Source organism: Bombus flavifrons, chromosome 2, assembly GCF_040668555.2.
Source record: "Bombus flavifrons isolate JBK064 chromosome 2, iyBomFlav1_principal, whole genome shotgun sequence".
In the NCBI taxonomy this organism is placed as follows: domain Eukaryota; kingdom Metazoa; phylum Arthropoda; class Insecta; order Hymenoptera; family Apidae; genus Bombus; species Bombus flavifrons.
The window spans coordinates 2,792,645-2,862,997 of record NC_138443.1 but is presented as its reverse complement, the minus strand read 5'-3'; the positions used below and the strand labels follow the sequence as shown (position 1 = coordinate 2,862,997).

Genomic DNA, 70,353 nt, shown 5'->3' with positions numbered 1-70,353 from the left:
ACACCGGACCCATTTTTCTCCTGGACGGCTAAGTATCCGCCGCTCGAAGCGCATCGACGTACTTTAAACGTCCGTGTTGGAATGTCAAGGGAGGTCGTAGACGCGTGGTTGAACGATAATAAAGCACCGTGGTTGAAAAAGGACGGACAGACAGTTTTTGCATAAAAGTACGCCGACTCTCCGCTCCCAAGTCTGTTCACACCACATACACTACCCCTCAAAAGTATGTAGATACTTGTTCATTTTTGATACATTGTAATTTAATAGCAAAATTACAAACAGAAAGAGCTTTTTTCTAACACTTTATCAGGGTTATCGTGGAATACTATGATAAATTTACTATGCAGTAAAAAATTTTGCAATACCGATCAATTTGATTAGTTTAAAATCGTGCCATTTAGGCTAAATCATATTTGTAATAATAATGATTTATATGTACCTATTTAATATTTAATATTTTCATATTTGCAAGGATTTCTGACATTACAATCTTAATTTTATCCAAAAGTAATTAATTTATATTGTAACTCTTCCTAACAAGTAGTAAAACCTAGCAAGTAGTAAAACCCTATAATAAAGTTTCCTTTTTAGAACTATACGAATCATCCACCAAAATATTTCATCAAACCTAACTCTACCTAAAATATACATTTAATAGTAAATAAATAAAGAAAGGGAAACAATAAAATCCACATGTTACCCATAGTTGTATTGCTCATTGTCAAATCAGTGGATCTTTCCGCATTTAAAAATCTGTATACAAAAATACACAGAATACATGTACGCGATTATTGTGATTATTTTAGTAAAATTTAAAACCAATCTGGAAGTAATAAAACTTACAAAACATTTCATACCAACATATATTTAGTAAAAAATTAGTATACAGCATGAATAGCCATCTTTAACATATAATAAGTTTAAAAAATGATCCCACTGATTATGGAGATTTATCGATACATAGATAATTAAAATACATACTTGCATTAAATATTTCGTAGCTCCTGCATACATTTTCAAATTTGTTTTAAATACCGATATGATCATGATAATTGATTCTCACTAAAATCCTAATGGTATTTAAAAATATTTCGTATAAAACACATGATGTATTCCCAAAAAAGTTTCTACAACTATTCGAATACTTTCATGAGTAACTGCATACAAATCAAAGTAAACACTTAACAAAATTCCAATCCTCGTAAAGCATGAAGATTGGTTTTAGTAAAACAATGCTCGTGCAATGTTTAATCGCTACCTTGCACTTTAAGAAGCCCTTCGATTTGTCCCAGCGAAACTATCGATCATTCAACGGTAACTCGTTGTTTCGCAATCGATGCAGATAATCGTGGGTGTAATTACGCCGATCGAACAGCGTTTCTCGAGTTACTTTCACACCGAGAGGGTATTCTATCGGCGACCCATCGCCGGGATATCACGCATCGAGCGACGTCGGCTATTCCGCTCACGTCTCTCATTGCACCACGTATGAATGATAAATTCTTTGATCCTATAAACTATTAATTACAACGACTTCAGGCCGCCTCGATAGTCGGAAGCTGTGATACGCGTTCCCTGTTTAGCCTGCGGATTGCGTAGCCGTTTCTCATTGAAGACGAAGAAAACACGTAGATTGCGTTTAAAATTGTCTTGCTTCGAACAACAGAGCCGTCGTTTATGCAACGTATTTTGAGCAATGATTGCTAATTATTAATATGTTAATTTAATCTGAATTAATGTATAGCACGTGTTAAATACCAGGTAAATGTACATCGATAATTATGAGAAGTACATCAACATGTTTGATGTAGGTTTTCTACGATTCCTGCCTTCCATGATGGATAAAACCGAAAAACATTTTGTTTACTTGATTTCCCTTAAAAAAATGGCTAGAATGCACGTTAGATTGTTAGAAATACTAAAGAAGAAATATAATTTAGATAATATATCGACATCGTCACTAAGAACCTCTCCTCTTCGATACATGCATCGGCTTCGCATTGAATGTATTAAAATACAAACGAAAATAGTTTTGATATAAAATCAGTTAACAACATATTAAATTTTCAAATTGCTCTTCTATTATATAAAATACATATAGAAATATAACTTATCGTGTTTTTAACCTTTGATATTCAGGTACAAACATTTTTGCGAATCTCATACGAAACAGAAGAAGCAACTAATTTCTCGTTCAACGAATTCAACGAGCCTCCATGACTCAACCGCAACTTTCCCTTGATTATCAAAAAGCAACTCCACCGTCAATCTCCGCTCATCTCGCGGAACGCAACGCGTCAGGGGTCATCGTTGATTGATCTCACAGCCGGTCAAGGAAGAAACTCTATCCTCCCGTGCAAAATAATGGAATCCGACTTTTCCAGCTAACAGGAGTGCCACGATCTTGGCTAAGGAATCACGTGGATTCTAACGAAAGAACCGTGCGCGAATTCCTCGGGCAGATTGGCATCGAGCAGGAATCGAGCAGGGCTGGCTCACTCGGTGAATGAGTTCACCTCGACTTCCTCGGTGTTTAGGCTGCAGGCGCTATAGGTGGTCCACGACCGACACGTAGTGCGCTATCTCGGCTGAACTGGTGCAAGTTCATTCACCCACGGTTCACACCTCACTGGACACAATACCGAGGATACCAACTGGCTTCCGAGTACGCTACGCTTCTGTTCTATCTAGATTATCTTTTTCGTCGCAGTTAATTCGATGATCGGAGAAAAGATGTAATGGTCATGGCATTGTCGTGGTGTAATATCACCGCCTGGTGACATGGCGATGTATCGCATATTTCGATTATTTTATGTATAAACAGTATAATGTTTAGTATAACTCGGTATAATATTATTTGTTTAAATTTAATTTTAACATAATATAAGTATTTAGTGTAATGTTAAATATGTCTTCTTATATTCAGTTACAGTGACTGTATCTAACAATAACCACAGAATAACTAGAAATTGTACTTTATTCTTGAATATAATTAAGAGGCATACGCAGATGTGATTGTTTCATGAAACTTACATGAAATTTACAATCATACGTGCTTCTTAGACTGGAATTTATTAACCACAACATTATTACTGACAAGTAGACAAAAATTATTTCGTTCTAGTAACATTTATTTTGAGGGAGATTATCTTTGAATTCTATAAATGTTTTACGATAAAAGTTTCTTTTATACATTTACATTTTCCCTTCTTTTTCAACAAAGTATCATGCCAACTAATGATCTTATTACTGCTAAATTATCAGTTGTTCTTCAAAAAATTTTAATTGAAAAGCTAAATTGGCTGTAGTTTGCGCTGTTTAAGATTTCTCTGGCTGTACACTTAACATACGAAGACGCAATTCTTAATTACCGGTTGACTCGATGAGAACATTCTGTCAAACACTTGCGTTAATTATGAGTTTTAAAAAAACTTTTCGTTAGTTTAATGTTTCGTTAATTCGTGTTATTTGGTACGTGCATGAATTAAATAAACTGACTAGGGCCTCCATGTCGGTAGCAATTTAAGATTGATGACGTTTTATTGAAATCATCAGAAAAGAAAAATTTTCTGTTATTAATAATTGATAAAAAGAAAATCTACTCACAGACTAAAAAAAGATTCTAGAAGATTAAATAATTTACGAACAAAAGAGTTAAAAGGACTAAAGTCGCTCTCAGATACGAAACCTAAAATCTGAAAATCATCAAACCTATTCAAGAAACATCATCGTCAACATTCTCAAGTTAAACTTAACGCTTCTTCGCAATGCTCCTCACCTGGCTCACCTGGTTAAACTTGGCTCCTATACAAAATTGCGAAAATCAAGTATTTCAAAGGCTCGTCTTAGCTCGTCACGCCGAGACATTTCTAGAGCTACTGCAGCCCCACTCCGGAAATTTCCAGGCCAGTCGATTGCACTCCGGCTTACATAATCGTAAATTGGCTCCGCGAAACAACGAGGCAACCGGGTCGTTCGCTCGATTCCAGATTTACCCCGGTACAGATAAACAGGTGTAAAATTTTATCGCGTCCGTATATATACAAGCCAGGTTCCGAGGCTGGGTCCGTATTAAATTCAACGCGAGAACTTGTTACGGTGCAGTCGACTCGAAGGTGGGCATTATTAACGACACGCTTCGTAACTCTGTTTAAAGCGGCAATAGCCTTCGCGTTTCGCGTTTCGCGTCTCCCTGGCCATTCCGAGCGGATCCACCATCGTGGCTGTACGCACTACGTAGCGCAAGGTGCGAAAGGTTTCAACATTTTCTAATGAATGATTATCGCGAATCGGTTCGAGACTAGCCGTCCGTAATCCCTGGTTATCGGACCGAAGTTATCGACTAACAAGTTGTACCCCATAGGAACATAGTAATCCCCATTCCGGTAGAGATAAGAGCACCTAGCCACGGCACGAGTAACGCTATACTCATAGCAAACGTTGCCCTATCTCACCCCTGCATAGCGTTGTACTCGAGTTGATCGCGGATCCGAACTAATTTCTTTTAGCGCTCGTTATACTCGCCCTTGTTGCTTGTTTCACGTCTCGAAAGAACGACTGTATCGAGATTGGATGTCTCGGCGTTTCAAACAGGCTCATTTAGTTGCAAGCTCTTATGGGGATCGATTGGTAGTGATGAAAATTATGGAACGCCGGTGGATGATATGTGCGTTAATAAACATTTTCTTTTTCTTATTCCTTTAGTTGCTACGATCGAGGCGCTATTGATCGCAACTAACCGTGCTCGTTGTATTTCCATGTGGCACTAATCGTAGTAAAGCGTTATAATTTTCTTTATATTCTTCGTGTTATATTTTTTTTAGAAAAGAGAGTTTATTAATGGCGATAATGAGATATTTCGACGATTGCCAATATCAATGGTAACATATACATTGAGAAGAATATTAATTAAGTGTTCTCTATTAAAACATTATAATCATAATGTTTAATAAATTATTAACATTTAAATTTGTTTCCGAAAAAGAAGTTTGAATTGTTATCTTTTCCAAGAAGAAATGTAAAGAACTTGCGATTAATTTGTAAAATTTCTCTAATAATATCAGTTAAATTATGCGAGAGGGAAATGGAGATAAATATAAGAAATATACCTAAATTATACGAAGAAAAATTATTCAAATTACGCTATTCCTTGTCTAGCTTTACTCGCAACTTTCACTGTTGCTCGCTTCAGGTAGGCAGACGTTCGTTCCCGTTTACGATGATACTACGTTGCAGGAAGGAAGTAAGAGAGGCGTACAAAACCGTGCCAAAGCAGAGAAACGTCTAGTACCGAACATTTTGCTAAATTGCGACCGGTGTTCGCCTTCACAATTATTTTCTGCTCACGTTTGGAATTATTTAAACGTACACCGAACTACCCTAACATACCACGCCAAACAACTGATAATAACAGTAAAGATAACGATAACTATCATTTTCCTTTTTAGCATGCAAAATTAAAGAGTTAACTAACGTATAATTTCTGCTGAATTGTTATGACTACCATACTGCTGTCTTTATAACTCAATTCTCATACAATTGTCTTCTTCATAACATTGGTTGTCGTCGTCTCTACGATATTTATCTCAGTTGTTGTAACTTGTAAGTTGTAACTTTGATCTCTTTCCGAGTTCAATCAAAGATAGATATAAAATTATAGAAAAATATACATTGAATGTCATTCATACAGTTTTGTCGCCTGACACGTTCGGATAAATAAAGTTCTAATAAAATCTCCCTATCGAACATTACCTTAAATTAACAAATTTAGGTTTTAAGGAAAGCAACCTCTTCCATAATTGTTATTTTTTCATACATTATTTTACATCATGATACATTTAACAATATTATATCGCATTTATGACGCTATATTAAAGGCAAGTATCACACGAGATTGTTTATTACACGAAGAAGTCTTGCCGGTTGCTCTTCCCGTGCTCTTTACATCAAAACTTCCATCACCACTTTCCAATCCTGCATACCAGCTATATTACTTTTAAACACACACAAGCACACACATAATTTGACTCTTCTGTACTAGAAAAACGTCCTTAATCCAGACACACGTAATGAAGCAAAATTACAACGTGCCATCGAACGCAATCAACCCAGTACTACCAATTTTTCCAACGCTCTTCGCACGCTATAACTTTGGCCAAACTAAAACATGAAAAAAGATCTTCTTGATAAAGAATTCTCCTAATAAGAAGCTAACAAACACACTTTACATTCTCCGCCACAACCACGAATTACGTTAACAGAATTTTTCCCGAGCAAAGTAGCTAACATTGAAACGTCTCTCGCAAACGAGGCTCGATAAAAGGCCCTCGTTCCAGAGAATGCGTCTTTGATCGACTACTGGTATACACGTAGTTGTCCAATGGTCACAAAGGCGAGCAAACGTGCTGACCACCAGGAATGCAACGAAAGAAACGCTTTTCACAGTTGCATTACATACTACCGGAGGGTTTTATCAGCTTAGCTGCCGCGATGGTCCACCAACGGTGGCAACGATCGAGGTTTTAACCTGTCTCCCTAATGAGCGAACAGCCATTATGCACGGTCGCGAAAAACGTCACAGAGGTGTCAAACCAAATGTTTGAGAGTGGTTTCCCGGTAAAGGCTCAATGGGACCCGTCCATCTTTCTGTCATCGCTGGCCTCGTGAATGGCGGGCAGCCGAGCAACGCTCGTCTTCTCGCTTGCGTCAGTGTTTGCGCTCGCGTTAATTTGTTTGAGGGACCACGAGCGATTCTCCCGCGTTCAGCGTCGGTCGCTTTACGCACCCTGCCTTCGAATATTACGAGTTGTCCACGACTGACCTGTTGTTTGCGAGATTTCTTCGTCGTCTCAGATCCTACAACTCGGACAACCACCTTCACTTAAATGACAGATCGATTGAATTTTTTCCAACGAGACACATGAGTCGTGAAATTTGATCTGTATAGATAACTAGTATGCTGATCGTTACGTAGGTAGGTGTAGGTAGCATAATGGAATCATAGAAATACTCAGGAATTTAGAAATAACCAAAAAGTAGGAAGAGTTAAATTGTGAGTTAATACGTATTATTTTATCTAAAGATGGTTACCAGATATTGAAAAAAGTTAACGAGATATTGAAAAAATTGCTGAAGACTGATAAACTTTAGATTACTACTCAATTGGAAATTAAGTTGTGTTTAAAAGTCATAAACTACACTTACACGCAAAACACGTATTTTCGTTTCATTTATATTTCGAAGGCAAATATAAGAATTTCATTATCTTTGATGTGTTCTCGTGAAGTCGTTATTACAGGCTGTATGAAAAAATGTCTAACAAAGAGAATGTTCAACAGATCTCTTATCTTCTTTGTACTCCTATGCAAATAAAGAAATATAGAACACTGTCGGGTAAATGTAATTTTAACCTCCTTTAACCGAATATTATTCGCAGATGTACAAAAGTGTTCCCACCATTTTTCATTTCGTTCCACCCAAATATGTCCATCAATATTTGATTTCCTTACGATACAATGCACATTGTTCTGCGTACTTAGCGAATAACCTTCCTTTCAGAAGTGGTTTTATATTCTTTATGCGCTTCGTGGCCTCGTTAGCGGAATAGTACGAAAGAATATAGTCGTAAAACGAAATGTAAAGGTAGATAAGGCAAGTGCTAGATCAACGTCTAACACTTACGTCACTGGCGTTTCAGGAAGAATGAAAAGAGCGTAAAAATAAAGTAACATTCCATGCTAGAAATAATATTTATTCATATCTTGTGTTAAATATTCTTATATCGAATAAACTATCGAAGCAACTATTTACATATAACTGACAACAAATAAATTTATGGAAGTAACGTACACCGTATAACTTTACACTTTACAGTTATAAATCGTGCATGATTATCGTGCATTTCAGCATTAAAGGAGTCGTTAGCATCAAAATATTACATATTTCAAAAGATAATTGCAAAAACATTCGATTTTTTCACTATTTACAAATTATTTCATTACCGTAATCACATGCCACGGTTGTAAAAAATCCTACAACGCTTTATTCAAATTTTATTCAAATTGATTAACTACTATCTCGTCTTTTCATGATCGCTATAATATATCGTTCATGGATGTTTCATTACACGTTTCGGAAGCTCTCAATTTCAAAATTACATATTAACGTTTACATATCACTAGGATACGAGACATGAATCGAGAGAAACTTCTTATTAAGGATGCTTTACAAGATCGCTGATGATACATACTAGTCGACGAGAACGACAACGATCGACTTAATTAAACAAATTCATCAAACTGCAAGATAGACGCGAACATGCGGTTAAGCTCATAAGTGCACGGACACATTGATAAATTTGTAATAACGTACACGATTTTTATCAGGGTATACACGTCAATAGCAAATTAATAACTACAAACAATACTTACCGTCTTCGTATAAAGTCAGCACAAACTATAAATTTAAGTTACTTATTTTAAAAATTAGCAATAGTGTGTACTTTTTACGATTAAATATGCAATTCGTTAATGTACCTACTGATTTTGTAATATGAAAGAATATTTATATAAGCTATAGTATACAGTAAGCGCTGTACAATCTTAAACTACATAACAAATGGAGATGTTTCTGAAATTTCTTGTAATCTTCGTATACGTGTTCAGATTCGTTTCAAATTTTACTATTATAATCACGATAGTCGGGTCCAGTTGCGATGCTAACGAAATTTCAAAAAAGTTTCGTATGATGCACATAATATATTCATAAAAGTATCTTGTACTGAACGTGCAAAACAGAGCCACGCTTACCACGACAGACTTTATGCGAGCATCTTCGAATCACGCTCACGGTCGACACCTTTCTCCACCTTTCCACATCCTTAACGATATTACCAGTGGATTACCTGCGAGAATCGATGTGTGATTAATTATCACGGAGCCATTGATATTTAATGAACCAAACGTGCACGATATATCGAAACGCAACACGTAAATACTTCTCGATACAGGCAAACCGATGCATCTCTAATTGTTCCCATGTAATGAATTTCACCCTTTGTAATTTGTTTAAATGTATCAGATATAGGCGCTCGATGGTGTTAAATTTATCTGTGCTTTATGAATTTTGTGCTTTATTTATTTCATTGCGGTCAAACGAACGCAATCAGCAAAAGTTAAAACCATCATTGAATCGTGTTTGACTGAGTTTATACTACTTCGAAATACGATTATTCCAAGTAAGAACAAAATTTTTGCACGATATCTTTGGCTCGGTTGGTTCACTTTCTGATGCGGTTTAATCGTTTCCTATCCTATTATCGTTATTGAGTTAGAAAGTAGAGAAAGCTTGTGATCTATTCTAAACGCCAGCAACTTTAATAAACATCGAATACAGGGTACTATTGAGGAAATAGTTGCATAAATCATTTATGATGTTCCTACATTCGTGATTTTACCTGTTGAATCTATGAAAGGCCAACGTTGTGTTAATACAACATATCCATTTCGAATGTTCAATCTTTCATATTTTCAAAGTTGTCAATGTGCAGTAATATATATTTTTTAAATATTTATATATTTTTTATGCATTATTTCATTGCTTTGTCGTTAACAAACTAACGATAATACCTTGGAGCCAGTCGTTTTGAAAGTTTCCTCTGTTTTTGTTCTTATTACTTTGCTATCCTTAACATTTAACACATTGATGCTGAATAAAATTTTTTAAACAAATGATTCTGATATTGAATACACATTTTTGTTGAATTATTGCGTATACAAAATTTCGTAATTCGTATGTATATTTTTAAAAGATTATCATATAATCTATATGAATTCTAAATTACGTGAAGTGTATTTGTATAATATAAATTGTATAAAAGAAACACTTCATTTATGTATTTTACTAAGATAAATTCTCTTTGCGATCATCTAAAATTATGATTTCTTTGTAATTTGTTATCAATTCACTTGACGTAGGATTTTAAGCGATACTCCTTAATTACTCATTATTTATACATATGCTACGTTATATTACTCATTCTTTACATTTATATATGATAAATATCTATATGATAAAAGCTAACAATTGATAATGGGATTAATGAAAAAGATTATTGATAAGATTAAAATTTTATGCAGTGGTTCATTAAACTCTATCTATCTGCGTATTTCTTTTCTCAAATTAAAGAAATAAGAATATCAGATAAGATTTCGATAAAATTTTATATCCAATCTACACCTTTCTTAATGAAATGAAATATTTCGATATTTTTCTTTGCAATATCTTAGCGTATCAATGAACCATAAAATCAACATTTTCCTTGAGTAATACACACTTTGTACGATTATTTTACGCGGATATCGCTTTATCATATACGTTAACACGCATTCATCAGAATGTTTTACAGTCAAACGCGGTTCTTTCGCAATTGACATGTAAATTAACAGCGTTCTACGAATGCCTTTCGCTCGTTTTCCCACGTACGATCATATCGCGAGTTAATCCTTAACGCGTCTGCCAACAATGCCAGGCCAATGGATCGTTAATTTAACAACTTGTCACGGAACGATTGACACGAAAAATTCGAAATAAACATGCCTAAACCATTCCCACGATCGAACAAGCATATCCAACATTAGTTTATTAATCACTGATTTCACGTGTCCCGCGGTTTCTGCATGTTTATCATCGAAATCAATTTATATTTAGTAACAAATGTACTATTTCCTATTGTACACTAAACTACTATATATGCTAAATATACTACTTTTATATCTTTCGTCATAAATTTTACGTAGTATACAGTAATTGTTCTCTTCGTATTCGTTTGTTCGTATCACACTTGAATGTAAGTAGATGCAAACGCGTAAAATATGTTATCCAAATAAGTTTTTTAAATACTTTATATGCTGATGAACAGTTACAATAATTTAGATATTACATACCTGACAGATATTCTCGATAATCTCGTATATTTATTCTACAACGATTTCTATAGTGATTTTCGTAGTATACGAACATCTTTCTCTTTTTCTCAATTCTACTCGTCAAATATATCGATTCTCGAATACCTGAGTTCCAGGTATTTGCTTCTTTACATAAGTGACCGACCGGCAATGTGCAAATTAAATGCACGTATACAAGTTGCATTACATTGATTGTGCAACTAGTTACTTTCGAATTCTAGTTCGACAGATCCTGGAATTTGTTGGCTTCGTTTTCTCCTTAATTTTAGCGATTTAACATGGCGCGTTTCCCGGTGAATCTTCGATTCTGAAATATCTCACGTAGATCGAATAACTCGCCAAGAATCCACTTTCATTCGACTGCCGTGTTCGAGAAATTGGGAGTGAAGCCTGATGAGGTACACGACTGTACGCGTGGTGTAAGAAAGTTACTTTACGTTTCTGGTATTTAGGTGGATCAGAATATTTTTAGAAATAGATCACATGGATCGTATACATTTGTCGTAATGCCAACGTCTTAACAATTTGGCACGAAAATCTCGTAGATCATACGATATTATTTTTCGTGAAATAACCTTGTAGTTTTATATCTTGAAGAATAAGAAGGTTACAAAAATTATCAAAATATGTTCTACTATGCTTATACTACCGTGTATAAGTATTTGGACTTCTAAATTATTGCAACTATGTAAAATACACTTCAAATAAAAGTCTTGAACCTAACGTTTGCCTCTGATCTTATTGCAGGCAATCATATGCATAGTTAGTAGATATTCGTGAAAACAATAGTTAATATTAATGAATATAAATTAAAAAACAATAATTAAGAGTGCATGAAAATTATTTGTATGGAAACTAATTTTGCCAGAATTAATTCTCAGAAAGATTATCTCAGAATGATCCAACCACACTCTAAAAGTTTATATAGCTTTTTTCTATTGTCAGCTATTTTTTAAAGATAGATATGAGTAACTTGATCGATATAGGTGTATTCCTTGTTTCGATTTCAACTTAGCAGAAGATTTGATCCCAATTATGCCGAGAAATAAAGAATTAACGTAACTTTTATGATAATATTAAAAATATAATAAAAATATGAATATTTTGAATGAATTGAGTTTCCAAATTTTTATGCACAGTAGTGTATGTGCCATTAATATTCGAAGCTTCGAGGTTCCAAGTTTCCGTTTGAATTCCAACGTTGTTCGCAAAATTTCATTGTCTCTGCTGTTCCCACAGAATCGGCAGCCTCTATAATTCTGCATTAACGGTGTTATAAAGCACACCGGTCCGTGGCATTGCAACAGAGAACGTATACTCGGCTGTAGGTGAACATTAAATATCGCCAGCGAAGAAACTTCACCTATATCGGAGAACTCTGCGAAAGCAGACTGAAAACAATACGATACAAAGATTTCACGTGTCTGTGAACAGCATAGCGTGCGCGCACAGAACACAGATCAATGCTCAGGACGCAATCGTAACGAGAGTGGCAAGTTCTACCTTCACACATCACCGGATGGTATCAGATAGAACCTGTAGATCGTACGTCGACCTCAGCGGGGCGCCTTCGAATCCTAAAGTTCTGCGAATCTGATGAATGATACGACTGGAAATCGAGCGAATAAACAAGCACCGAATCATGTACACCGACGAAGCTCGGCTGAATCGTATTGCAAACCAGGATCGATTTATTCGCGTTCTGTTCCATTCATTGATGCTGCTGTAATGCTCGCTAGTCGAGAAACGGATAACAATGACATCGTATGAAATAATAGTAATATGGGGTGACTAAATTGTGGGCAACCTACAGAGGATTGCTTGTAGAAGTCAATATAAGACAAAAATAAAGCATAAAACTAGTTTGAGGCTTCGTTTATTAATTCTTGACATTTAAAAACCAGTGTGCCTTCTTTCGCTTAAACTTAGTTCAGATTAATCAAGTTATTCGAATTTAAGTCGTTTGTGCACAACCTAATTGGAGTGTAATGGATATTTAACAGTGGTTATGTATGTATGTAAAATGTTAATTACGATATTAATTACTATTGTGAATATAATAAAAACATTATGTACGTGGAACATGTTTGTATCGAAAGTTAAAAAATGCTCGACTTGCTTTAGGCAACTAATATCAATGACAAATACGAAACTGGAAAACATTACGTTATTTAGCAACGTAGTCGAAAATAGAGAGTAATTAAAAGCACTTCAACTTTACTTGCGACTGGAAAGCATATTCCAAGTCAATTAAAACAATAAACTCACTTTAATAAAATGTTCCATATTATTTGAAAGCAAATGATTTGATTAAACAAGAATGAGAGTAGAAATTTGAAAAAATATTTCAAACCAAATAAATAACAACTTCTTAGGGTAAAGGGATTTTATGTAATTTGAATTAATGTGGATGATGCTTTAGGGTGTTGTACGTCAGGGATATTTTACGTTAGGGTTTATTATATAATAAACAAAACCTGAAAAGTAATTCCTTTACTCTTCATTTTATTTTGTGTTATAGAAATAAGTCATTACATTTTTTACCATTTGTTACCGAACATCTTAAAGTGCGGAAAATTTTAATTGTAGGAGAAATTTGACTTGTAGAAAGCTGAGGAAATATTTCTAAATTGATAATATTCTTCTTATGCATACAAATTTTATTGATAGAAATCGGTATATATCCTTCTGTATAATATCCTTACATATTGACATAGTAACGCTACCGGTTCGCAATTTGAATATTATTATGTTATAGCCTGATTATATTATCATAAGAAATTAGGAATTACAAATATACATATGTTTTAAGAAATCTAATTTATCAAAGTAATCGGCAAGGTATGGAAATATTTGTTTACCGCAAGTGTAAATGACACTTGTGAGTATGCTTTACCAATGACATTCTCAAATTTTAATTATTACCCATCGATTAAACTTTGTTATAATACTACCTTACGTTTATGAGTCAATATTATAGTTACAGGTTTTCAAACTTGTATTTTCGTATTTATAAATATTTTAGCAAGTCAGGCAGCCAATTGACATATATTCTTTATTTTACAATCTCAGCTTCTTATCAGTTTCTAAATTAATTTGATAAATTAATTTTTAATTTGCTCTTTATTATTATCTATCGAGCATTATTCAAGTACTTAATATGATTTATCTTATCGATTGCTATATCTTCGTTATTTCTAGCACATTTAATTTTATCATTCTTTCAACGTAAAAACATATGAACGTATGAATGAGACACATCGCTCCATTCTGTTCCTACATTTGTTTCCTATTATTATATATATATTATATATTATATATTATATAATATATATTATATTTTTGACCCAACTTTTTTTTTGATACCCTGATAATTTTATATACACTGAATTATCACTGAAAAATTATACTTTGTCTAAATCCTACAACATTCTTTAAGACGAAAATTTATAAATACAAATTCGCACATGTCAAAAATGTGTGTCACATATGGTTTCAAAATTTTTATACGAACAACATTAACTATCTTCAAGATTGATCAAATCTACAAGATGTTGTGTATACATACAAATAACATATTCATATTTTATGAGCTGTCACACAGAAATCGATAGAATACATTTATTAATTATGAATCAGCATAGAAAATAAAGAAACAGAACTGTTTACTTCAAATGTAATCTATTGAAAACATCTCTGTAAATAATCAATGTTGTTTATAACATGCATATGTATACATACTGCGTATTTAACTGGAGTTTAGATGCATAATTTCTATGAATATGTTATCTGTTTTCAAGGCTAATCATATTTATTGAAAATCCTATATAGGAAAATCACAGAACTTCATCATATCGATTTCATTGTTACAATGACTCGTCTCGCATTAGTTGTCATTTTCATCACTGGTATTGTCCTTGACAGTAAATGAAAAATACACGAAACAAATTACTACGAAACGTAATACAAATCATTAAATTAATTAAAACTTCATTTGTTTCAACGATTACGTTTTCTCCATATATGTACTTATAGATTTCATAACTTGTTTCGTACTTGCAATATGATAGCACTACATACTTAAGATTTATAACAACTTATTTTGTAGTAATTATTATTATGCAAAAATATACTTTTATAAATATAACTAAAAGAATGAAACCTACGCGGAGATTTGTTTCGCTATCTGAATATTAGAATCAGGTGTTTATTTAAAAAATTTTGTATATTTTTGCGTATTCTGTGCACTTCACTATATACACATACTTTTTTTACACATTTAAATTTCCCATAAATGCATAAAAATCCGCAGTCTATTCATAAATTATCTTCACTTATCCGGTGCGTGGATTGTAACGAACACCAAGGAATAGAATGATATTTATATGTCAACAAAAAAGTAGATATTCCTTGTAAACATTTTTCCTAAACTTCTGCCGATGATTCCAAGAAATTGATTGGGGCTAATGACGCGAGCACTGGTCAATTTCCCTGTACTGTATCCCAAGGGTGGACAATCATCGCGTCTATGGTGATGCTACTATTAGTCAGCTTCACATCTTAACAGCATTCTTTGTCAAGATTCATACTCTGCTCTAGTTGTGCTACGTGTTTTTTTTTGTCCATACAAATATTGTACTTTCTTGTAGCTACATGCTCTTCGTTTAAATATCGTCACAAATATCATACATATGTACCTCTCGTGGGATTTGAAATGCTTGATAAAAAGAAACAATGCTTTAGAATTATTTGTTATTATTTTATATTGCTTATTGTTTTTTCAGCTTGTCAAACCCATCGAATTTAACAAATTTCAAAAGGCTGTTCCATCTCGAATTGCCAGACCAAAGGCAAATCCTAAAAATGGAAAGGTTTCCAACGTTTTACCATATTTGGTGGTTGGAATTGTCGATCCGAAGAAATGTCAAAAATTCTGTGATGGAGAAGACGTTATTTGCACCTTCCATAGCGTTGGGCATGGTACATGTAACATAAACATCGACAAGTTTGTATGGATATTACGAAACGTCTCACGAAGGTTAAGCCCCTTATCAATTGATAAACGTCCTAAATGAAAATTCAGAGAGAAGTGAAAAAATTGAATAATTTACAAAGAATAAAGTCGATCAGTCTGGTTTTTGAGAAACTTAAATAACATTAATTGCGATTAATAAATAATCAAAATATTGCATTATTAGATCTCAGTGTCAGTGAGCGTGGATTGCAAAATATAAAAGCTCTTTTTCTATTTCCTTTCAGAAGATAATTATTAACGATTATCTACGAAGATAATTAAAATCCTTTTCTTACAGGGTGACAGCAGTAGTCCATTGGTTTATAGGACTCACGTGGTTACTGTTGTATCTCGTACTATTCCTTACATAACTGATAAACCTGATATTTCCAAACAGTGTCCATGACACTTTTTCACTTATCCAACAAGCCTTGAAATGATAATTTTAAGAAAATTCATCTTATGTACCGTATAAAATCTTAAGATAAATAAGCAGTGATTTAAATAACTAAACTGTCAAGTTTATTGGTAATAAACTCATAATATAACATAAATATCATTTTATAAATAGTTTCTATATTGTATTCAAACATAATTATACACATTCTATTTATTAATAAACTTTTCTTAAAAGTGTTGTATCCGTACAAAACATAAAGTTGATAAAAACATATCAAGGTAAATATATGACTTTTTCTAAGATATAGAAACCATGAAAAACGTGAAAATATAAACATGACAGCCAGTAACAATAAAAACAGTGGACGATAATCTTTACAAGAGATATCGAGCCGAAATAGAATAACGTTATTTTAAAAGCGATAATTGTATTATTATAATACTTCGAATCGCATTAAATCATTTTATCACGCATCGGTCAAAAGGTATGTGTTTGCTTCTAAGTAATCATTAAAATTGATAATTCAAGTATGATGTTCTTCTAACTTTTCTGTGTTTATGTGATTAACTTTCAAGCTTATCATGATATGTATCGATAACGATATGTATCCAAGTACCTATTTCAAACATCGATATTCATATAAAAGGAAATCGTTCACTCGTATCATTACACTGCAGTTTCAAAATTCTACGAGTTACAATGGCACGTCTCGCGTTAGTCGTCTTCATAATCGGTGTCGTTTTCGGCGGTAAGTAAATAATAGAAATTCAAACAAATTAAATTCTAATAAAATAAATTAAAAAATTAAATTCTATTAATAAACTCCATTAAATTCAACTCTTCTTCAATAGTAACAAACGTTGAAATAATCCAATTATAATTCTCTTATCTGTTCTGAATTCGCTAAAGTTGAATTTCATACTCTGCATATTACCTGAATAGGAACGAAATGAAAAAATAACAAGTTCATTACTGTGCATAATATTGTAATAAGAAAAATTAATTCGAAATTTTATTTATATAGACGTCTTTGCCAACAACCAAACGAACGAGATTGGCGAACAAATCGTCGGTGGCACCAATGCTCGCCTTGGTCAGTATCCTTATCAAGTATCACTTAGACAAAATGGAAGACACTTTTGCGGCGGCACTCTGGTTACCAATAGACACGTAGTCACTGCTGCTCACTGCATCCACGGTATTGTGTCTCCTCCATTCAAGGATTTCACTGTCGTAACTGGTACAGTTACCCTCTCAAGTGGTGGTCAAACTCACGCTGTTAAGTCGGCCGTCTACAACCCCGATTTCAAGCCTAGCCCTGCCGATTCTTACAGAAATGACGTTGCTGTAGTCACTGTAAGTAAGAAATCAATATCGTAGAACGGAATAATATTTTACAACGTACAAAGTTCTTCAGTTTTATCGAAATGCAGCATTAACATTAATAACGATAAAATATTTATTTCTAACTGTGAAAATGAACCCACGCCAACGATACAACGGTACATCGTCTACATCGGCGATATTACAATTTCACCTTCACAGTTACCTTCCTGTATAGTCACTCAGATCAGTAGTCATTATTACGTTTCAGACACACGTACTCCTTGTTACTTTCTCTCTCTCTCTCTCTCTCTCTCTCTCTCTCTCTCTCTCTCACTTACTCTTTTTCTTTTATACTATATAAATAGTTGTATATAATACACATTAAAATACTTTATTCCGATTGCTTGTAATAACGAACGTATCTGAAAAGAAAAAAAAAGATGTCACTCGAGTCTTTCACAGTGAGAAAAATTGGGGCAGACAGTCAAATATGTAACATAATTATCGATATTTATTCCCTATGTATATAAAGTTGAAAATGTATATATTTTTTTGGATCTAAAATCTTATAGATAAAGAGACATGTAATTAGTTTCTAAATCATTAATTCTGAATTCTACGTCATTTTGTTATACCGTCAAAGGGTTAGAACGCATGAAAACTCAAATAAAGCTATTTCCTTTAACCAGATTTCACTTGCAAATATATCAATATTTGTAATAATTTCAGCTCGCTAGCCCGGTTAGCATAAACGCTAACCAGAAGCCAATTCCTCTCGTTTCTTCTGATCCACCAGTTGGTGCAACGTTGAGAATGACCGGTTGGGGAAAAACCAGTGCTAACGCAGGCAACGTGCCTAATACCCTACAAACGACAACCGTAAATCTTCTAAACAATGCAGATTGTCAGAATCGTTTGGGAATCCATATCTACCCTGGACAGTTGTGTACCTATAACAAAAAGGGTGTTGGTATCTGTATGGTACGTACTAAATTTCAATTTTATGTTCTTCAAATTAATATAATCACATATCACAGATAATATACACATTCATCGATGTGACACTCTAATATTCCACTTCAAGTACAAATTTCTAAAACTAAAAAATTGAATATATATACAACATTTCTTTCATATATATAATTTTACAAATACTTACACTCAATTCATATAATTCGCCATATAATTGTATGGTTATTCAAGGTATGAATTTAGAATCTGCTTATAATTTTCCAAAATTAGTTTCACAAAAAATATTTGTTCTCCCTACAGGGTGATAGTGGCGGTCCCCTTGTCTACAATGGCCAACTTGTAGGTATCGCTTCCTTTGTCATTCCATGTGCTGAAGGCTACCCCGATGCTTACACTCGTGTCTCTCAATACAAAAGCTTCATCAACAGAAATTTATTTTAATTTAGAATCCGAAACTTAAATAATAATTATTGTACAATTCATATCTTCTCTTCGTAAATAAACAGAATTATATTCACTATAGTGTCAATAATTACTGAAAATTCTCAATGCGAGAATCGATTGTAAATTTTAATAAATAAAAAAAAAAGAAAAAACTATAGTGTCAATAGATTAATTTGATATCTTGTAAATTTTAATCTTTAAATTTATATACAATGAGATCAATTACTATCGTCAGTGAACGATGACGTCATCGACGCTGTTCCACTGTCCTCGCCGTCTTTGGTATCGCGGAACGTGTGGGTCAGTCAAAAGGCCCACTCGATTGCGAGGTTCCTTATAGAACTTTTACTGTATATCATTAACTCGCGCAATGCTTTATGTTAGGTATTATCGCCAAAAATCAAAATTTGATGGAACGACATTACAATTCTCAGAAATTATATATAAATTCATCGGTTAATTTGCTTTATGCATTTCTTTATTTTACCTCCATATTTGCTTTTACATATTATTCTTGTCTTGTACTAAAAATTAATTTACCTATTAGTTTCTAGTTTTAGTTTCTAGTTCTACAATCTACATACAAATACATCGAGCTATTACTGCTATTCTAAGAATATCAGTGTAAGGTCTAACAAACTCAAGATACAATTTGTAAACTAATTTCGAAAAACGATGTTTTATCTCTAAAAAAAAAAAATACTCTGTTTACAACTTAGATTGTAAATAGCATTAATTACGTATATCCTCCCGCTCAAAAATTTGCAGTATATTTCGGTCTCAACAGATCTTAAAAGACATCATATTGCCTTAAAAGATAATGACTACCTTGAGTAAATAACTGTTTTATTCGTAATGTTATTCTTTGATAGTGTTGGAATTATAATTGGAAGACTGCGAATGTTTATGCAAATTCATATTGTAGAGAATACAATTGGAAACGTAGAACACGAATAGAAAATTGTTTCATCTGTCAAGTATTATAGGAATTTCGTTCTTTCAAATTTGTTATAAATTCATAAAAATTCACAATCGTTTTAACGTAAAACAAATTCGTAATGATATTTAAAGATAAAATCTATAATTGTAATATATACGATACCCTCCTCTTGTTTCTCGGACAGATATACGAAAACGTTTGTCGAAAAAGCAAAAGATGTTTCAAACACTCGGGCCGGATTGTATACACAGAGTTTCTAAGAGAGTTCGCATACTTTCGTGAGCCGCTGTATTTGGTCAGCCGTGACAATATTCCACCCTCTTTCGGCATTGATTTACATGGACCGCGACCCTGACGAGGATAAGCTTTATTAGCAGAGACGCCACGGGGTTGTTCTCCTCCCGCACCCTGTTCCACGTCGACAACCCTCTTGCACAGGCGCGTGTACATCGCATGACGTAGTCAGGAAAAGTATTGCCAAGGGTAGCATCGTGCACGAAATGCGGGTTAGTAGGGCACGAACGTCGCGACGCCGAGCGTCGACGTCGTGTCAGTACCACCCGTTTGGTTTCTCGCATTCCTCTTCATTCGTCGGTCTTTTATACAAGAAGTTACGTTGGCTGCAACGAATTAAATCTACAAAACGATTGAAAACAGTGGAATCTTAATATTTTGGTGCAAATACTCATGGGATGCGAAGTTGGTGGAGGAGATGGCTATGATCAAATGCTGCCTCGAGACAGAGGTGCCTGACGTTTTCGAGATTCTCGCACGAAAGTGCACTGACCCAGGCTGTAAGTACAAATCAGTTGTTTTACGATAAGATGATAAACATTTTAGTTAAAAGTAAAAATTTTAAAAATGATATATGCACTGCAGTATGTACAGTAACTAGAAACAAAACTTCTATGCAACTGTATTTATCATAGCCGGTTACATATTAATTAATTAGGTTCAGGTATATTAAATTTCATATCGTTTCGTGGCATCTGCGTGTGACTACAAAAATTTGCACTAAGAAAATGAAATGTAAAATGTAATAAAAAAAACATTTTATTGGAAAATAACTGTATGTGCAAATACCTCTTGCAGGCACTTTAAGTACGTATGTATTAGGACACTTCCATACATTTGTTGGAAAGTTAAATAAATTGTTAAAAAGCTTCCTCGATAAAAATAAAGTGGAAATTATCTACAAAATCGAGCAAAATCTGATTAATTCATTATCTATAAAATACTTACACTTTGAACTTATTCAGTTGAAAGTTGTTAAAGGAATTACGATTGATGCAGTTTAATTTACTCTATATTTTCGCATAACATTCTTCGTAATTCCATAAAATTAACTTTTAGACTTTTATCTAGAGAGTTCACGAGTCAATAGGAGATTGACTGAAGCTGTGGAACACGTGCTTTCGCACGGTTGTTATCGCAACTCGCAACAGTTTCCATGTAGTTTGACAAACCTACATCTGCGTGTATCGCTCTTTTGATATGACATTCGCAACCATAAAATTGTGCATCAAAAGCATACAAGAATTATTATATAAGTAGTTTGACAAAAGAGTTATGAGAGCAATGAAAAATAATCAGTTGTAAAGCTTTTCATTTCTTCGAACTTCTGCAGCTTTGTAGCGAAAATTGTGTATTTATGACGGCATTAATATAAGTCTATCGATTTATCGATGGTGTATATAAGTAATATTCATTACTTCGCATAAACTTTGAGGATATCCTGCACACTATATTATCTTGCAAGTGTTTCATGTTTCAATCGAATACCTTCGTACGACCTAGTTTAAGTTTCCTAAAAAGCAAACTGTATGTTGTAATATTTGCAAAGAATATAATATTTGAAATAAAATTTATTCGTATTATTTATATTTACTTGTCTCGTATTATTTTTACTATCGTAATTCGAAGGATAAAGTATAGCGTGGATGTTCCCGTGGCTCAGAATAAAACGAAAACCAAGAATGACAAAATTACATTGTAAGTTGCGTTTCCTGAAAAAATCAAATTTTAAAACTTGTTAAACATGCGTGAATTTAATTCATTTCCGACTGAACAAGATTAGGCGATCAACTGAAAATTGTTCTAAAAATTGTGTAAAAATAAGTTAAGAATTTCTAATCAAGTAATTCTATAATTCTGTAACAAAATATTCGCTAAAAAACACACACACACACACACATTTGAAAATAATACAAAATTGTACGCAATTACAAAACAGCGTATAATAACCTCAAAATTCTAAGTTGATGTTCGACCAAATTAAACGATGACCGTGTCTTTATTGCATTTTCGTAATCAATTTCCTAATTTTCTAATACGTAACATTAATTTTACGACATAGATAAATGGTATAAATTGATTTTGGTATACTAAGTACGATAGAACAATTTTCATATAACCGTTATTTGCAAACATGCAAACAGATAAACGCGCGATATTGTATTGATTTTCGAAGCGCGCTGTCAACATTCGGAACATCTTGTCTTCCTGAATCGGTTTAGCTGACAGGCGTTCGCGCTTTTACCTTAAAATAGTTTTCCCCAGATAATGCACGTATATGTGTCTCATAAAGGTGAAGAATGCAGTTCGTTTGTGTTTGTGCACAGTACACTGATTACGTTAAAGTGGAAAATCCATATTCGTGGGTAACTAACGTTGATAATTGCGTAATTAATTTCTTTGATCGTTAGTAAGAATTGTCAATTTTAGTAAAAAGAAAGTGATTCTCCTATCTTCGATTCTTTATTGCATTTCTTACAACAAATAAGTGCAAATTATGAACACCTGCACTTAGAAGTTGAAGAATAGCGTTGACACGATTAAATACAGTGATTAGAGCAGTATACATTTTAATGGAAATATTTAAATATCGATGAGTATGTTTCTTTATTTTAATTGATTTAATTCCATCGTTTCTTTCATGAATAATATTTAAATCTTCTAGTAATTGATATTATTGTATTTATAATCCATATTATACTCATAATAACTGTATGCAATGAGAATAAAGATATCGTAAAATTGCTAATGGATAGCGACAGTACTTACGTGTTTAATAATATTTAAATCTTCCAGTTATTCTACTTTTAAATAAGATGATGTTAAATAAATTGATATAAAATTTATAACTATGAGAAACTATATCTACGCTTCATTTGAAACGTAGTTAAAAACATAATATGATAAAAAATCTTTAAATAATATGTTTCTTTATAAAATAAAAAAAACATGAAACTTTTTCAATATCTTTTTTAAATGAAAATTCAAATGTTGAAAAAGTAAATCATACTGCCATCTTTCGACTTTTACCTACATTTTGAAATGTAACTCAGGTCGACAAAAACGAAATAAATCTTACCGACCTTAAATTCTTCGTGACAAAATTTTGTCACTGAAGATAAATGTAAATTCGTCTATGATAAACTGTACAAAATACTTGTTTATAACTTAACTCATACACATTACAATTACTGTACAAATTAATAAACTCCATATAGTAGTATTTTACACTATTTTATAAATAAGGATTGCATATAGAGCAAATCGCATAATGATTTTTGGTAGCGGCTTAAAAGTGCACATTCTATTGGTTACATCAGTCGATCGAAGTTTGTTCGAGTGTACAGTGGTTTTTCGATCGTAACGAAATGTTTGGTAAATATCGTGATTTTGTTTTGAAGCGTATAATTTGTTCGTGAGATGTCCCTTTCATATTTACGTACGATTAGTTAGTTTTCACCTATCATCCGATATATTTCACGGAAACATTTTTCGTCCGTGTATATTTTCTTTCCTTCTATTTCTGTCAGGTTGTTGCTGGTGCTGTTCAGCTTTACGCCCACGATATAAAAGACTTGTTGACAATATCTTTCCAGTAAATCCTCAGGTAAACTTTATATTTTTGATATATTAACAAACTTTCATAATTATTTTATATTATCTCTCACAATAAATATATCATATCGCAGTTTCATTACGTAATTCGCATTTTTCATATATGTATTAATCTATAACATCAAATTCATTTCAAAAGAATATTGTTATTTTATTAAACAATATAAGGACGAGATATTTGTTAGGTAATTAACCATATTTATTAAAATATTAATTGGCTTACTCACTTATAATTTCTTTTTTTTAAGTGAACTGAATTTTGTGTCAATTCTCACATAGTTTACAAATATTTTGTTTATGTACAAATATGTTATTATTAAAAGATATATATGTATAAATACAAGAAGGAGTGTATCATGATAAAATTATTAATACACATACGATTGACATTTAGTTTTGATTTTATTGATTTTTAAATTTAAAACATCAATCTTGCTATCTAATATTATAGAAATTAACATTTAGTACTTTTTATATACATTAATATTTTTATAATTAGGATGGCTTAGTAAAAAATAACATGGAGAAACTGACCTTTTATTCATTGAGTAGCCCTGAAAAACTAGACAGGATTGGAGAATATTTGTTTCAAAGGGCTTCCAGGGACATTTACAGGTATGACACAAACAACTTAAGTGATAGAGAATTGCATATAATTAATTTAATAACTGTTAAAAATGCACACTCATGTGATCAATGTAAATTCTTGTTTACTTATGCTATATGCCAGTCATATAAATATGTCATTAATCATTATCTTACAAAATGTTAATTTCTTATCTGCATGTATTAGGTATTTTTATATTTGAATAAGAAAATATATAAATAAACATATTTATAATACAGGAGAAGAAATGGATTTGTTGTCATTGCTATGGAAGCAATGGATCAGCTTTTAGTAGCATGCCATGCTCAGACTTTAAATTTATTTGTTGAAAGCTTCTTAAAGATGATACAGAAATTGTTAGAATCTACTGATCCACAATTACAAATACTGGCAACCCAATCTGTAAGTTTCATTAAATAATTTTAGATACTTTATATTATTATATTTATTTGTATTTTCTAATATAAAATTTTTTTTAATGTTACTTTATCATTTATTACTATCAAAAATAATTGTATTTTTGGCATCTTTCAATTCAGTTGAACAAAGTGCTGGCTTCTTCCAGTTTGTCCGGTTTGCAAACATCGAGCAGGATACGCCGTCTTATCACACACGTTACGATTTCTTTGTATCAAAATACTCTGCAATGTGCCACTCCAATCACAATGACCACGCTATCCGCAAACAGATACGGCTTGCTGGAATTCAGGGATTGCAGGCATGATCTTTATATAGTTAAATATGTATAACTAGTAGTTTGATCAAAATTATTTTATTATAAATTGGAATTAATTACATATTTGTTGTTTTTAAAAAATTATTATATTATATTTTCTAATATAGGGTGTAGTAAGGAAAACACTTTCTGATGATCTAGTAGAAAACATTTGGGAACCTGTACACATGGATAAAATTGTTCCTTCGTTGTTATACAATATGCAAAACTCAAGGTGATATATACAGAAGAAACCACTGCATATGTACATTATGTAAACTGATTATTATGTATATATTTACAATTTCATTTTGATAGATATTCTAATAAAGAAGATGCAACACCAGATAGCCCAACTGAGGAACGATCGGACCCACCACAATTTGCAGAAACTTGTATGCGAGAACTCGTTGGCCGAGCATCATTTGGTCATATAAGATGTGTTATTCGACCCGTTCTAAGGTTTGTATGTTACATTTCCCATTTAAAGTTTGTCATTGTATACCTTTTATTGTGAACAAAAATAATTGTAGGTAAAATTTTAATGAACATATTAATACAATAAAAATTATTTACAGGCATTTAGATAACCATCAGTTATGGGTCCCTAATTACTTTGCTATTCATACATTTAGGATAATTATGTTCTCCATTCAGGTTAGAAGAAAATCATTAAATATTGTTATTACTTATCAATAGGTATTTAAAAAAGGATAATCAATAAATATCAAAATATATCAAACATTTTTAGTCACAGTACTCTTATACAGTTGTGGAAGCATTAATGATTCATCTTGATGATCATTCAAAATCATCCCCCAAGATCAGAACAAGTATTGCAGATACTTTGTCCAAAATTATTTCCATTGCAGCTGGTGAAAGTGTTGGTAAGTTTTAATACATATGAAAATTTGTTTATTTGTATTGCAGAATTATATAAAATAACATATTTTTAAAGGTCCCTCTGTGTTGGAGATAATAAATTCTCTGCTATCTCATCTTAGAGTTAGTGTAACAAGAAATCAATCTTCAAGTAATGATGAACAATTATATCAAGAGGCTCTTATTAATGCCCTTGGAGAGTTTGCAAATCATCTTCCAGATTATCAGAAAATAGAAATTATGATGTTCATAATGAGCAAAGTTCCATATAGTCAACCAGATCGTATAGTTTCAGTCGGTAAAGGAGATGTACTACTCCAAAGTATTCTTCTAAAATCTCTTCTAAAAGTAATTATACATCATTAACACGAGCAAAACACGCACGCTACTTAATACATACTTTTTTCTTATTACATTTGTGTAAATACATTTCAGGTTGGTACAAAATACCAAACTATACATTTGAATACAACTTTTCCACCAAGCTTTTTGGAGCCATTGTTAAGAATGTCACTTGCAGCAGATGCTGAAATGCGGCTTTTAGTACAAAAAATCTTTCATACTTTAATCGATAGGCATCAAAATATTACGAAACTTGCGAAACCTACGTAAGTTGTCAATAATAGATTGTTTTAATTTATATCATTTTTTTTCTTCTTCCCAAATATAATCTTACCATTTTTATTGAACAGAGTAAATGTTGCACAACTTGATCTTACAATCGAAAAAGGATCCAGACCAGATGTGATATTTATTCGTAAACATGGCCCTGAAATTTATTTAGCGTTATATGAATCGTTAGAATTGGCAAGTAACATGGTGGAAAACGTAGAATCTATATATACAACATTGGCATTACTTGCCGTGGAATTGGCCTCTGAAGAAACTGTGTTGGAGTTACTAAGATTAGTGCTGAGTCTTCAGGATTTAGCTTTAACAAGTGGCCAAATCAGTATTTCACTCAAATTTAATTTGCACGCTATTGTCATCAGTTTGCTTGTACTAATATCTTATGTTTGTAATATTACTTCACTCATGGATTACGCAAATAAAGTAAGTTACAAATTGTTTCGTTTGTTGGTACATATTCTGGTCAATAAGAATATATTCTAGTTCCTTTAATTTTTATATTTTAAGATTGTAGAAGTACGACGAAAGGAAGCACCTCATCTTTTGCCTGATTTGCAATCTCAGTATGATAGTGGTTTATCTTCTAGATTAGCACCCGCTCTATTAGTTGATCAAACTGTTTTAAGCGAATGTTTAAAAGGAGCTGGTCTTGACAGTGGAAAATTGCAACAGGGATCTGGTTATAGTAGTATCTCACTACAACATCGGTAATAGTAATTATAACAATTTTTAATTTTCTCATCTTATTAATTGTGTAATCTTTGTAATTATCAATTTTATATTTTTAGGCACTCGTGGGTCGATAGTGCTGGACGAAATTCGTTAGCCGATATTAATTCTGGTGCTACTGAATTAGATAGTGGTGGCTCATCTCCTGGTGTTCAAAAAGTACATCCTTTATATATAGTTCTAATTTATTTATAACCTTCTAATAATCTATTTTTTGTATACCTTTCATTCTCAGAAATTACCAGGAGAAGAGTTAACTTTTGAGAGTATGAAACGAATTCTGACAGAAAATAATAATAATCATGTCATAGAGGAAGAAAAACGAATGCAATTATCGCACTTCTTTAGAAACGCACCATTCCAAGATTTGGTATCAAAGACACAACCAAAGGTATAAAAATAGTTAATAAACTTCTTATTGGTGAAAAACATAAAAATAATGATAAATAATTTTACAGCATGATGTTTTACAAAGTAAACTGTCAGAGATATTTAATACATTATCCGTTGATCCACGAAATGCAACTCAACCAGGTGGACCACCAACAGATACCAAACCAAGTCAAGCTCCAGCTTATGAAATACATTTCCCAGAATTATTTGTTTATTAAAATGACGAGTTTTTTCTTGCTATGACATTTTTATTAAGTTGAACATTACAATTGCCATATGTCAATTATAATCAACTTAACTTATTTGTACATTTTACGTTAAAAAAATGTAGAACAATTTGTACATATAACGCATTTTGATACCGTTTAATGTGTGCAATTATATTTGCTTAATATTAATTACATTTGTGTATATATATTTCTTTTTAATATTTATAAATAATTAATACTTATTATTATTTATTTATAATTATAATAAGTATTATTTCAATTTTGTTAAATTTATTGCTCGTTATGTCTACAAAAATATTTAAAATAATTTGAAATTATCGTTTCATAATTGTTTGTACTATGTAAATTAATGTTGCGCGATTCATAACACATTCCTTCTTGTGTAACCCGTAAAAAAAAATAGTAACATTTATGTACTAATACCCTATTACTGGTAAATTATGTAATATAATGTCAATGCTATTTTATTGACAAGATTTGCTTTAATATCCGTATATCACTGGTATAATATTGTATAAAAATGTAACAAAATTTTGAGGAAGTAATGTATAGTTCAAAGAAAATGTTGTAACAAAGTTGAAATATTCAAAACAAATTAAAGTTATTCAAAATGATATATGTATATATAAACAAAAAATTTAAATTGTAATAGGTAAATATTAACTGTGGGCTAATAAATATATTCATATACTTGAAGACAAGACAATTTTTTTTATTGAATTTTTTTGTGTAAAGGTTCATACTATTACATTACCAATACAATTATTTTCTTTTGGATCATTGAAAGATTTTGTACAAAATACCCAGATGATTATTTACCAAGTACTAAGTAATTGGAATGAACACAGATGTTGGATTACATGTTGAATGCTTCAAGATTTATTTAATTCAATTTCTTATAATAGGAATGCTATCAGCCTCAAAACGAGCAATGTAAACTTTAATATTATTATGACGTAAAAATGTGAGAAACATGTTCTGATATCCCACGTTAATTGGTCATTAATGATTTCTGTACAATTGTAATCTGTAGTGTATATAATTGTGCAATAGTGTAAAACAGAATTAAAGTTTCGATTTTATTTTTTTGTTTTTATGAGCAATCAAATTAAGGTTAGTATGTAAGACATACCACTCATGCAATGACTACTTAACATAATGTAATTTGAAGCGTTTAATTATCTGTGGTTCCGATGTGTGCAGTCAATTTGATACACTCTGGAAAATTCTTCAAGGCTCCACCTTCAATAATTCCACATCAAAGATAAGGACAGCATTTGGAGGAATAGTGTGTCTATGTCAAGGAAAACATCATAATATTATTCAGATAATTATTAAGATTAACTATTTATGCCCCATTCTTCCTTCATTCCTATATTCTGCTATTAAAAACAAAATTCAAATAATTGTATTAATTTCAGTTACCCATAATATGCAAATATTGTGCAAAATATAAGAATTTACAATAATTTTTTTTAATTATGAATAATTTGAATTAATTATAAAATTTGGTTTTATGCTTTTTCCTTAGATTTATCTCTAAAATTAATAATACTACAAATGTTTATCTTATATTAAAGGATATACTCCAGGATGTCCTCGGCTACCATAGGCAAAATCTGGTGAACAAGTTAACCTAGCGCGTTCTCCAACACACATTTGAGCAACTCCTTGGTCCCAGCCTTTAATAACTTCACCTTTACCAATTTTGAACTTAAATGGCACTCCACGGTCCCTACTGGAGTCAAATTTTTTTCCATTGTCAAGGGTACCTATTATACATTTAATAATTAAAATTTCACAAAATTCAAAGTACTGCAAATTATAAACAGTAATATTTTACTTCATCAAAATTAATAATGTGATTTAATAACAGTAATAATTGTCACATTAAAAATTATTTTTTATTTTTAAATCCTATTATCAATGTATACAATTTAATACGAATGACTTGAAAAATATTTACCTGTATAATGAACAACTACGGTCTGTCCGGTTTTCGGATATGTCTGGCCTGCACAGACATTACAAGAATGGTCGCATTATAAATGAAAAGTACAAAGTACTAAAATTTCACATAATACTAAACGTATTGAATAAAGATCGAAATCGCCTTATTTGGAACGGACCATCGCCAAAGCATGGTTTTCATAGATTTTCAGGTTGTAAATAAATCTCACCGACTAAACTTTCCGGCATATTTTAATCACAATAGAATTAATGGAATTTAGTCGAAGTCGAACAGAAAAAAAAACACGAGGTGTGACTCGAAAAGAAAGAAACAGCGAATCGAAAAAGAAAAATGAAAGATCGCAGAATATCGTGTACAGAATAATTACCATCTCCAGGAGAAAGAACTTCTACATCCACGCCCATGGCTATGTATTTTATGTCACAGAAATCGGATTCCTAACGAAGAAATAAGTAAATTTTGTTATACAAGACCGGGCAGCTCGTATTGCTAAATAGAATTCACATAAATGTGATTCTCGTGAGTGCAAAAAACGATGCTAGATCCAATGCCGTTCGATGAATATAACAAGGTAACTGAAGACTACAGATACCCTCAGGAAAGAAATTTTAACTGGAAAAGCCGCCGTTAGGTTCGCTGCATTTCAGATCTTCCGGTTAACATATTACGATCGATATGAATATTTCCGATTCCGCAAAATTTGAAGTAAATATTGTTTCCTTGATTTTTGCACTTAATATGTTGTATGAAAGAGCTATATAATTAGATTGCAAATTTGTATGCATTCATAAGAAATTTAAAAGTGTAAAATTGCACGAAATGCACATAATATGAAAAAATGTATGAAATATTCAAAGTATAATGGCTTCTATAATAATTGGTAGGCACTACCTTCTTTTATACCTTCTGCATTTTTAATTATATTCTCAAAAATATGAATTTCATATGAATAGACATCCGCAGTCTGTGTACAATTTACGTAATTGGAATAAATGATATTTATTTATATATTCGAATTATAAATTCTTAAACTAGTCACATTTTGGAGAAAAGAATAAAAAAGTTAATTATTCTAAAATTACATTATGATTAAGTAATTTGTACTGAATAAATGTAGAACTCTAATGTCCTTTATTTTTCGTGTACAAAGATAGTAAATAAGAGAATGAATATAAGTACTCGTACAATATTATATGGAATTATTCAGAGCTTAGTTGCACAGCAAATTCTTATAACAGAAAAAATATTTACAAATCGCTTACATTAAGAGTTCTAGTTGCAATAAAAATATATCGATAATACTTGAGAAAAAATTAAAAACTGGTTTCAGTTACGTGTAGAGAATAGTAATATCATTTATATCTATATATATGTATATATATATATATATATGTATGTATATAAAAAATACGTATAAATATAAAAACAATCGATATACATATAAAAAAATGTATTGAAATCTGAATAAATTTGTTAATTTATACTTTCATATCAACAATGAATCAAGATAAAATATATAAAATATTTATGTAACAATTGGAAAGACAAAAATAAGTTCTTCAAAACTAAATACAAAACTTCAAAAATAAGTACAATTACATAGTGGCAAAATTAACCTTAAATTTAATGGAATTTATCATTACTAAGAATTATTAAATAATCAGCACCATAAATTGAAAGTATAAATAGTTTAAAATAATATAACATCTTCAAACATTCTTCTATCTCATATGTAAGATGCAATGTTATAATACTTGAGTAAATGCTAAAACTTATGATTCTTCTTTCTCTGCAACATATATTCTTTCTAACAAAGCTAATGATATACTTCCTGGTATTCTTTGATGTTGATTTATTAAATTGTTGAGTGCATCAGCAACCTGAGAGCAGAAATAGTAAATCTATAGTATCTAACTTTTCACGTATGTATATTATGACTTTTTATTTTATTTAAACTATAATAGCACTAAAAAATATTTGAACATTTATTTTCATTACCTTCATTTGTAACTCTTCTGGTGTTAGATTCCCATCATACAGAATTGGTTTACCAACATATGTTGTCAACTTTACAGGAAAACCACCATAGATAGGTACAAAAGGAAATCTGGTGGCAGCATATATTCTCAACCACATTCTCCTACCCCAACTTATCGTTCTAAATGCTTCTCTAATATTCTTCGTAAATAAAGGTATTATGCACTGTTACAAAAATATTAATATTTAAAACTTGTACAAATATAAAAGGAAAGTATAATATAATAACATAATAATATAATACCACTTTAGCATCCAATGCAACCTTTGCAAAACCCACTCGCTTTTTCCACATTAATTGGTAATAAGAATCTCCAAACTGAGCTTCATATACACCACCAGGTGAGATTGCAAGCATATTACCTTCTTTCAAAATAGTAGAACATGTTTGGATTGTACCAGGTATTACTTTTAATACATCAGAAATTATAGACCACCCAGGGCATTTGAAAAGAAATCTATCTGCTACTGTGTGAATTAGCTTCGAATTTAAAAGTAATATTTTAGATATAAAGTAATAAAGGTCTACAGGTATAGCTCCATGATAGTATACAAAAAGTACTGGTTCATTTTGTGGTATATTTTGAAGTCCAACTACTTCATATCCTATAAAAAACACATGTAAAATTTCAAGTTTTGTACTTCACAAAAATTATATTATGTAATTCATTTTATAAAAATGATTATTATACTTAATTAATTTCATATGTAACATACCATACCAAATCCAGCCATGGGCATCCCAAACTGCAGCTACTACATTGCGTGCAGCATTTCTCCAGTCTGTTTCATATGCATTTCTTAATCTAACTCTATGAAAATAAAATATTTAGATTATATAAAATTTATCACAAATATATGCTCAAACTAATAACAACTTACCTGTGTAACTTATATATATACAATATTAATGCAGTTAAATATAATAATATCCCAATCAGAAGTGGAAGTAAAAATGTTAACAAAAGTGGCATCAAAAGCCACAACCATAATGTAAAGTCCACGTCGATATATTCAACTAAAAAGAATAAATAAATTATTTATCGCATATGATTTTCATGCAAAATTTTCATTCAATATGGTATGCAAATAAAAAGTAAATATAACTAATAATATATAAAATTTACAAAAGATTTATAATCTTTCTCTAAGATACTGGTAAGTTAAATATACTATCACTGACAAAATCTCAATTATTTAAACATGCTTATAATACTTCCATTTGCAAATTATTAATGTCAGTGTTTTATACTTATATGCAAATTATATTATACATATAATTATATATATATATATGTATATAAAATTACACTTTTACCTATAGTATCTTCTAAAATTTTCTGTAGGTTAAATATTACGGAAAACATGTTTAGATTACGGGAAAAACAAAAACAATAGTAAATCTATAATTACAAAAAATCTGATACTTCTTTATCAAATATCCACATATTCTATTCACTGTTGGCAATATATTAAACAACAGTCTGCAAATTTTGCTCTCGTTTTCCTCACACTACTCATTTATATTCCTAAATGACTTGTTCTTAATTGTTAGTATCATTCATAAATATTTTAATATGCATTGTTCACGTAATGCATTTTCACAGAACATTTATTGCAGTTTGCATAATTTATAAATAATTTTAATTATTCTTTCTACAATCTTATATGAATTATGCATGTTGTCTGTTCAAATTTAAGAATTAATTTTCTTGTTAAATACTGAAGGTAAACAATTACAAATCCAATAAATAGATAGTTAGCAATATGTACGTATTAGTACATATATGGTATATATGTACATACATTGTACATAATACATGTATGTCAGTTAACTATATACATTCGTATAATGTCAGGTTGTTATCAGCTAACTTCATGTACATTGTTCTCAATTTACGGATATATATACTAAACATCTCTTATTGTATTAAAGCTTTTAACAATTACATACAGCGGAAATAATATTTCATTTCTAACATTACCATATATTTAAATATCGATATACCTCATATATATGTATATTTAAATATTTGTTATTTATAGAGCTAAAGTTCTTTAACTTATGATATGTTTAAATCATTGTGATTTTTATTAAAACTTGTTAAAAATATACAGAAAGTACATAATATGCAAAGGTATTCCAGATATGCAAAGCAAGTCTTTATTTAGGTTCCATTCATATAGTTATACTCATAAAAATTTGGATTTGTATAAAAATTCACAATCCAATAATAATTAATAATATGTCATTTAAATGATATAGTTCGTTACCAATAACGAATTATAATTTGAATTATTTTAATTAGGTTTTTTTGCGGACAAATGACATAATTATGTATAACTTTACATATAAATCTTAATCAATATTATAGTTAAGTATAAACAAGTTAAAACAATTTTTACAATGTATCTACATTAATAAATATAAATAAATAAGTAATCAGTTTGTAACAATATACATGATCATTCCGAAGATGGCGCTGAAAATTGAAGAAAATATAGAAGACAATATCAGAGAGGAACAATATAAATCACGAATTTTAAAAAAGAGCAAGATTGATGTCTAGAAGATCGAGGTGAATTATATAATTGTAAATATTTACATTATTGTAACACGTACAAATTTTAACAAATAAATTCGTTTGAAAAATTGGGCAAAATAGTTAAGTAACCGTAAAAAAAGAAGTTTGATATTGGCATGAAGTTTGGCGGCATATTTCATTGGCGAATTTTCGCATTAATATATACTTATATATATCGTCACTATAAGGAGCAATTTCACGTAACTTTTAATCGTTGCCAATAAGACTGAAAAACGAAATAAATTCATTTATAAAGTGAATTTGGACACATTTAGATTTTTTCTTTAGACTTGCAAGATATTAACGAAGATTACAACGTAACTAAATTATTTTTGTACACTCCGTGTTTATTTTATATTGTATTTTAAAAAGAAAATGTCTATGGTCTCGTCATTTCGTTGTAAATGTGTAACAGTGAATTGTTTATGAATGTTGCTTCAGGTAGAGATTATTATTTTCGATTTTATTAATGTGCATATTGCACCATTGCTAACATATGATGTCAATTCTGTGTGTCAATCTTTTGTACAATCTATATTTTATTAGAAATATTTCCTTGATAAAGTTTGTTATGATAGAATTATTATTCTAATTTGTAACGATGCGTAACGAACCAATGGACGATCAACTTCACTACGACGTGTCAATAGTTAATAAAATGATTTTGCAATGTATCAACATTTTTTTAAACTAAATAGTATCAATTTCATTTGATAAAGTAGTAAAACTTGATTAGTAAAAGAAAGACTTACATAGCTGTACTATTCCGATATATTTTTGAAATTTATTTTCGTCGCTTTGTCATAGAAATAAGAATACATAATGTTCTAAATAAAAAATGTCTGAAAAGGTAAATGTCCTTTAAATAGAAAACAAATTGCATCAGTGTAGTAATTACTAATGATTCTACAATTTTTTGTATAATGTATTTTTGTATAACATTTGTACGTGTTTCATAACTTCATTGACATTGTCATATAATTACATATGTTTGAATTGTTGAATAAATTGATAAACATTATGTTTTGTGTAAATAATAACATTCTTTTTTTAGGTATAATACAGTAATGCAATATTGAAAATCTTATTTTATTAAGACAAAATGTCAGATAACAATTTGCCGCACATATTCTATGGACTCGATTCGCCTGGTAGGATAGTACGTATAGAATCTAGTATTACCACACGGCCTAATATTGGTCGTCTTTCAAGTATAGAAGAAACATTAAGAAGACTTAGCACAAATCTAAGGCCAGAAAGACAAACTAATGAATCAAATAATGGTAAGATCATATTAATAAATGTTAAAATTGTAAAGATCATATATGTACTAATAATAACTTTTTTTTACTAATAGTATATATTTATATAATTTTACAACTTGTAGAAATGTTGCAATGCATATACAGAGAAACTGAATGAGTTAATATTTAAAATTAAACCGTTGTTAAATACAATTCATTCCAGAAAATATACATTAATATTACTTATATTATGTGTTAAAATGCAAGACTAATTAATTAATTAATTAAACTTGGTTAAAGAAATATCTGATGCTCAACCTTCAGCGATCTTATCAAATGAGGAACCAGTACCTATTGTGTTGTCAGAATCTGTAAACATTGCCCAACCGAATGATATGATTGATGGTGCATCTTCCCCAAACCAATCAGACATTAATACATCAATAGCAAATACAGAAGATGAGTATGTATATTAATATATATTATAATTTTATACATAAAAGATAAAATTTCAATACATGCTTCTTAACAAAACATTTCTGTTCAATTCAGCAAAAGATATTGTTGGGTATGCTTTGCAACGGATGAAGATGATGCAACTGCTTTATGGGTAAAACCATGTCATTGTCGTGGTACAACAAAATGGGTACATCAAGGATGTATTCAGAGATGGGTTGATGAAAAACAAAAAGGACATGCAGGTGCACATGTAGCATGTCCACAGTGTAATACAGAATACATCATTGTATATCCAAATATGGGTTAGTTATTTTAATATCTATACATATATTTTAAAACAAGCTTAGATAGATTTGTTATTAAAATATAGCTGTTACAATTGCTATAAAGAAATATACTATAAATATATGTATATTGCAATGTGTGTGTTAAATGTGATATATTTATTACAGGGCCGTTAGTAGTTGTACTGGATACTATTGATGGTATGGTTTTTCGAATTTGCCCATTTATTGCAGCTAGTATAGTTGCTGCATCTGTATACTGGACAGCTGTAACATATGGAGCAGTAACTGTAATGCAAGTAGTTGGCCACAAGGATGGTCTAGCTATAATGGAACAAGCTGATCCTTTGGTATTATTGGTTGGTTTGCCAACTATTCCAATAATGTTAGTTTTGGGAAAAATGCTCAGATGGGAAGATCAAGCACTTAATCTTTTAAGGCGACATGCATATAAGGTTCCTATTTTGAGGCATTTCTTGCCTAGTAGGTATGTACAAAATTTGAAGTAATTATATCATGTGTTTCACATTCATATTATTTTAGTTGTTCAAGTGCTGACAGAGTACAATCTGACGATCTACCACCTATGAGTGATCCAATGTCAGCAACTCGTATTCTTTGTGGTGCGCTTTTATTACCTAGCATTGCCAGCATATGTGGCAAAATATTTTTTGAAAGCATACATTCTAATTTTCAAAGAACATTGCTTGTATGTATACATATATTAAATATATTTATTATTAGTTAAATAATTGTCTTAGATTTTTATGAAATGTATGCATTTCTGCAGGGAGGTATAGCATTTATAACAGTAAAGGGTGCATTCAAGATATACCATAAACAGCAACAATATGTAAGACAATGTCAACGTCGTATAATGGATTATACAGAAAGTAATGTTTCATTATATAGAAGACAACAAAATTCTGAAACTAACCAGACAAGTTAAATACATACATACAAGAGATTCTTGGAACAATACATTATCAAACGACATCTCAGTTAAAAAAAAACTAAACCTCATAATACACTTTTATCATGAAAAAAGATGTCCAGTATATTACTTTTATGTAACAATATAAGTTTGTGGGTACTTTAATCAAGTTTAACAAATACGTAAGTTATATATACACATACATACAAAAATAATAAAGGGAAATTATGATATACATAAATATAATTAGTAAGTTATTATCTGTCTAAGGATGAACATAATTGAAAGAAAATGGGAATGTTACATCTCTTAAATTTAATTATCAGTGAAGTTATACTAATATCGACTCATCCTTCCTTACGTACAAAACAAAAATTGAGATATGTTAATGTCCTTACTACAATTCAGTTTTCCTTTGTTCGAAAGAATTACACAGGAAGAAAATAGTAAATCTGTAGTTTATTAATGACAAAAACTATATTTTATGAAGTTAACACAGCACAAGTTTTCTGTGCTCTGACAAAAATAGGCATGGTATGTTTTTAGGAGTTATTTACATTTTGATTATGAGTGTAAAAAGAAATACAGTCTTTAGAAAAGAAATTTATTTCTATGATAGATAAGTCTTGGATTAGGTATTGACTATATTAATATATATAAAATAAAAAAATTTTGAAATACAAGTTTATTTTATGTAAATGCTTTATTTGCTGTAGATATAAGAAATTAGTAAATATCAATTTAAATCAATAAACCGTGTTTTTTTATACCTTGATAAATATAAATAACCAATAAATTAATTAACTTATCACTTATAATTTTTTAAGTTCTCCAGCTAAATTATATTCGTACAATTAATATTTAAGTTTTTACTATCATTATGTTTTAAATATTCATTCAAAACAAATTAAAAAGTATATTTATACAATAAGTTAAATATTTAAATTTACAATTTTTTACATATAAAATTGTAGCCCTTTTTTAAATGATAAAAGATATATTCGTTTGTGAAAAAATAATCATTACCATTAATAAAATAGAATAAATATATAATGAAAACTCGGGAATCACAGGAATATTTTAAGAAAGACTGTATGATATATAAATATATTTATTATTAAGCTATTTGTAAATTGTATTGTTTAAGTACAATATAGTATATATTTTAGAAATATTAATTATCTTGAAAAGATTGAACTTCTTGGTCTGTAAGAACTATGTAGACAATTAAATTGAAAGACATATACATCAAAATATAATGCATATCTTTTTACAATAGATGTGATAAACCTATTTCTTAAATATTATGTAATATAAGTAAGTATATATTTTTTATACAATTAAAATTTTTGTTTTTATTCAATAATTATCATATGCCTTTGTTTATCACGCATTACATGTAAAGTGTATTATAATACATTCTTTGTTTACATCCTTATTCTATGTATCAACGAAATAGTAAATATAATGTAATCATTTCACATTCGTGATTTTTATACAAATAACATTTTTGTATACAAAAAAATCAATAAAAATGCAAAGAGTCACAGATTACAAATTATATCCAATTTCGGTCCAAAATCCGTAATAAATAAAGATAAACTATATCCAATATAAACTAATATTATAAAATATAAAATTTTTATATCACTTTTATATATGGAGCTTACCTAAACAATGTATATGTATTCATAAACTTACATATCTGCAAAAAGGTACAAGAAATAAACACCAATATTATACATTCAATTAGAATTTAAATATTCTTAAAAATTTGTAATATAATTACAAATGTAAATCAATTCAATAAAATGCAAAACTTCTTAACAAACAGAACAAGAAATATTTTTTGATACTTCAGGTCACATTAAAGGTGGTCCTGTGTATTTAAGGCTTCCAGAATAGAAATCTGGTGGACCTTCAATAACCACCAATTTAACTTCTTCCACTATATCTGAATCTGTACATAGCTTGGAACTACTAGTAGTTTTGAAAAATGTACATGGTCGTGGACCTTTTCCAGAATCATCTACATCATATGGAGGACTAAGTATATCCAAAAATGCAGCGGGTCCTTCAATACATGTAATTTCATGTAAATTTTTGTCTCTTGGTGTAAGAGTACAAGCAGGTGAATTGCTGTGTAATGATATTTGTTTATGTCTATATGCCATTACTTCTTTGTTTAATCTGATTGTATGATCCTCATTTGGCTTCAGAGTATAATTGTTTACTTGGACTACACCACTAATTACCTACATTTTAAAGCATAGTAAAGATTTTAATCCTATATAGTTTTAAAATAAAATCAGAAATTGATATATATATATATAATTATTAATAATATATATTATTGATTATGATACAATTATATATGATTAAAATTATATTTACATCATACCTTTAAAAATCCATACATTCCAGGATGATCATGTATTGGCATTGTAAATCCATGTTTCAATATAAAAATTGAAATAGCAAAGTCTTTATTTTCAAATATATCAATTACCCACATCGGAGCATGCTGTACTTGAATAAAATCGAGGATCTGTTTATTTAAATTTACGTCTTCAGCTGTAATCTTGTTCATCAAGTACCGCAATTTGTCAAAGTTCTTTTGACAAAGCTTAAATCCGACATTACTCCGTTCTTCAAACGTATTTAATGCTTGCTTCCATAATGTTTTAATTGCAGCCGTCATATTTATTTACTTTATAACACAATTTTTATGAATTCACCTTTTGTACAAATCATATTAATATATCAGTAACACACTTAAAAAATCTTAAGATATGAATATAAATATAATATGTAATTTCAAGATTTTGTTAAAAATTAGTAACGCGTAACCTTAATAATTATAACATTGAAAGTTTACTACAAAAAAAACATGCTAATCGCTTAAATCAAGTAAATATTTTAGTAAATACCATTCAATTTTTGCACACAAATATTATTTACGTTCAATCTCTTCTTTTAAAACTTCGTTAAATTAGGTTGGTCGATGTTGTTAAAAGTTGTTTCATATTTACAAGTTAAATAAATTGTGTATTTTTATGTTTTATCATATGTTCTATAGTTTTTCAATTAATACGTCTCTACCACTTTTTAAAGAATAATACACTTTATTAACTGATTATTCTTTAATTAAACTGGTCCCTACAGATGCTTTACGTTTGATACAAAATTTTGCTAAACATGGCTATGTGACTCAATACCAATACAGATGACATTGTAAACATGAATATGAGTGTAGTTCCGAAATTTAAAGCACTACTTAAGTGATCTTTTTATTTTGTTTTTACATTGAATATGTAATATCAGAGATAATACGAATGAATATTAATATATAAAAATTTATTTGAATATTTGAATGAGATAGTTTATGTAGTTAACTAATTTTTTACCGCAATAAATAAATAAATAAAGAAAATATAACTTTTAAATGTTTAAAAAAACATAGCTATAAAAATGTTTTCTGAGATATAATTTTAAGAGGAATGATGTTTTTTAATTATATCTACGCATATATTTAATGAAATAATAGAAAGATGAAAGTGTGAGAATATTTTAATTATCAGAAAAATAATAAATTTTTGCAATTATTATAAATAATTTAAGTTTGTACGACATAACAAATATTACAACATTTTAATAAATATGAACTATTTTTATTTTATAGTAATGTTACGAATTAAGAATAATTGGAAAATTATTTGATTCTGTGAATTTGGGTTAATGTTGTAGAGAGAGTAATGCCCTCTATCGTAAATGCTAGCAATTTAGCATTGAGATGAGCTTTATTTATTTACTGTCAGAAGCAAAATTTTCTATAATATAATTATTAGTACATAACATTTTTCTCCTATTATAAACATTAATTCTGTTGTAAAAGGTAGGAGCAGGTAAAAGTTTAATGCCTTTAATTTCTGTACCAATTAGAATTAGCAAAATGTGTCATGTAAAACAGTGCTTGAGTGTTTGGTAAAAATGTTCCCTTAATTTAATATTTTTTTAATTAGCTTTTCATAATCTAAAAATATAAATGCTATTTATTTCTTTTGCTCAATGATCTCTGCATATTGTATATTATGGAGGTTTGTATTAACAATCATAATGTCTAGTGTTTATAGCATTATTTTTAGAATATATAAATATGAAGCTCAAAAACAGATCTAATTCACATTATATTTATATAATAATTGATATTATTATTAAAAATTACAATAATATAGCATTTCAACAAAATAATATCTAACATTAAATAACCAAACCTATTCTGAAAACATATTTTATTATTTGATGAGGTGATTCTATATATTACTAATCAAATATAACATTTTTTAGCTATGTCTAATGAGGAGCGTTTGAGGAAGTTACTATCTGACTTAGGTAAAGCTACATTACGTGGAATTCGTAAATGCCCAAAATGTGGAACTTATAATGGATCTCGTGGTTTGTGTTGTAAAAACAAATATTGTGATGCTGTATTTAAGGAACCTGGTGAAAAAAGGAAACTATCAACAGAAGCATGTAAGCTTATTACGGGCACAACTGCTCAAGTTTTTTCTGTTAGAGTACGTGATAAAGGCCCAGACTATCGTGGATTTGTTCAATTACCACTGATAAATGCCACAATTTCTAATGAAATGATAACACTAATTTCACAATCCACTGCGTTATGTTTTGTTGATAGTTGTGAAAGAAGTTTTGATACTAGTGTTCTTAAATGTCATGTAAGTTTCAAAATAATATAATTGTTAATAATAATAGTTAGTTTAATATTAATAAAACTTTAATGCCCTTCTCTTATAGGAAAAGAATTCGTCCGATACGCCTGTCTCTGCATGTCAACATATACAGGCTGCCTTAAGATGCTATGCAGAGGCACAGCCATTAACTTTAAGGAACTCTATTCTATCATCTTTAAATGTAAATAATGAAATGAAACAAGAAATTTGGTTACTTGCTACTGAAACTTCAGGGCCTTTAGTACAACGAGTGTCCAAAAATATAATGGCAGTCAAATGCAAAGCTTCACCAAAACATCCATTAGGTTACCTTCATTTTTCTCTCTTTGTTACAAAATTGAAAGATAGAATTGAACATCGTTATTTTTGTTCTTGTTCCACATTTAAAGTAAGTATCAGTAAAACAAGTTAAACTTGTATTATTTATAACTAAGAATATTATTCACAGTACCAATAATTAATTTAGGGCATAGGGAAAACAACAGGAGACAAACCAGATGTAGCACAGTCTTCTCAGAATAAGCGTTGTGTACATTTTTATGCTTGTATTTGTGCATTTGCTAGCGATACGAAATTATCAGAAGAATTTAGTTATTATATTAACTTAGATCAGAATGATTTAAGTGTATCGAAACCACTAACAACAGTGTTACAAAATGATGAACAAGATAAAATAGTAGGCATTGGTAAGAAGATTTCTATTATTCATAGTCTGAACTTAGTATAACAAGATATTTATATTACAAATTATATCTAAAATAGATCTTGATGGTTTAACAACGGATGATACAGATACACATCTTTTAATATTTCGAGATGACACTTTAACAGTTCAGAGCTTAGATGGAAATAGATTAGATTTGGATTCAATGAATTTAGAGTCTACAATTCTACCACATAGTATTGTTGAAAATATTGGAGTAGAATGTGATCGTACCTTATTGGAAGATAATAATATGGTATCACAAGTAAGATTTTATTACATTACTTGCTTGCTTATATAACATAGGAAGACGAATTAAAATATTAAAATTGTTTTGAAATTTAGGTGAATAATTTAGAAGTAATTAATGAAAATGGTGTACAACTTGGTGGAAATACCGTTAAGATAATGGATGATCAGACAAGCATGGATTCTAAATATAATGTGCTTAATAATAGCCAATATATATTAAATGATAATATAAAGATATTAAATACTGGAACATTGAAAGTTCTTGATACAAATGCTATTTTAGATGTAAATAACATGAAAATAATTGATACTAATACTGTTTCAAATACTACTGGTGTAAAAATAGTAGATAAAAACATGTTAATACAATATGATACTGGCAGTATATCAAATACAGAAAGTAATAGTATAACACAGCCAATTTCAACAAAGCGAAAAAGAGATGACAAACCAACAAGCACAAACACCACAAGTCTGAATAATTTAAGTTCAATAGAACCAAGAAAAGCTAAAACAAAATTACATATTGTTAAGAAGTATCAAAATCCTTGCGAAGATTTGGACGAAGCTAATATAAATTTACCTTTCATTAAATGGCTTGCATCGATAACAGAAAGAATAAATCAAACTATGCATTTTCAATTTGATGGAAAACCAGATCCCTTAGTATTTCATGTACCACAAATATTTTTTGATTGTTTACGAGAAAGGATATCATGTGGTGGCAAAAAGAAACGTTTGCCAAATTCAACAACAGCATTTGTTAGAAAAGACGGTGTACCGTTAGGTACATTTACCAAATATACATGGCAAATTACTAATATTTTACATGTCAAAAGTATTTTTGAGACGCCTCTTATACCTTTGGAAATCACAAGAAGTTTTGTTCAAAACGCGGATGGTACATATGAATTGTATAAAAGAGAAGAAACGGAAATAGACAGATACAAAAAAACCAATAATAACGCATTAATTAAACCCTTAGAATTAAAAACGTATTTGAAAGTTGGTAAGTATTAAATATATGTATAAAAAAATATAGTTTACAAATTACTAAATGTTCATTTGTTTAAACGTTTCATTTTACTTTACAGGAAATACTTCTCCAAATCAAGTTGAACCAACACCATTTTTGATTGAATGGATACCAGATATTTTACCAATATCAAAAATTGGTGAACTTAGAATTAGATTTGAATTTGGTCATGTAAAAAATGAGACAAACCATAGATGGAGGAAAATAGCCCTACTAAAAAATTATTAAATTTTGTATATTTGTATTTATATTATCAAATTTTCACTTTCCTATTATTGATCAAATAAGATACAAGATCTTTTGAGAAAATGTTATCACTGGACAAAAACAAACTGAAAATCATTTCATAAGTAATTTGCTATATTTTGAATACTAAATAATTTAGTATATAAAATTTTTGTTAAAAGATGGCAATGAAAAAAATGCTTTAAACAATGTGATTCCATCACATTACACTTTTTTATTACTTAATTAAATTATTAAATGTGATTAAAGAATCTGTAAGCAATTTTTGTTTGGAAATAGTTTCTAAATTAATTTTAAAGAATTAAAGACTGATCTTATTTTATTATATCCTTTTATAAAGGTAAACATTAGAGAAATAAAGATTTCTTATAGAATAAATGATTCATATTTTCATGATATGAAAAATGATTATATTATATCGTATTGCAAAATCAGTATCTTCTGTGCATTGAATGAATACATGATACAATATATTTGTTAATTAATTTATTGGACGTAAATATAGCAAAGATTATGTTATTATTATTGTCAACAGTGTGCTAAATTATTATTGTATAAGAATGTGATATATTGTAAATATATACTTTAGATCGAATGCTGTTATGTAAGAGCCAAAACGTATTTACATTATTTAACGAAACTTCCTTTGTTTGAATCTTAAAATAAATTATGTATCTAAAATATTTGTAGTTACAGTTTTTTTCTTCAATATGTCCTTTAAATTTTAAATAACTATAGAGTTTCATTGAACATATACAATACAATATAATTTATATGATTATATAACAAAAATATTCTCATAGTACTTTGAAACGTAGAACTGTCTTAAGTCTGTCTTCATATGTTAATATATACATGTAACAATTGTTATTAAAAAATATAATATAAAAATATTTTAATAACAAAGTTTTAAGTAACTGTAGTTTGCAGTGTAGCATATATCTCCATGCACTGTCGTATTTATGTAAGCAGACACAAGTTATTAACTAGCTTGAGAAAAACAATATGTCAAATATAATGAACAGTTTTTAATTTTGAAGTTCACATTCGCGCCGTACATTGCAATAAATTTGATCAATTCTTGAATAACTCGGGCAGTTTTCCATTGTTACATTTATTTGGTAATTTATTTCAACCAAATTATATCGATTTTTTCAAATTTCATAATATAACATTTCCAAATTCTATTATAAGATCATTTATAAAGACTTTTTTCTTCGAAGTTGTATATTGTAACATGATGATTTCCATAACCTCCATGTTCAGACGAACTATTGTTGAAATGGTGTACTGTAGATAAAACAAAGCCTTTTGGCTTAGCAAAATGTTTCGCAAAAAATTTCGATTTATCGAATCGTCTTGTACATGCTTTATGTACGAACAATACGATTCACAATTAATCGGTGCAGTGTTTTGAGTTAAGATTCAAACGGAAGCATTACCCTGCCGGAAGCTATCTCTGACGTAGAGAGCTACAGAAGCGTACACTTCCATTTTCTCGACCCTTTCGGCGAACAGAGAGCACGTGTCTGCTTGCCGGTTACGTTTAGCTCATTTTATCGTATAAAACTTTGCGTCAGACTTGTAGCTTGTCGAAGCTTGGTGACTAACAATCTAAGGATTGTGATCGTCGTATAGACAGGTTAATATGAATCCTGAAAAGTTGAAGAAGCTTCAAGCTCAAGTACGAATCGGCGGTAAGGGAACACCCCGACGCAAGAAGAAGGTATATAGATTTATTTCGAAAGTTAACACGAGTTCACAGAATTCTTAGGACTGTTGGCGTGTCGTGAGTTTAAAAGTTTACGAAAGTGTATATTTCAAGTGTCATTTAAATGATTTTCCTACTTCTGAAAAGTGTTGTTCGTCTCACGATCACCAATTGCTGTTCTTGTACGATACCAAAGCTTTGTAGTTCGTGCAAGACGCATTTTAATTGCTTGACTAAATTACTTTCACGTGTTTCTTAGATACAATGTTGTCCTTCTGATTTCCATTTTCTACTTTTATTATGTCATTTGATTTAATTTTGTAGTTTTCTCATACTCCAAGTTTAAGTTCGATTTTAATTTTACATTTTATATTAATTCAGGCTAGAATTATCAATATCATAATGTTTATAATTTCAATAGAAACTGAATCTTTGTATTTTTTATGGATATACTGTAGTGGAGTATAAGAATTTACAAGAAAGAAATTTTACTAACTGAGCAATATATCTATCTACATATACATATATGTGCAATCTATTAATATTTAACTATATTCAATATATTTTTAGGTTGTTCATGCTACTGCTGCTACAGATGATAAGAAGTTACAAAGTTGTTTAAAAAAGTTGTCTGTGAATACAATTCCTGGTATAGAGGAGGTTAATATGATTAAGGATGATGGTACTGTCATCCACTTCAATAATCCAAAAGCTCAAGCTAGTTTATCTGCTAACACATTTGCCATTACTGGTCATGGTGAGAATAAACAAATAACTGACATGTTACCGGGAATAATAAGTCAGCTGGGTCCTGAAGGTGTTACACAGTTGAAACGACTAGCAAGTACAGTTTCTGGAAGCACAGTTGGTAAATCAACTTTGGAAGAAGATGATGAGGTACCAGATTTAGTGGAGAATTTTGATGAAGCTAGCAAAGAGGAGGTAATGAATCAATCTAAATAATATTAACTGTTATGTGTTTGAAGCTTTAAAATTGATATGTAATATATAGGAAACTATAAGAAGAATATTATAGTGCATGTATCTTATTATTAGGGATACAATGTATCATTTGTAGCTAAAATTACTCTTAATGGATTACAAAATATGAAACTTATATAGATTAAAATAATAGTTCATGATGTTTCAATAACATCTTAGTTTGATGTTAAATTTTAGTTGTAATGTAGGAATTAGGTCATATGGATTAATGTCTTAAAATTATATTTTATATTTTGTAGATTTTTTAAAATGTTGCAAATAAGTTATATAAATATTAGTCTAAAATTATTCTAAACAATTCACAAAACATTTCATTTGTATAACATTTGATTTATTTATAGATATATAATTATAATGTATATGTATCATAATAATTTAACATATCTCTTTCTTTGTTTTTTTACAAACATGTAAAAAATGAAGGGTGTAAAAATACAATTAAATCTACTATTGACAATGTTTTCATAGATTTTTTATTTGGACATTTGTACTATGTTATTTGTAAGATCATTTTAGTTAGAAAAGATTATAAAGCTTTTTATTATTTGGAGATCTTTTACATTATTGTTGAATGTACATATATAATAACATACATTTAAGGTTGCTCCAAAAAAAGAAGTGGATGAAAATGATAAAGCAGCTGGTGATAAAAAAGAAGCTGTTACGATTGATGAAAAGAAAGAAGCCCCCTTAGCTACACCTGAAGCTTAAAGTGTTCAGTAACAAGGTAATTTTCTAGTGCGAACTCACATGAATTAAACTGTCGTTAAAGAAAAATAAAATTGATTCTTTTCTCTTTTTTTACAGCTATTTCATACAACCAACAGTTGTAATTGACAAGTCGAGTAATACAAGTTGCAAAAGCAATGCGTAAACGAAGTATCACTATACATACGTTATAAATATTTGACATACACTATAATAATGCTATATGAGTAACAGTTAACAAGAAATAAAAAAGGCTGTTACAGAAATCAAAAGTTTCTACAGACAATGTTCTTTACTTTGTTGCATTTGCTAAAAGGTAGACTTTGCTTTGAAACAGCTAAAATGATCTTATTTTCCCTAAATTAATATTTTTTAATATTATGCGCGAATGACGAATGGTGTTTGAATTTTTGACACTTAATTCGCGACGTGAATTTATAATTTTTATTATGATCATATAATACGATCATATCTTTCTCATTGTCTCACATTGTGTTCGCAATGTGTTTTTACTTGTCCAGAGTAAACTCAAAGAATTTATAGAAATATAATTAGAGAGCGAAATGAAATTCCGGCAAGAGATAATAATAGCTTTCCTATTCGCAGTATAGGGGAAAGAAGTTTATATGCATTGTAGAAAAAAAAAGAAAGACGCGCGAAGTACTGATGCACCTCTATTTTAATCGAAATTGATATATGGATAAGGATAGTTTTTTGCAATAGTGTTCCAGCGTGAAAAAATGAGGTGTAATATTTTGTAATGTAATCTATGAAATAAATTCATTTGCTGGAAATGCGGTTTTCTACTTAAAATTCATGTTCTCTGAATAACTATAGTCATACTTTGCCGATATTTATATCTTCTCATCCATAGAATAGATCTGTAATAACTGTAATTATGAAAATATAAGTACTCTCTGTATAGTAACAGTTCTTCTTAACATTTTCCATTAACAATTTCTATTTCACACTATTTGTAACTATAATTATATTCATTTCTTTCAAATATTTAGTATTCCTTTTAATCAATTATGACGCAGATTAAAAAGAATGTAATGGAGGTAACATTTTTAAAATTTTTACTAACTATTTCTTAAGTACAAAAATATTGATTTCCTTTTATTGTACAGTTTTCTTATATCATTTAGCAGAAGTAACATTTATTTGGCAACTATTTGTATGTCTCGATAGGCATGATGTTCATTATGAAACAAACGAACAAATAAACACAGTATAAAATTATTTTGATTATTAATTTACCATTTAAGGCTATTCTTATTTTAAGCTACTATTCAAAACGTAAAAGTGGTTTACATGCTAAATAATAATATAATGTAACAATATATATCTACTAGACACAGGATAACAAGTGTGAATAAACTGACTAGTAGTAATTGGTTTGATCAAGTACTCTTTTTTTATCCACTCGAATTCATCTATTTAGTAGGTTTAAATTTTAAATGATTTCTTCTAATTCCAATTTATTATCTTTTTTATATTTATACTTTGTTATATTTGGTTCAGATTTGAAAGATTTCCGTTTTGATTCCAAATCAAAAACAATAAGTTCTGACTGATTTCATGACTCTCTTTAAGAATTTTAAACTCAAGTTCGTAACTTCATCTTAGAAAAGATCAAGATTGTATATTATGTAATATTGCAGAACTTTATAGTGCATTTCTTTTTATACAATGATATCACCTAATTGTATTTATATTACATATTATAAATATTGTTATCTGTTAATTATGTGCAACTGAAATACAGTTTACACGAATTACATGAATTTATTATTAATAGCTTGAAGGATTAAATTTGATGATCTTTGTCATATATATCTTTGTTAGTAAATAATGTATTGTGTAATTATTCTGATACTAAAAAATAATTGATTTTAATAAAGTATTGAATCAATTTTATACGAAGTTTCTTCTTTAAAAACAAAATACATAAATACAATGGCTGCTGAAAGCTTTTTTTATTTTCAGAAACTTTTTTGTAACGATATAATAAAATTATATTTTGATCGGAAACATTTAATTACCACTGTATTATTTCCATGCGATAAAAATCTTGGATAAAGTATAGTATCCGGACTGCAAGATTTTTGATCTGAATGTCTCTTTTCGGGGTTATTTTAGGCCGCTAAAGTCCAAAATGATTTTTCTATAATTATTTTAATGGTTATTTTTCACAGAAATGAACTGTTTTGAAAATTCGGCCTTACGGTATTTGACCAACAAAGGTCTTCTTAACACTAAAATCGTGATCATACAGAATGGTAAGCGATAAGCGGCGAAACAAATGATAACAGTTAATGCCAATGCTCCAAATGCCAGTTTTACTTACTGCTTATCTTTTTCTGCGTGATCACGGCCCTAAGGCGGCCGGAAAATAAAAGATAACTCAAACCTAATCCAATACTCACGATGCAAATATATAAGAGTAAGTCATATAGCAGGTTAAGGACATCAAATTTTAAGAAAGGTATCGTCAAAATCCATAAGAATATCACACATCAACAGGTTGATCGAAATTTTTTACGCATTATTTCTGTGAATAATGATTCTCATTTTCGGTTTCAGCGATCTTACAAATCCCTAAAAGTGCCATTTTAGCCGAATATTTTGCAATCCGGATATTATACTAGAGATAAAATCGTTTTGATTTACATAAATATTATATGTATAATTTATAGAATTAGAAAGTCATTACTTAGTGTTTAGTTAAATACTGGAAGACGTTATCTCAGAAGAATAATTCTTCGAAAATAATACAATACTAAGATTTTCGGTACTATAATAATAATTTAGAATTATACCATATCCGCTCTTGGTTTGTCACATTCAATTTTTTTTCTTGAATAATGGTAACATTGGTTTCCGTGAAGATATTGTTTAAAGTTCGAGGATGTGTTTCGGTCACGTTGTACCGATGTCTCGTTAACGGATATTTTCTTTCAGAAACTTCGCGAAGCTTACGTCTTACCAAAGAAAAACTTCCTCCGCTTTTCCTTGGCTTACCGCGATATTTTCATCGGGAACTTTTTCCTTTTACTTACTGTAACCCATTCTGTTGGCCAATAAAAAGTACAGCGATCCGATAACAGCAAAAAAAAGCAGCGCTTCGTATCCGTTGATATTCGTTTAGCTTGTTTTATCGTTGTATATACGTTCTTCGCTTTATGAGATATCTTTTGAGACGAGGTAGTTCTTAAAGGGCTTTGTTTTTACTATGTATATCATATTAATTCAGAAGTCCTTCCATTTTGAAGTAAAGCGTACTGACTTACATCGGAGAAGACACTTTAATAAGATTTATGGATTTTGTTGAACGTCGAACGCTGTTGAGAGTTGACGTTGCCCGTCAAATAGGCAATTGATGGTTTTACGCTACGATGGTTTCATTTCTTACAATATTATAATACAATTTTCGACATTAATAATGTTCTAGCGATATTATTTTCAAAAATCCAATTAATAGTGATTGATAAGTGTAGATAATGTTTGAACTGTATCTTTCGAAAATTTAAATAAATTGATTAGACAGATTGGCAGAGCTAACAATGGTAATATTTTACACCTTTAAGTCAATATTTTATCTGACAATAGAAAATTAATCTTTGTAATTTTCTGCAATTTGAGTATAATAACGTTATATTATACGTGGAAAAATGTATAATATTAGGTTGTTACATAAGCAAGTTCGGTTAAACGTAATATTTTCCTTTATTTGACAGTATACACAGTTATATGATATAGCTTTAACGTAAAAACAAAATTTACTTAATAGAAATTTTTCTATCAGAATTAAAGACGAATTTCTAATTGAAATGAAGTTTTAAATCCATTTGGCATTTCGGTATTGATTTTTTCATTGTGTGAGCGGAATTTTTTATTGAATACATGTATGTATTAAAGAATCTATTATATCATATAATACTACACTGAACTGGAATTTCAGCTGCAAGATTATATGTATGTCGATTTGAACCGTTATTTGATATTTTTGAGATTATTATCTGGATTCTATTAGACTGCCATGCGAATTGTTTATTTTAACCGAAATCTACACGCAGAAAATAAAAGACTCGAATAAAGTCTGCGATTAGAATCTATTATCCATAAAAGTATAATCCAATATATCAGTTGAACGTCTATCAATTAAATGCCTGATACTTTTCATCTAAGCTTTGTTTTACTTGATATTACTTTTAAAAATACTTGCATCTCTAAAATTATTGCAATATTCATTAATCGAATTTTTCCTTACACGTTTTATATCAAATTCTTTTACTTTTTTAAAGCTATTTTATAAATTGTACTATTGGAAAATTAAAGAGGATTAAAAGGATTAAAAAAGGATCATTTTTTGAACGAGCTTCAGTGAAAAAAGACCTTAACAAAACCCTGCATTCTAATTCCTTTTTTCATTTCTGGTGAATGCAAGGTGATATGTATTGTCAGCCTTTGACATATAATCACGCCATTGTCACCTGCGAGATTAAAAACGAGAATTTAATAGTACCTCTATCGCGAGAAGCCACTCTTCCGGATAAAAAGGAACCGTCACGACCCCGGACTTTTTCCTCCTCTTTCAAAGCGTCGTTTGCATTTTTTCGCTAAACCGACGTGATATTAAAATCAGACAAAATGCCGGCATGTCTTCATTTGTTGCATTTCCGTTTTTCTATTCCTGCTTTTTCGTTTTTTTTTTTTTGTTTTATTAGCTGCGCATGGCGTTTAAAAAAATTCCCTGCGTTCCTTTATCATAATCGTCGCGAATTTACAACGCTTGATAAACATGACCATGTCTTACTCCTCCGCATAAGTTAACATCAAGCAGCAAAAATTATAGTTGTGTACGAAATGCTCTTGCAATGAATTTTACGAAGATTTATACACACTATGAAGGTGCACGTTTCAGTCACTTTATTTAGTGTCTTTTATACTTTTATTATGGTGCAGTTATTTTTGAAATTCGCAGGAATACAAAAACACGAATGAATTTACGATAAAAGCTATTAGATACGATAATTTTTAACATTTCCTGTTAGAATTCTTTACTTAATATTATTACCTCAGATATTTATTCGATATACTTTTATAAAATTTATGTTTGCTTAGCAGTAAATAGTTTGCGGCAATAGTTTTGTGTAAATTCATATTTTTATGAACATAATTAAAGAAATGAAAGCAAAGTAGAGAGTAATTTGGCTCGCTAAATACTATAACGTGTATTTTATAGATATTTTATATGTTTTTGCATATTCTGCACATTTTTTTATCTTGTTTACATCTTGCCTTTAAATTTCCCATAAATATGTATATAAACATTCGCAGTCGAATAATCATTTACGAAACTACTACTTTTCATACAACTCATAGTTTCATATTTTTAAATGATTTCCACTGGAAGTAATTTTCTCATGAATAATATTTCTCTTACAAGAGATTTAGATTGCATTTTTAAATAAGGTAAACCGTAATACGAAATGACTGATTTGCGACACGAGTATTTTCCTAGGAAAATGGCGACAGTTAAACAGATCGTTTGGATCATAGGCCGCAATTTGTCGTTTGCAGTTTACCACAATGTCACGTTTGCGCTTGAAATATCCATCGTAACACCAATCTCGTACATTATAACGCGTCGTATTTACAATTGTTGCACCGTTGTTGGTTTCAATGTAGATCATACGTATCATAAATATGCTGCGTGATTTTTAATCGATAGCACCAGAATATGATATAGTTACGATATGGTAACTATTTACTCGCTCCGTTTTAACACAAGTCTGTTGAAATTTGAGGGAAAATGTAAAATAAAAAACAAATATACAACAAATGTGAATCTAAAACTCATACTATGCAGCGCAATTAAAACAGCAATGTAACCGTAAAAACTAAATATGAAGCAGCAGTATAATGTTTCTATTTGTATCTATTTATTTATTTTATACTCATTTTTAGTAACGTATTTGTAACATATTAATATTTGACTGATTTTTTGTCTCAAGAATACGTTATACAATTATGCAATATTTTAAAGAACAGAATTATATGTACAATGTTTGATTGCAAAGGTAGAAGAGTAAAGGTCAGGCAGGGCCTCATGACACGATTTTATAGAGTTAAAGAATGGAAAGTAATAGCTGTGTGATGCATAGTAAGAACAAAATGTTTTATGAGAATTAAAATGTATGAAGTTCAAGTAGATCATTATAATTTAAAAATAATTTAAACTGATTTTAACATCAAGGGTATTGCATAATTTTTTTAATTCAATGAAGTGATTTGAGTTTCAGTGAAGCTTCCTCTTTCTCGTGCTTCTTTCTTCGTTTTCAATTTTGACGCATTTCGAACTTATCGTTTATTTATTCAAAACATCTCATTGTGTAGCCATGCTGATTCAATTGAATATTTAAATTGGAATTTCAAGAAACGACGAAAGACGTAAAAGCGTTTCCGCGTCGATGTACATGTAGTTTACTGAATAAACTGCGAACGAAGCAGAAATATTGCAGTTTCAAATGAAGTTAAGATCAATTTTATAGTAGTAATATATTTTGTTATTACAAAGAGTACAAGAAGGAAATAAAAAAAATGTACAGTGATATTTGTGACTTTAATAAAATTACTTTTCAATGTTGATACGCTATATTTGATCAAGTTCCACTTTTTAATATCGTTATTTGCTATAACGTCGTTTCGATCTTCAAATTTCGATCTTTATGGAACATAAATTTTGTAAGACTTTTCTAAGATAATTTAAACTTCCAATATCGCTTTTATAACGAAACTTAATTCGATAAATAGGAAATGACAACTTGAAATAACGAAAATGCACATTTTCAAGAAGTTGCAAATAAAATATGTTGTCGCTAGTTATTTTTAAATAATACTCGAAGTAATATAGAACGTTCTAAAGAGTCTCGAGTCGTTATTCTTCATGTAATTGGTGAAATGTCCACTATAATGTTTCAATTTCATTCGGTTTTCTTAGGATTGTAATTTAGTGACTGCACAATCTTTATACTACAATAAACTTGAATTACAACAAAAATTTACTATGCCGCCTGCTGCTTATTACCTCGTGTCAAAAATATTGGTGAAAAGATGGTGTCAAAAAATTTATAGCGTTTCAATGCAGAGAAATGAACCATTGTCAGATGCATCGCAATTTTCTTACACGTTTCCTCGATGTTAAATTAAAAACAATTTGAACATGCTACATATAACCAAGCCATTTCTAAATAGTATACGTCAGCTTACGAATATTTAAAAAAATGTTTAGTAAGCGTGTAACAGTACTAACATATAAACGAAGATAAAGGAAAAGATATTTTTAATAAAAAAAAAGGGAAGGTTCCAAACTATTGAGAATTAATGAAATTTCAAATAGAGGATAATGGTCAAAGGGCCGTAACTGTTCCTTCTATTATATAATGTCCTTGTAAATTAAATTGTATATTTCAAATAATAACTCACGAAAACAGTGGTTTTGATACTTGAGTGTTTCAAGCCTGGAATTCACACGTCTGGATTATTTATTCACTGGTGACTGCGAATATCACTACTCATGAAATCGATGGCTACGTAAATATTGAAAGAGGATCTGCTCCAGTGAAAGTTCTTGCACCTATTAATTCTTTAGTATGCTCTCAGCGATGTTTGGTATCTTAAAAATACTTTACAACGAAACATACATAAAAATTTGTTTTACCTTCTATTGGGACTATATTAACTTTAACTTCTTGTGTTTAATGAGGTTTCTTTAACAAAGTATTCATAATTGTCTCTGAGGGAACGGTTAAGATAACTTTTATATTAATACTTTTTATATTATGTATTTATATCTGGGAAAAGTGTATTAAAACAATGAATTAATTACTGTGCAAATTGAAATCTTACTATGTTACAAAATTTGTATATCCATATGTGACAACTAATTAAGCAAAGTAATCTAAACTTTTTATAATTCTGTAAATTCTATAATTATTGCATGACGTGCGAATTTTCGTATTAAAAAATCACGAAAACATGGATTTTTAGATAAAGCGAATGTACAAGAAGGTGACAATAGTGAGATAACGCTTAATACCATACGTGGAATGTGGAACTCTGTCTGGAACGAGGGCAAAGTTCTAGGATTGTGTCTAATATGCCCTAGGGTTGTGAGACATCGTTCGGCTGGATCCCGGCATTTTAGGATGTCTGGTATGACTATGGAGTCGTGGAACTGCGATCGATACGACCATGGAGACGTGGAAGTAGTATCGATCCACTCTGAGACCAAAGGATTTCTGATGACATCATCTCGTGAATGTAACATCTTGCTAGATAATAAATACTCTAGGAATGCGAAACCACGGTTGGTCGATTTCAAGGACAGAACCTTAGTAAACAGCGTTATAGATTTTAACTTCGTGCACAGCAGAAAATTCTGGATGAAGTCTGCTTAATTTTTACAGTCCTCATATCTCATAGCGCACTAAGGTAACTGTTTGAATCATGAAAGTCCCCAGACACTATATTTATTTTTTCGGATATATTATGAGGCTATCATTCAACAGCATAGTATAGTAAGTGTAATAGTTGAATTACAGGAGTACGTTAACGTGTAGACTACTGTAGAGTATTCGCAATGTTCGTGAATTTGAAAATTAAATTACGAAATTGTTTCAAAAAGTAGCGTTTCGTTTTTACAAACACAAATACAAGAGCTTCAGATACCGAGTATTATAATACAAAAGTATTTTTATGTATATTACACTAATTTCCTATATAAGGTACTTAAATATTCATATGTATAATTTTTCTACATTAGCAATAATTACCTGGATATATTTATTAGAAACGCTTTCAGTTCCGAAAATAGCATAACGAAAAGGGTAATAAACATCGAAGATATGTCAACTATATTGTTATATCGTATTTCATTGTATTTGATAAAAACAATCGAACTGGAAAGAAATATTCCGAGAAAGAAAGGGACAGGATAACAAAGTAATCGATCTTGTTCAGTCATCACAATATTTATTTTAGAATATTCGTAGTCCCTCGCATCGACTCGGTCTACACGTTGTCGAATACGAGGTCATACATAAAAAGTTTTTGTGCTCTATCTTTATGTACAGAGAACGATCACGTTGTGTGTTCGAAAGTTATTACATTCACGTAAGAATGTCTGGTCACCGCCGGCCAAAGTAAATCGAGTTGTTTCGCGCGAGGTACCATCTTCAATGACCGTATTCGTTCTGCTTCTGGCGTACATCGAAAAACTGAAATCGCGAAGTTTCGACGTGTCGCTCGCCTACGCTTCGACGTCAACGTAATAATGAAGTTATCGATTGTAGTATCAAAAATACACGGTGGACAAAATTATACCTTTTGTGTTTTTCTATTGTATTGGTTTCGATATCGGGACCGTCGCTCGTATCATCGGGCAAAAAACTTTTGTGCTTTCGGGCCATTTTTACCGCCGATCGAAAGAAATATCGGCGACACACAACTCTCTGTTATTTTTAAATTCGGGTCACGCATTTCTATCCATTGGATTGTCTTCTGTGTGAATCACAACGTACCTTTTGAATCGAAATATTATTTGTAGTACCTAATTCCATTCAGCGTCGGTATATCTTTGTCTCGTATTTTCGTATGCGGCAAACGTTTCCACACAGCTAATCTTCTTGTTTTACGGTCATGCTTTATTTATCATCTGTGTCGTGGCTTGTTTTGTTCAGCTAAACGAAAACGAGATTCTCAAGAGTATATTAGTTTCTTCTGATCTATTTAACAAATAAGAAAATTAACATATTTTAATGAGTTTATTCGACTTATGTGAAAAGTAATAATTATATAAGGAGAAGATTTTTGTGAGAAATATAATTTTATAAATTATATCTTGAACTTTTATTTTTACTTCTTGGTGTGACTAATTAAAGAACAAGTAGGATCTTTACTCCTTATATTATTATAGTCGATTTTATTATTAAATTGATTCAATAAAATTTCTTTAATTATCATATCCTTATGTATTCCATTAAATCGTACTTTATTTACTTCATTGATGAATTTTAGTGTATTCATTTTAATGTTAGAGTTTCGCTACATGAAAAAATTACTAAATTTAAATTACACCATGAAATTTACATTTGCATATTTCGGTTTAAGTTTTTGTCGATCTATCCACAATTCGGATATTGTTTAATCGTCCGATTTTACGAGCGACTCGACAATGTAAAATGACATAATGTAAACGTTCGTGAAATGATCATACATACTGTAACGTTGATCGTTTCTTTTTTTTTTTTTTTTTTGGTTATTTCTCCAGCTGATCTTCACGCGCACGCACGAAAGCAGAGATATAATAGAGATTTATGTATTTCCGAGTTTCTAGGAGACGGTGTCCTAAAATTGTTACGCGTTATTCTCTAACTTTTATTCCCTAAGACATCATTTTTAACTATAACGACATCGATGACGTATGTTATTCTCGTTTATCGCATGATTACAATACTTATCTATACTTATCTATTCTGTTGCTTTCTTTTTTTTTTTTTTTTTTTTTTTTTTTGCTTTTTTTCTACTTTCCTTTCTGCCGTTCTTGATCATTCGTAACAAATCCGAGAAAGAAAGTCAAACTCAGATGCTTCTTAAAATTTCCGCTTCGAAACATCGTTATTGCTCGGATCAAACGAATAGGAATTCAATTAGCAATTTCGTCGCAAATATATGTATTTACACCGAATGAAGATTCGTCGATAGCGATTCGATTATCGAGGAACAACGATATCTTTTAGGATAGCAATTTCTACGCTTTGGATAAGAACGTCGTTTCAAAGAATTCAATATAAACGACCTATCTTCGCAGCTCGTAGACAGCTTAAAGAGATTACGGGGTATCAACCTTTAAAGTACTTTTTAAACTTTCTTTTTAGCTTCTCCTCTGTACTTTGAAACAGCATTTTATGACCTCGCCATTTTTCTGTTATTATTCTACGATTCCATTTTATCTGTCCCGTCATTTTGTCTTTCTGCGCTGAAAATACGACGTATGTATTTATGAATCTCTCTTCGAATGGAATCTATTATTTCTATTATAAGTGAAAATATTGTAGAATCCTTTTATTTTCATGTTTTTCTCCATGTTAATGTATGTTCCCGCGTCATATAGAATTATTTACAAATTCTCCAATATTAATCTTACAGTATGAAATTACCACTGTACTATTTGCGTAAATTGCAGTGTGTAATCTGACCTTTCAGCAAAATTTTTCCTGTATTTCATTTCACATCAAATACAACACGATGAGTACTTTTATCGTGAACATATTTATCTTATTAACTCCAGTTTGGTCATTAATTTCTCGATATTCGTACTTTAAAGGTTGTATCCAGCGATTTGCAATTTGAAGGAATTCGTTCACGTGAATCAAAACGTTAATTCTTGTCTAAACCCTTATACTCGATTTAATGTACATCTAAAGCAGCGATTTCCAAACGTACATTTATTTATTCTTTTCTATCGACTTTTAAAATTCTCGTGTAAATATCATTATCCCTTTAACTTGTTTGGAAATCTCTGCAAGGGAGGAAACAATCTTCTGCATCAAAGAGATCGTGTCCTTGACACACGAGTGATCTTTACCGATAAACACCCTAATATATGTATTTTTGATTCATGTCACATACAAACAGTTCGCATAAGAAACGTCTAGGATTGTCTAGCTAATGATACGTTTTCCATCCCTGGTTCGAAACGGTGTCAGTTCGTCGCGAAATCGAACGAACAATGAACTTGATAATGTTGGGCTTCGCGTGGTACGATTTAACCCTTTGTTTCACGCTATTAACGTAAAATTTGTATTCGATTTATCAGTGGAAACAACTAAATTTTGTTAATGGTAAGAAACAGATTTCAAATTTTGTAAAGAATAATAATGTCAATTAAATTCGTTTAACTTTTATGCTTGTACTTTAGAAATTTCTATTCGAAGGTTGATCGATGGTTAAGAATTTGTGAGTTAAACGATAATTAAGATAGAGAAAGAATTTTCTAACTTAATATGGTTGAAGATAAATGAAGGCGATAGTAGAGGATCTAATTCAAGAAATTAAAGATGAGGTAAAGGAAGAAGTCTTAGATTAAACAACGTCAAAGTATTATTATAATGTGTTGTTAGTTCGAAGAAAATACATAGAGCATGAGAAAAAATTAAAATATACGGAAATTTTGTTAATCGAGAATAATTTGAGGATGAAGAAAAGATGCAGGTTGAAACAAGAGGAAACAGAATCCATTGAGACTGCTTGGAAGAAGAAGAGTGAAATTAAAAGAAATAAGAATACAACGCAATCTAGCTGATTCGGTACACTTGAAAATGTGAAGTAAAGTAAGAAGTTTAAATGGAAGATAAGAGGGATGAAACTTAAATTAAAAAAAATAAGATTGCGATGAAACCGTAATAATTTGAAATAATTGAATATGAAAATGAGAGAAGGTAGAGATATCGAAGAATGTCGAATTAAGATAGAAAGATATCAACTTAAAATCCGAGACGCAGAAAGTTTAAATTGATTCAAGATCATAAAAATACGGAAAAGCTCACTAATACCGAATAACTGAAGATTTAAAAAAAGCAATTTAGAGAATCTTAAATTCAAACAAACTTCGGATAATCCAAAGTAGCTTAGAGAGGGAGAAAAAGATTCAAATTAGGGGGATTGAAAACACTGTAAAACCTTTTTAATCTGGAAAACCTGTGAAGCATGGTATAGGAAGAAGGCTAAATTACACGAAGGGAAGAAAGTGCACATTAGCTAATAATGATGAAGGAGTTGAAGGTAAAATAAATTATAGATTTTGCATAAATACATCATAAATTTTCTTGTAGGTGTTTTTGTCGATACGAGTTTATAAAATGAATTTATAACAGAAAATGTAATGTATGTATTTTCAGTAACAGAACCTAAATATCGTAAAATTCGTCCTTAATAAAACATTTAATTTGCAAGGTTTATATTTATTTTCTCATTATTTATTTTCGCTCTTGGAAATATTAAAAAGTTTAAAACAATTTCTCCATAATTCATATTTTCTGAAAAAATAGTTAAATAATTTGTTTTCCAATTAAATTATTACCTTGAAACGAAGGGCTAAACGAACAACACGGCAATTATCACGGTAAATTGTGATAAATCGCGTGGAAATAGGTAGAGCTAGTAGCATTCATTACAATCTATTCAATTGATGATTTTACATTGTTTCCTAGGTATATGTATTTTCACTGGGCTCCATTTCGTAGATCCAGGTAACGTTCGTGGCAATTATTGTGTTAATTTATGCTAAGCTTAATTTTCCATCGGGTCGCAACTTCAGAGAAACATCGCTGCGCCATAAACAATGATTGCAATTACAATTTTTCATCATCTACGTAAGAAACTCCTTAAGTATGTCCACAAAAATAACAGTTTTTCTCGAATTTATTTTATTCTATAATCTATCAAATTTTGTGAAAAATCATAAAACATGAGTCTTATGGATTATAACAATTGAAATTAATGAGTTGCTGAGTATGTGAAGCAAACATGTTTAGTGATATATTTATAACAATTATGCGCAACTCTTCCCTTTAATTCAATTATTACTAGTTTGAGAATATACATATCTCTTTTTAAAGTGATTCTATCTTTTTCTAAAATTTCAAGTTTATTTCTTTACAATTAATTTTGTACTTAAATTGAATATCAAAAAGATTGTACATTTCAAATTATCTTTCAGATTGTTGCTATTAGTTGGTAGGTATTTACCAGCACACGTTTACAAATATGAGATATCTTTAGCTGCTATTCTAATAAATATTAGAGACACAATAGTTACAAGCAAGTTTTTAATGATTATGGCGATAATTATTCAGCAGCTATTGGTAGTAGCTGAAAACTCGTACTCGCAATTTTTAACAACAGTCGCTAGTTTCCTAATCAATGATGGTCATCAGTGAATACGATTGCGATTAGTGACAACTACAGATAATCATTATTGATTTGTTTTATTCCTTCACTGTTGACCACCAGCTTTTAACATTTAATACAATTTGAATATAACATAACAAATATACATATTTTACGTAAGTAAATTATTATATACGAGATAAATAAATACAAATGTAGTAATTTTACAATATTAGTAATCATAATAAATCTTTGGTATATGTTACTATGCTACAATTTATATAATAATTTATTTTTATAATAATCATTCGATTTTCTAAAATGTAACGCATGGTGCAACATGTATTATCACTCTCACTATTATTATATGTGTAATAAATACTATAATATTAGTAAAGTACAATGAACATTTTGGTAGGATAAAATACTCAGAGATAACGTAACAATACGGTCGTATACAAAAATATCGCTTCATAATACTGTCAAATATCATTTCTATAAAGTTTCGACCCGATCGTGTCTAAGGTATTTGGTTCTATAATCGAATTACTCTCTCCATGAATTTATAGCCGTTTATTGGAATGAATCTCATTGTTAGCACCATGCACGATTATACCTACATAATTACGTAATATTTATATGTTTTTAATAGCACGGGTCTACCAGTGACGGTATATTTGCCAACAGTGTTTAGCCACACTAACAATATTTTGCGTGCGTTCAGACATCTTTTGCTCTCATTCGTTTTTTAAATATAAAAGTTCTTGAATGATGTAAAAAATCATATGAACCATTTTGAAGTGTTTATTATAATAAATTTAAATAAACTTGAAATAACTAAACTAAAATTCATTTATTTAAATTTATTTAAATTTATTCATTTAAATGTATTTATTTAAATGAATTGAAATAATGATTATTATGTGCATGAGAAACTCGCATGATCGAATGTATTTTCACGAAAACTATCTAAAATTTGTTGTAACACGTTTGTAATGCAATTTTATTACTCGCCTAACCACGAACCTCCTTTCCTTACGATTTGATTTACCTTGAAAAGATTCAGGTCAGGATATAGTAGTTGAGTCGGCTTTTCTTCTACATTCGCCTCTCGCCTACACGCGTTCCAACGAATTCGCGTTCGAATGGCTGAATTTCGCGTTCACACTTAACTTGTACTATGCTTTTTCGAATCCAGCACGAATATAAAGGTGAATCGTAGCTACTTTCTGCGAGCCTGTTCTGCTGAATAGATGCATTAGCCCTACATCGATAAGAAAAGAACTAAAGAATAAATTTTTATTCGATTTTGGTTAAATAAATTGACTAAAAATCGACAATTCTTTTTATCCTGCTTGTCACTCCGTCGTAGTTGTGAACTAAGGTGTGGTGCGCTGATTTTTGAAGAAAAACCTTGAGAATATATTTTTCATGTCCAAAAGAGTTTTTAAATAGAATGAACTGACTGGAAGGCGATGGTGCAATTTATCTTACTTGCCACGCTTTCATAGTTCCGAAGTGACTGGTAGTAAACTAGTTTTTGAAATACATATCGACGAAGGTTTGACAACTTAGAAAGGTGTATTTTAACTTGAAACTTTGACTTGAACGTGACATTGATTGCAACTTTCTCACACGTTTTCAGTAAGAAATCATTTAACGCTTTCATCTTTTTCAATGAAAAATGAAGAAAACTTCCAAAGAATATCGTAGTTAATATAAGATCTGATGGAACAAGGATAATAGGTTTTTTAGTTTATAATTTGCAATATATTGATAGAATATTAGTAATTAGAAATTAAACCAATTTGACTTAAGTATAGGTATCTTAATTGTCAAGAGCTACTATTATATCTATAGTGTAATGAAAGGTTCTAAAAGCACGGTGATAAATAAAAGAATCAATGTTGTAAAATTAGAAAGGTGTAAAGTTACGTAATATCAACATTCTATGTATAAAGATAACGCGTTGTTGATAAAACTGAGTAATTTGGACATCTCACGCAATGTGTACTTATTTTTATCTAGCACGTCGTAATATCATGGTCAGTAAGCTTATGACACATTTGTCGGTATGTTCCCCTGAAGTCGTCAAGTTTCAAGCGTTTTTGCTTATCAATAATGCCGACTGCGTTGTGTAATGTTGAACTATCTTTATTGTATGAAACAAACTTAATTGTCTTCTACGTATATCTATGCGGTATGATAATTTTCTTAGCCTCTAAACGAAGGTTGTAAAATAGTGTATCTAAAAATGTTTTATGCAGGATCATGGAGGTTACACTCCGCAGAATAAAATCGTAGTTAAAAACATAGAACAAGGTTACTTCTGCAATATAGTTCAGAATTTTTTATTCAAAAAATTCGAATGAAAGTTTTTAAGATATTCCTTAAATTATCACCGAGCCTGCAAATGTAATTACGTGCAATAATATACTAATTATCTATTGAACGAATTGAACGCGAAATATTTTCGAATGTCTCAGAGTTCAATCGAACAATAATTTAATCCTGTCTAATAGACGAAATGATAATCACCGTCACGATATTCAACAGCTTAAGCGAACTATTACTGCTTGGCTCTGCATCATTCGATCGACGAGTGATTACCGTGAAGAGATTCGCGTGTGCCAAGCTCGTGACCGAACGCATTATCGACCGTAACCAAAATTTCGGATTAGATTCCGCCGGTTTGACTTCGATTGGAATTAAACCGACTCTAACTATTCCTAATGTCTTGCAAATTTCATTGCTGCCTCTCTGCACGCCATTACTTGGCCACTATCTAAGAGAATTGGCCACACAACGTTAATAGTTCGATCTGTAATCAGTATGATGCATTAAAGGAAGTTTCTCCTTCGATTTTATTACTTTTCAATGACTTGAGTTGATTATGCAATATGAATATAGGTACATAAGATGACATTTTCTTTACTTTCTTCTGTATTCTATTTTGTTAGAAGCTGCTTCAAACATGTGCTATTGAGATTTTTAATATCAATTTTATCGAACAAATTTTCTTGAAATTTTATGAAATTTTTATGAAATTTTATTATTCTGTCATTATTTTCATTTCGCGCTTGAGAAGATTGTCATGACGCGAATGTTTTACCTATTGGTTTACAAAAATCACAGAGCTTTCTGAACTATCGTAAAAATGTGTTTATTTGAGAATCATAGCTTTTTGTTATTTTTTTATTTTTCGACGAGATTGGTTTTGATGTTTGGTTATATACACCGCAGTAGTGGATACGGGTAGACCACGCGGATTTGATTTGGTTACAGTTTGACTTTTCAACTCGTGTTCTGTTGTTGATTTAAGTCGACTATACTCTGGCTATTTTTATTTTTGTTTATTTCAAGTAATTGCGTATACGTATATTTTTTTGATTCTTTCTTCTTATTAATTTTAGTTCTTTTATAATTATTATTATTCATATTGGAATTAATAATTTTCTCACTTTTACATTAAAATTAATTATCTTTCTATATTTGCTTTCATTTAATAGCAAAAATAATGTCAAAAAAAGTGGTATACTATTGTTTCCATATTTTGTTCACTTATAGTAATCGCATTCCTCTATACAATGCTTTCTCTAAGCATTTCTTAAACTTTTTATCGATCATTGTCGATCGTTTCTCTCAATCATCGTTCACTTTTCCTCGAAAAATTGTGGTTTTCCATTTTCGCCTTACTTTTTTGTCCTAATTTCTGTTTGTCTGTTCAGATGGGATCCACGAATGTGCGACATAAATTTTTCATTTTCGACGTCATGAAAATTCGAAGGCATCCGTGTCATCCCGCTGGTAACGCTGAAAATTCAATTCTATCGAGTTCCGATCGATCGTGGTCTCCGGCCGGAGGTTACATTTGAAATTCCTCGACGCACATCGTCATCTACTCTCCTAAATATTTTCATGTTTGTTTCAATTCTGTGCAGAAATTTATCCATTATTTCTTCATTCTTTACTTTATCAGCGTTGTTTGATCTTCGTCTACTACATCGTTATTTCTTTACCACTTAATAATTTCATTATGACTCTTCGTTTTGCACGAAAATAACATCTTTATATTTCTTTAAGATCCTATTTTTTATTTTACTCGACGTAGCTTTTGCCATTTTATCATACGATTATTGGTTTGAAACCAATCTTACCATTTTTCAGGATTTGTTTGACCCAATAATTCCAAGGATACTCAACGATTCAAATGGGAAGCACATACTCGGTAATCGTACTCCAGAGATACAAGAAACCATGGCTCTCGATGGTTTTACTGCTCTCGTGTGTCACGGTTAATTTTCCAACCGGTGATTTGTTTTTCCAATTGACATTTCCCACCGGCACCCATTGTTTGTTCGATTTTCTTTCTTTATATATTAAATACTCCCTTTTCTTGGAGCATTGTTTTTAAGGAAATTGCATTGAAAAAGTTATTACCTAGTAATTCAGCATTCTGAATTATCATTCTTTAAATCATTCGTACCTTTTATCTCTTGTTACGTACAATTTAGCCAGTAACTTTTATACCGGATATTTTAAAGTATAGACTACGAATACACAAGTCCATATCGAAAATTAAATTGTTAAATTGCTATACTGTAATTTCAATGACTGGTGAAACATCGTCAACTTTATAACAAACTTTTATGTTCCTCTGATTTCATTTATAAGTCGTATTAAGCTAACATCCTTTTCACACTGAATATATGTATTAACCTTGTAACTTTTTTTTATTTTAAATTTACATTTTTAAGTATAATATAATTCGTTACAATTAATAAGTACTCTACTGCTGAAACAATATAGGGAACTAAATTCAATAAAGCTTCCCTTTCATAAATTACTCTTAAACTTCATTAGTTTCGTGTGTCCCCAATAAATCATTTTATGATCCTTAAAAAGATCAGAATCGCTTAAAACGCACGCCATTTTGCCTTCGTCCTAACCATCTACAATTTCAAGAACCGATTGCACTGGCAGACGCGTTTTCGTACACCTAAATCGGAAGTTCCTATTTTCAAGACATATCTTGTTTTTTTTTTTTCTTTTACTAATTATACACCGTTCAGTATTATCATTGCGACACTACACAGATGAGTTTAGTATCCTTTGTACAATGTTAGAGACCATGATTTCCCATGGAACATGAATTTTTTTCATTCGTATATCATGGACATCACAACAAATAAATGTACTTAATATCGACTCGATCTAACCATCCAAGCTTTCGAGTATTTCGTTCTTGCTTCTCCAAGTCGCTTCTCCAATCACATTTAAACCCTAAGAGAATTTCTTTGCTAACTTCTCTTTTTCTCACTCTCCACGTGATCTCAGTCTAGTCGAAGAAGCGTCTGTTCCGCAACACGAGTTCTTGCTCTGCGCCTGTCACTCCACGGAGACAGTACTGGGACGACTTCTTTCCTTACCACGAAACAGAACAGATTTCACGAGGCTCTATTCGGACGTCTGACCACGAGACAATTCGGATCGATCCAGCTGAAAACAGCAAATACACACCGAGGAGAAGATGTTCAGACTCTTTGACTTGGCCCAAATGATCTAAGTCGCAATCGATCGCAGTCGCTGATTCTACGTTAACATGCATGATCATCGAACGTACAGTGACGATAACGTTTACTTAAATCAATTCGGAGGGAAGTTCTTCTTAGAAATTAGATCTTCAATCCGTCACGGTTAAACTGGTAGAGTATTTTGATTTCCTCGAGCAACATGGTAACGCGACGAACAACAGGTCCACTGAGTAGTCAGTTATTGGAAAATCGAAAGTAGTTAGTTATCTACCAACTTACGAAATAATCTACGATCGGTTTCGTTCGCGAAACCGAGAAGATCGATCGGCTATTAACGTGACAGGGGTCTTTTGACGATGAGTGATCGATCACGGTCGGTCCAGGTTCGTTTCGAGGGTTTCGCGATCGGCTTGGCGATCGACATTACTCCGAGATCACAGGAAGCTCTCGTTTGGAGCGCTCGTGGCGATATCGATCGCCTCGATACCCTGATTGTTGAGACGCTCAGCGTCGTCCATCTCGCCGGCTTTGATCTCGCAATTGTTAATAGGATCGCCGTATTGGCTCTGGTAAAACTCCTCCCTCATCATATGGTTCAGATTACTGCAGCGGAAGTATAGGATCTCGCGGAATGGCTTCCTGAAGTCTCTGTTCAAGGTCGCGTAGATGATAGGGTTCAATAAGCTGTTGCAATAACCGAGCCAGAGGAACAGGCTGGATAAAAATGCTGGGATGGCGTCTGGATCCTTGAGGAATGGCCTGACCAGGGCTAACACGAAAAATGGTAGCCAGCAGACGATGAAGGCGCTCATTATAATTCCCAACGTGGTACTGGCCTTCCTCTCTTTCGCCAAGTGGAACCGCAGTTTCTTCTGATGAGGCGAATTCGTCACGCTACAGGTACTGTTCAGGTGGTTTCTTACAATCGTCGACTTGGTCGACACCATCGGTGGCGTAATCGTCGTGGATGAGGAGAGGACGGGCTTCTCGACCTTCTGCAGCATCGGACATTGAGACTCGTTGCTCTTCCGGGGACCACCGGCGAAACATCGTACCGCGTGGCCGCTACACTGTAACAGAAAGGTGAAGATTTCATGAATTCCTTTTTACGAATGCTTTTTCTTTTCCTATCACATGTATATTTAATGTCACATATATTAATGAGTTATTAGCGACATAAGAGGTAAGGTTCACAGTTTGTTATACAGTTTAACGTGCTTTAGATATTGTAATTGCTTTTATATCGATTCCTTGTTCTTTAAGGTGGGTCTTATGTTAAGGTGTGTAAGTATTTCCAGCAGTACAACAAGTTAGGATAATGTGTTCTACTGTCAGATGTACTGTACATAGTACACGATGGGTGTTCTTCTCTTTTTCCCTTTTGTTTTGTCGTTTGTCAAACATCTTCGATATTCTGTTATTTTAATAATAGACCGCAGTTTTGTAGCTGTATTTATCCAACGAGTTCGCGGTTCTTTGAAAGTTTAGCTTCTCCACTGGAACTTTTGAACACGTTCTTTTTACGGTGCACGATAGTCGTGCGCGGTTGGATGGATAGCTCGTTGGTATGCGGGGTTCGTGTGTGGTTTGAAGTTCTGTGAGCTTGGAATTTTGAATAAAACGAGTGGGTGAAGAATGGCGCTTTTACCTTCTGAAGACTGAATTGATATCGCCGTTTAAAGGTTTAGTGAACAAGTGGTTCTGTATTATGTTTTACAATATAATGTAGTAAACACCGAATGGGCAATATAGTGATGATATATCGCGGGATTTAATATTTAAAGGAATATACATATTATGCGGAATTCTTATTTGAGAATAATTTTATAATCTGCTTAAAGTAAAACTTTTGGATATATCCATATTACGAAAACGAATAAGATTTATTAATTAGGTTGTAGCTGAACAAATCTCATTAATATAATACGATTGTTAAAATATAGTAAATTGCTATGAATTTATGTTATACGTTGAGAAATAATTAAATAATTGTTTTTAACTACATGTCAGAGTTACAATATTTATTTTATAAAGTACTTTTTTATGAAATCATTCGACATTTCAATGCGTAAAACGTTGTGATTTTTCCATGGCTTTAATATACGTAACTCTTTAAAGAGAAACTACGAAAAAGAGGGAGAAAAGAAAAAAGAAGAAAAGAAAAAGAAACTTTTCTTATCGGAAAATCAAATGTTACAATTAATAAAAAATTAAGAAAAGTCAAATATCATAATAGACAAAAATTACAATTAAATTTTCTTCGTCCAAATTAAATGCAATTAAAGCGTTAGCATATAGAAAATACATATGTATAATTGATAGTGAACATATGTGTCGCAATTCGTGAACGTATTCATGAATCACACGCCACAGAATATATTCTCAAATTGAACTCGCAATCTGTGGACATGATAACAATGCGACTGTGGTTCTCGATCCTTCCGGTAGAACAAATCTCCCGTGTATACTGTAGCAACTAGATAGTGATAAACAGTTATCATAGTAGGTAAGTACGAAACTTCGTGTTTTGAAGTCCGTTGTAACGTTTCTTAAATTGCAAGTAACTCCCCAGTGGAAATTGTACACCGAGTTCATTTTAGTGAAATAAAAGGAAATATTAGGTTGCCTCAAAAGTTTCTTTTGTATTATGAGGGAATAAGAAATGCACAACATTTTTTGTTATTTATTATTTTATTGAATTATGTATGATAAATTTTGTTCTATTGGAACAAATTCAATATTTCAATACAATAAAATAAAACAAAAAATGTTGTGCATCTATTA

At 30.6% G+C, this 70,353-nt stretch overlaps 8 protein-coding genes and 1 long non-coding RNA gene across 16 annotated transcripts; 5 read left to right on the top strand and 4 right to left on the bottom strand.

Moving 5' to 3' along the window:
• The first annotated feature begins 16,966 nt into the window (after nt 1-16,966).
• LOC138189476 (chymotrypsin-1) lies at nt 16,967-19,208 on the top strand. The gene is made up of 4 exons (XM_069131511.1): nt 16,967-17,126; nt 17,403-17,734; nt 18,434-18,685; nt 18,977-19,208. The coding sequence occupies exons 1-4, from the start codon at nt 17,078-17,080 to the stop codon at nt 19,115-19,117; spliced, it is 774 nt and encodes a 257-aa protein (XP_068987612.1). The 5' UTR covers nt 16,967-17,077; the 3' UTR covers nt 19,118-19,208.
• Nucleotides 19,209-20,167: 959 nt separating this feature from the next.
• On the top strand, nt 20,168-28,848 carry stmA (Protein EFR3 homolog stmA). The gene is made up of 16 exons (XM_069127382.1): nt 20,168-20,854; nt 23,885-23,961; nt 24,469-24,584; nt 24,816-24,978; nt 25,142-25,294; nt 25,420-25,526; nt 25,610-25,753; nt 25,870-25,948; nt 26,043-26,178; nt 26,250-26,521; nt 26,609-26,781; nt 26,866-27,226; nt 27,311-27,510; nt 27,592-27,691; nt 27,768-27,923; nt 27,991-28,848. The coding sequence occupies exons 1-16, from the start codon at nt 20,773-20,775 to the stop codon at nt 28,141-28,143; spliced, it is 2,472 nt and encodes an 823-aa protein (XP_068983483.1). The 5' UTR covers nt 20,168-20,772; the 3' UTR covers nt 28,144-28,848.
• On the bottom strand, nt 21,349-22,519 carry LOC138187004 (uncharacterized). The gene is made up of 3 exons (XR_011175056.1): nt 22,305-22,519; nt 21,949-22,066; nt 21,349-21,867 (listed from the first exon to the last, which is right to left on the bottom strand). It is a non-coding gene; the product is annotated as an uncharacterized LOC138187004 (long non-coding RNA).
• Nucleotides 28,849-29,232: 384 nt separating the features above from the next.
• Fkbp12 (peptidyl-prolyl cis-trans isomerase Fkbp12) lies at nt 29,233-30,745 on the bottom strand. Its single transcript, XM_069127408.1, has 4 exons — nt 30,495-30,745; nt 30,122-30,169; nt 29,741-29,927; nt 29,233-29,443 (listed from the first exon to the last, which is right to left on the bottom strand). Exons 1-4 carry the CDS (start codon nt 30,529-30,531, stop codon nt 29,386-29,388), a joined length of 330 nt encoding a protein of 109 aa, XP_068983509.1. The 5' UTR covers nt 30,532-30,745; the 3' UTR covers nt 29,233-29,385.
• A 982-nt stretch (nt 30,746-31,727) lies between these two features.
• On the bottom strand, nt 31,728-33,946 carry LOC138186990 (DGAT1/2-independent enzyme synthesizing storage lipids). Its single transcript, XM_069127396.1, has 6 exons — nt 33,483-33,946; nt 33,047-33,182; nt 32,882-32,976; nt 32,409-32,770; nt 32,126-32,329; nt 31,728-32,007 (listed from the first exon to the last, which is right to left on the bottom strand). Exons 1-6 carry the CDS (start codon nt 33,529-33,531, stop codon nt 31,900-31,902), a joined length of 954 nt encoding a protein of 317 aa, XP_068983497.1. The 5' UTR covers nt 33,532-33,946; the 3' UTR covers nt 31,728-31,899.
• A 701-nt stretch (nt 33,947-34,647) lies between these two features.
• LOC138187599 (E3 ubiquitin-protein ligase MARCHF5) lies at nt 34,648-38,424 on the top strand. Of its 4 annotated transcripts, none has more exons than XM_069128567.1 (7): nt 34,648-34,783; nt 35,804-36,032; nt 36,294-36,456; nt 36,546-36,754; nt 36,905-37,223; nt 37,280-37,445; nt 37,527-38,424. In XM_069128567.1, exons 2-7 carry the CDS (start codon nt 35,852-35,854, stop codon nt 37,683-37,685), a joined length of 1,197 nt encoding a protein of 398 aa, XP_068984668.1. In that variant the 5' UTR covers nt 34,648-34,783; nt 35,804-35,851; the 3' UTR covers nt 37,686-38,424. The 4 variants fall into 4 exon arrangements, with proteins under 4 accessions (XP_068984668.1, XP_068984662.1, XP_068984654.1 ...); XM_069128561.1 differs by lacking the exon at nt 34,648-34,783 and adding an exon at nt 34,846-35,066; XM_069128553.1 differs by lacking the exon at nt 34,648-34,783 and adding an exon at nt 34,846-35,190.
• A 385-nt stretch (nt 38,425-38,809) lies between these two features.
• Nucleotides 38,810-40,972, bottom strand: LOC138187624 (2-aminoethanethiol dioxygenase). Of its 2 annotated transcripts, XM_069128597.1 has the most exons (4): nt 40,632-40,969; nt 40,072-40,408; nt 39,673-39,925; nt 38,811-39,375 (listed from the first exon to the last, which is right to left on the bottom strand). In XM_069128597.1, exons 2-4 carry the CDS (start codon nt 40,369-40,371, stop codon nt 39,368-39,370), a joined length of 561 nt encoding a protein of 186 aa, XP_068984698.1. In that variant the 5' UTR covers nt 40,372-40,408; nt 40,632-40,969; the 3' UTR covers nt 38,811-39,367. The 2 variants fall into 2 exon arrangements, with proteins under 2 accessions (XP_068984689.1, XP_068984698.1); XM_069128588.1 differs by having other exon boundaries at nt 38,810-39,925; nt 40,632-40,972.
• A 371-nt stretch (nt 40,973-41,343) lies between these two features.
• LOC138187580 (uncharacterized protein C2orf42 homolog) lies at nt 41,344-45,311 on the top strand. Of its 4 annotated transcripts, none has more exons than XM_069128527.1 (7): nt 41,344-41,575; nt 42,018-42,406; nt 42,486-42,809; nt 42,888-43,107; nt 43,184-43,389; nt 43,470-44,385; nt 44,471-45,311. In XM_069128527.1, exons 2-7 carry the CDS (start codon nt 42,020-42,022, stop codon nt 44,638-44,640), a joined length of 2,223 nt encoding a protein of 740 aa, XP_068984628.1. In that variant the 5' UTR covers nt 41,344-41,575; nt 42,018-42,019; the 3' UTR covers nt 44,641-45,311. The 4 variants fall into 4 exon arrangements, with proteins under 4 accessions (XP_068984628.1, XP_068984620.1, XP_068984638.1 ...); XM_069128519.1 differs by having other exon boundaries at nt 41,345-41,565; XM_069128537.1 differs by lacking the exon at nt 41,344-41,575 and adding an exon at nt 41,593-41,767.
• Nucleotides 45,312-46,142: 831 nt separating this feature from the next.
• Nucleotides 46,143-48,873, top strand: bic (bicaudal). The gene is made up of 4 exons (XM_069130708.1): nt 46,143-46,384; nt 46,940-47,311; nt 47,972-48,098; nt 48,179-48,873. The coding sequence occupies exons 1-3, from the start codon at nt 46,307-46,309 to the stop codon at nt 48,080-48,082; spliced, it is 561 nt and encodes a 186-aa protein (XP_068986809.1). The 5' UTR covers nt 46,143-46,306; the 3' UTR covers nt 48,083-48,098; nt 48,179-48,873.
• Nucleotides 48,874-70,353: the final 21,480 nt, after the last annotated feature.

Bases quoted from the DNA above. Each gene is read 5' to 3' on its own strand.
- LOC138189476 (XM_069131511.1), top strand. From the start codon at position 17,078: ATGGCACGTCTCGCGTTAGTCGTCTTCATAATCGGTGTCGTTTTCGGC. The intron at 17,127-17,402 runs GTAAGTAAATAA...TTATTTATATAG, and splicing joins AATCGGTGTCGTTTTCGGCG to ACGTCTTTGCCAACAACCAA. The intron at 18,686-18,976 runs GTACGTACTAAA...TTCTCCCTACAG, and splicing joins AGGGTGTTGGTATCTGTATG to GGTGATAGTGGCGGTCCCCT.
- stmA (XM_069127382.1), top strand. From the start codon at position 20,773: ATGGCTATGATCAAATGCTGCCTCGAGACAGAGGTGCCTGACGTTTTC. The intron at 26,782-26,865 runs GTAAGTTGTCAA...TTTATTGAACAG, and splicing joins ACGAAACTTGCGAAACCTAC to AGTAAATGTTGCACAACTTG. The intron at 27,511-27,591 runs GTAATAGTAATT...TTATATTTTTAG, and splicing joins AGTATCTCACTACAACATCG to GCACTCGTGGGTCGATAGTG.
- Fkbp12 (XM_069127408.1), bottom strand. From the start codon at position 30,531: ATGGGCGTGGATGTAGAAGTTCTTTCTCCTGGAGATG. The intron at 30,170-30,494 runs GTAATTATTCTG...ATGTCTGTGCAG, and splicing joins AGTTCTTTCTCCTGGAGATG to GCCAGACATATCCGAAAACC. The intron at 29,928-30,121 runs GTAAATATTTTT...AATGTATAATAG, and splicing joins CGTAGTTGTTCATTATACAG to GTACCCTTGACAATGGAAAA.
- LOC138186990 (XM_069127396.1), bottom strand. From the start codon at position 33,531: ATGTTTTCCGTAATATTTAACCTACAGAAAATTTTAGAAGATACTATA. The intron at 32,330-32,408 runs GTATTATATTAT...TTTTTGTAACAG, and splicing joins TTGCATTGGATGCTAAAGTG to TGCATAATACCTTTATTTAC. The intron at 32,008-32,125 runs GTAATGAAAATA...TTCTGCTCTCAG, and splicing joins CAGAAGAGTTACAAATGAAG to GTTGCTGATGCACTCAACAA.
- LOC138187599 (XM_069128567.1), top strand. From the start codon at position 35,852: ATGTCAGATAACAATTTGCCGCACATATTCTATGGACTCGATTCGCCT. The intron at 36,755-36,904 runs GTTAGTTATTTT...TATTTATTACAG, and splicing joins CATTGTATATCCAAATATGG to GGCCGTTAGTAGTTGTACTG. The intron at 37,446-37,526 runs GTATGTATACAT...GCATTTCTGCAG, and splicing joins ATTTTCAAAGAACATTGCTT to GGAGGTATAGCATTTATAAC.
- LOC138187624 (XM_069128588.1), bottom strand. From the start codon at position 40,371: ATGACGGCTGCAATTAAAACATTATGGAAGCAAGCATTAAATACGTTT. The intron at 39,926-40,071 runs GTATGATGTAAA...TTTAAAATGTAG, and splicing joins GAATGTATGGATTTTTAAAG to GTAATTAGTGGTGTAGTCCA.
- LOC138187580 (XM_069128527.1), top strand. From the start codon at position 42,020: ATGTCTAATGAGGAGCGTTTGAGGAAGTTACTATCTGACTTAGGTAAA. The intron at 42,407-42,485 runs GTAAGTTTCAAA...CTTCTCTTATAG, and splicing joins CTAGTGTTCTTAAATGTCAT to GAAAAGAATTCGTCCGATAC. The intron at 43,108-43,183 runs GTAAGAAGATTT...TATCTAAAATAG, and splicing joins AGATAAAATAGTAGGCATTG to ATCTTGATGGTTTAACAACG.
- bic (XM_069130708.1), top strand. From the start codon at position 46,307: ATGAATCCTGAAAAGTTGAAGAAGCTTCAAGCTCAAGTACGAATCGGC. The intron at 46,385-46,939 runs GTATATAGATTT...ATATATTTTTAG, and splicing joins CACCCCGACGCAAGAAGAAG to GTTGTTCATGCTACTGCTGC. The intron at 47,312-47,971 runs GTAATGAATCAA...CATACATTTAAG, and splicing joins ATGAAGCTAGCAAAGAGGAG to GTTGCTCCAAAAAAAGAAGT.